This window comes from Triticum urartu, chromosome 3, assembly GCF_003073215.2.
Source record: "Triticum urartu cultivar G1812 chromosome 3, Tu2.1, whole genome shotgun sequence".
NCBI lineage: Eukaryota > Viridiplantae > Streptophyta > Magnoliopsida > Poales > Poaceae > Triticum > Triticum urartu.
Window position 1 is genome coordinate 110,450,331 of NC_053024.1, and position 70,459 is coordinate 110,520,789.

The following is a 70,459-nucleotide window of genomic DNA, read 5'->3' on the forward strand; positions in this document are numbered from 1 at the left end:
TAACCCCAAAATGATAGTGGTAAATTGGTAAGAGACATCATAGATCGCACCATATCTAATAAAGTACGGTTACGACGTTTGGACACACCATTACGCTATGGTGTTCCAGGTGGCATGAGTCGACATTGTTTCAACTGAAGGCCAAACTCATAGCTCAAATATTCCGTCTCCGCGATCAGATCGTAGAAACTTTATTTTTCTTGTTACGATGATTCTCCACTTCACTCTGAAACTCTTTGAACTTTTCAAACGTTTCATACTTGTGTTTCATTAAGTAGATATACTCATATCTGCTCAAATCATCTGTGAAGGTCAGAAAATAACGATACCCGTCGCGAGCCTCAACACTCATTGGATCGCATACATCAGTATGTATTATTTCTAATAAGTCTGTTGCTCGCTCCATTGTTCCAGAGAACGGAGTCTTAGTCATCTTGCCCATGAGGCATGGTTCGCAAGCATCAAGTGATTCCAAAAGTCCATCAGCATGGAGTTTCTTCATGTGCTTTACACCAATATGACCTAAACGGCAGTGCCATAAATATGTTGCACTATCATTATTAACTTTGCTTCTTTTGGCTTCAATATTATGAATATGTGTATCACTACTATCGAGATTTAATAAACCATTCACCTTGGGTGTATGACCACAGTAGATCGTATTCATGTAAACAGAATAACAATTATTTTTTGACTTAAATGAATAACCGTATTGCAATAAACATGATCCAGTCATATTATGCTCAACACAAACACCAAATAACATTTATTTTAGGTTCAACACTAATCCCAAAGGTAAAGGGAGCGTGCGATGGTGATCTTATCAACCTTGGAATCACTTCCAACACACATCGTCACCTTGCTCTTAACTAGTCTTTGTTCATTTTGTAACTCCTGTTTCAAGTTACTAATCATAGCGACTGAACCAGTATCAAATACCCAGGGGTTACTATGAACACTAGTAAAGTACACATCAATAACATGTATATCATATATACTTTTGTTCACTTTGCCATCCTTCTTATCTGCCAAATATTTGGAGCAGTTTCGCTTCCAGTGACCATTTCCTTTGCAGTAGAAGCACTCAGTTTCAGGCCTGGGTCTAGCTTTGGGCTTCTTCATGGGAGTGACAACTCGCTTGTCATTCTTCTTGAAATTCCCTTTCTTTCCCTTGTCCTTTTACTTGAAACTAGTGGTCTTGTCAACCATCAACACTTGATGCTTTTTCTTGATTTCTACCTTCGCCAATTTCAACATTGTGAAGAGCTTGGGAATCGTTTCCGTTATCCCTTGCATATTATAGTTCATCACGAAGTTCTATTAACTTGGTGATAGTGACTAGAGAACTCTGTCAATCACTATCTTATCTGGAAGATTAACTTCCACTTGATTCAAGTGATTGTAGTACTCAGACATTTTGAGCACATGCTCACTAGGTGAGCTATTCTCCTCCATCTTGTAGGCAAAGTACATGTAAGAGGTCTCATACCTCTTAACACGGGCATGAGTCTGGAATACCAATTTCAGCTCTTGGAACATCTCATATGCTCCATGGCATTCAAAATGTTTTTGAAGTCCCGGTTCTAAGCCTTAAAGTATGGCGCACTAAACTATCAAGTAGTCATCATACCGAGCTTGTCAAACGTTCATAACGTCTGCATATGCTCCTGCAAAAGTCCATCACCCAACGGTGCATCAAGGACATAATTCTTCTGTGTAGTAACGAGGATAATCCTCAGATCACGGATCTAGTCCGCATCATTGCTACTAACATCTTTCAACATAGTTTTCTCTAGGAACATATCATAAATAAAACGGGAAGCTATACGCGAGCAATTGATCTACAACATAGATATGTAAATACTATCAGGACTAAGTTCATGATAAATTCAAGTTCAATTAATCATATTACTTAAGAACTCCCACTTAGATAGACATCCCTCTAATCATCTAAGTGATCACGTGATCCATAACAACTAAACCATGTCCGATCATCACGTGAGATGGAGTAGTTTTCAATGGTGAACATCACTATGTTGATCATATCTACTATATGATTCACGCTCGACCTTTCGGTCTCAGTGTTCCGAGGCCATATCCTCATATGCTAGGCTCGTCAAGTTTAACCCGAGTATTCTGCATGTGCAAAACTGGCTTGCACCCGTTGTATGTGAACGTAGAGCTTATCACACCCGATCATCATGTGGTGTCTCGGCACGACGAACTGTAGCAACGGTGCATACTCTGGAAGAACACTTATACCTTGAAATTCAGTGAGAGATCATCTTATAATGCTACTGTCGTACTAAGCAAAATAAGATGCATAAAGGATAAACATCACATGCAATCAATATAAGTGATATGATATGGCCATCATCATCTTGTGCCTTTGATCTCCATCTCCAAAGCATCGTCATGATCACCATCGTCACCGGCTTGACACCTTGATCTCCATCGTAGCATCGTTGTTGTCTCGCCAACTATTGCTTCCACGACTATCGCTACCGCTTAGTGATAAAGTAAAGCAATTACATGGCGATTGCATTTCATACAATAAAGCGACAACCATATGGCTCCTGCCAGTTGCCGATAACTGTGTTACAAAACATGATCATCTCATACAACAATTTATATAATCACATCTTGACCATATCACATCACAACATGTCCTTCAAAAACAAGTTAGACGTCCTCTACTTTGTTGTTCCAAGTTTTACGTGGCTGCTACGGGCTTAGCAAGAACTGTTCTTACCTACGCATCAAAAACCACAACGCGGTATAGTGATTGCTTTTTGATCTTTAGAAAGAACTCTGTCCATTGAATCCGATTCAACTAAAGTTGGAGAAACTAACACCCGCCAGCCACCTGTGAGCAAAGCACGTCGGTAGAACCAATCTCATGAACGCGGTCATGTAATGTCGGTCCGGGCCGCTTCATCCAGCAATACCGTCGAATCAAGAAACAACCAGTGACGACAAGAAATATGTATATACCCACGCCCACAACTCCTTTGTGTTCTACTCGTGCATATAACATCTACGCATAAACCTGGCTCGGATGCCACTGTTGGGAAACGTAGTATTTCAAAATTTTCCTACGATCACGCAAGATCTATCTAGGAGAAGCATAGCAACGAGCGGGGAGAGTGTGTCCACATACCCTCGTAGACCGAAAGCGGAAGCGTTAAGTAACGTGGTTGATGTAGTCGAATGTCTTCGCGATCCAACCTATCAAGTACCGAACGCATGGCACCTCCACGATCTGCACACGTTCAGATCGGTGACGTCCCTCGTACTCTTGATCCAGCTAAGGCCGAGGGAGAGTTTCGTCAGCACGACAGCGTGGTGACGGTGATGATGAAGTTACCGACGCAGGGCTTCGCCTAAGCACTACGACGATTTGACCGAGGTGGAAAACTGTGGAGGGGGCACCACACACGACTAAGACAAATTTTGGAGTGCCTTTGGGGTGCCCCCCTGCCCACGTATATAAAGGAGGGGGAAGAGGAGGCCGGCCTAAGAGGGGCGCACCTATAGGGGGAGTCCAACTAGGATTCCCAATCCTAGTTGGAGTCCCCTTCCATTTCCAAGAGGGGAGAGAAGGAAGGAGTAGGAGAGGGAGAAGGAAATAGAGGGGGGCACCGCCCCCTCCCTAGTCCAATTCAGACTTGCCATGGGGGGCGCATGGCCACCCCTTGAGGCCCTTCTCTCCTTTCCCGTATGGCCCACTACTTCCCCCGACGAATTCCCATAACTCTCCGGTACTCCGAAAAATACCCGAATCACTCGGAACCTTTCCGATGTCCGAATATAGCCTTCCAATATATCGATCTTTACGTCTCGACCATTTCGAGACTCCTCTTCATGTCCATGATCTCATCTAGGACTCCGAACAACCTTCGGTACATGAAATCACATAACTCATAATACAAATCGTCATCGAACGTTAAGCATGCGGACCCTACGGGTTGGAGAACTATGTAGACACGACCGAGACACATCTCCGGTCAATAACCAATAGCGGAACCTGGATGCTCACATTGGCTCCTACATATTTTACGAAGATCTTTATTGGTCAAACTGCATAACAACAAACGTTGTTCCCTTTGTCATTAGTATGTTACTTGCCCGAGATTCGATCGTTGGTATCCTCATACCTAGTTCAATCTCGTTACCGGCAAGTCTATTTACTCGTTCCGTAATGCATCATCCCATAACTAACTCTTTAGTCACATTGCTTGCAAGCTTATAGTGATGAGCATTACCAAGAGGGCCCAGAGATACCTCTCCGACAATCGGTGTGACAAATCCTAATCTCGATCTATGCCAACTCAACAAACACCATCGGAGACACCTGTAGAGCATCTTATAATCATCCAGTTACGTTGTGACATTTGATAGCACACTAAGTGTTCCTCCGGTATTTGGGAGTTGCATAATCTCATAGTCATAGGAACATGTATAAGTCATGAAGAAAGCAATAGCAACAAACTAAATGATCATAGTGCTAAGCTAACGGATGGGTCTAGTCCATCACATCATTCTCTAATGATGTGATTCCGTTCATCAAATGACAACACATATCCATGGCTAGGAAACTTAACCATCTTTGATTAACGAGCTAATCAAATAGAGGCATACTAGGGACACTCTGTTTGTCTATGTATTCACACGTGTACTAAGTTTCCGGTTAATACAATTCTAGCATGAATAGTAAACATTTACCATGATATAAGGAAATATAAATAACAACGTTATTATTGCCTCTAGGGCATATTTCCTTCAAGAATGGCCATGGCAACCAGCGCCATGATCTCCCAGCGGCAGCCAAATGTTGGGGAACGTAGTAATTTCAAAAAAATTCCTACGCACACGCAAGATCATGGTGATGCATAGCAACAAGATGGAAGAGTATCATCCACATACCCTCGTAGACCGTAAGTGGAAGCATTATGAGAACGTGGTTGATGTAGTCGTACTTCTTCACGTTCCGACCGATCCAAGTACCAAACGTACGGCACCTCCGAGTTCAGCACATGTTCAGCTCGATGACGTCTCACTAACTCTGATCCAGCAGAGCTTCACAGGAGAGTTCCCTCAACATGACGGTGTGATGATAGTGATGATGTTGCTACCGACGCAGGGCTTCGCCTAAGCACCGCTATGATATGATCGAGGTGGATTATGGTGGAGGGGGCACCGCACACGGCTAAGGGATCAATGATCAACTTGTGTGTCTTGGGGTGCCCCTGCCCCTGTATATAAAGGAGCAAGGGGGAGGTGCTACCTCTTGAGCACTACGTTGGTTTTCCCCGAAGAGGAAGGGATGATGCAGCAAAGTAGCGTAAGTATTTCCCTCAGTTTTTGAGAACCAAGGTATCAATCTAGTAGGAGGCTACGCGCGAGTCCCTCGCACCTGCACAAAACAAATAAATCCTCGCAACCAACGCAAATAGGGGTTGTCAATCCCTATAGGGCCACTTACAAGAGTGAGATCTGATAGATATGATAAGATAATATTTTTGGTACTTTTATGATAAAATATGCAAAGTAAAATAAAGGCAAAGTAAATAGCAAAGGAAATGACTAAGTAGTAGGATATCAATATGATAAAGATAGACCCGGGGGCCATAGGTTTCACTAGTGGCTTCTCTCGAGAGCATAATTATTCTACGGTGGGTGAACAAATTACTGTTGAGCAATTGACATAATTGAGCATAGTTATGAGAATATCTAGGTATGATCATGTATATAGGCATCACGTCCGAGACAAGTAGACCGACTACTGCCTGCATCTACTACTATTACCCCACTCATCGGCCGCTATCCAGCATGCATCTAGAGTATTAAGTTAAAAACAGAGTAACGCCTTTAGCAAGATGACATGATGTAGAGGGATAGACTCATGCAATATGAAGAAAACCCCATCTTGTTATCCTCGATGGCAACAATACAATACGTGCCTTGCTGCCCTTACTGTCACCGGGAAAGGACACCGCAAGATTGAACCCAAAGCTAAGCACTTCTCCCATTGCAAGAAAGATCAATCTAGTAGGCCAAACCAAACTGATAATTCGAAGAGACTTGGAAAGATAACCAATCATACATAAAAGAATTCAGAGAAGATTCAAATATTATTCATAGATAGACTTGATCATAAACCCACAATTCATCGGTCTCAACAAACACACCGCAAAAAGAAGATTACATCGAATAGATCTCCACAGGAGAGGGGGAGAACATTGTATTGAGATCCAAAAAGAGAGAAGAAGCCATCTAGCTACTAACTATGGACCCGTAGGTCTGAGGTAAACTACTCACACTTCATCTGAAGGGCTATGGTGTTGATGTAGAAGCCCTCCGTGATCGATGCCCCCTCCGGCGGAGCTCCGGAACAGGCCCCAAGATGGGATCTCATGGATAAAGAAAGTTACGGCTGTGGAATTAGGGTTTTGGCTCCTGTTCTGATTGTTTGGGGTACGTGGATATATATAGGAGGAAGGAGTACGTCGGTGGAGCAACAGGGGGCCCACGAGGGTGGAGGGCGTGCCTAGGGTAAGCAGGCGCGCCCCCTACCTCGTGGCCTCTTGTTTTATTTCTTGACATAGGGTCCAAGTCTCCAGGGTCTTGTTCGTTGAGAAAATCACGTTCCCGAAGGTTTCATTCCGTTTGGACTCCGTTTGATATTCCTTTTCTTCGAAACCCTAAAACAGGCAAAAAACAACAATTCTGGGCTAGGCCTCCGGTTAATAGGTTAGTCCCAAAAATAGTATAAAAGTGGATAATAAAGCCCAATAATGTCCAAAACAGTAGATGATATAGCATGGAGTAATCAAAAATTATAGATACGTTGGAGACGTATCAGGAGGCCGGCCGGCCCTTGCAGGGCACGCCAGGAGGAGGAGTCCTCCTCCTAGTAGGAGTAGGACTCCCCTTTCCTACTCCTATTAGGAGGGGGAAAGGAAGGAGGAGAGGGAGAAGGAAGGAGAGGGAGGAAAGGAGGAAAGGGAAGCCGACCCCCTAGTCCAATTCGATTTGGGCTAGGGGGGGCGCGCCCTGGCTTGTCCTGCCTCTTCTCTTCCACCACTTGGCCCATGGCCCAATACTTCTTCCTCCGTATTCTCGTAACTCCCCGGTACTCCGAAAAATACCCGAATCACTCGGAACCTTTCCGATGTCCGAATATAGTTGTCCAATATATCGATCTTTACGTCTCGACCATTTCGAGACTCCTCATCATGTCCCCGATCTCATCTGGGACTCTGAACTACCTTAGGTACATCAAAACACATAAACTCATAATACCGATCGTCACCGAACATTAAGCGTGCGGACCCTACAGGTTCGAGAACTATGTAGACATGACCGAGACACGTCTCTGGTCAACAACCAATAGCGGAACCTGGATGCTCATATTGTCTCCCACATATTCTACGAAGATCTTTATCGGTCAAACCGCATAACAACATACGTTGTTCCCTTTGTCATCGGTATGTTACTTGCTCGAGATTCGATCGTCGGTATCTCAATACCTAGCTCAATCTCGTTACCGGCAAGTCTCTTTACTCGTTCCGTAATGCATCATCCCGCAACTCACTCATTAGTTGCATTGCTTGCAAGGCTTATAGTGATGTGCATTACCGAGAGGGCCCAGAGATACCTCTCCGACAATCGGAGTGACAAATCCTATTCTCGATCTATGCCAACTCAACAAGTACCATCGGAGACACCTGTAGAGCACCTTTATAATCACCCAGTTATGTTGTGACGTTTGGTAGCACACAAAGTGTTCCTCCGGTAATGGGGAGTTGCATAATCTCATAGTCATAGGAACATGTATAAGTCATGAAGAAAGCAATAGCAGTAAAGTAAAACGATCAAGTGCTAAGCTAACGGAATGGGTCAAGTCAATCACACCATTCTCCTAATGATGTGACCCCGTTTATCAAATGACAACTCATGTCTATGGTTAGGAAACATAACCATCTTTGATCAACGAGCTAGTCAAGTAGAGGCATACTAGTGACACTCTGTTTGTCTATGTATTCACACATGTATTATGTTTCTGGTTAATACAATTCTAGCATGAATAATAAACATTTATCATGAAATAAGGAAATAAATAATAACTTTATTATTGCCTCTAGGGCATATTTCCTTCACCAAATAGCAGCGATGAGGCCACAACCTAGAGTTTTCGAAAGATCCCCCAAATCCATGCACTTCCGCCACCAGATCGTCGCCACGAGGTCCTCCTACGACGAACCTGAGCTCGGGATCCCATGATCCACCGCTCCTAGGCGCCGCCCCAAGGAGTCGCCTCCATACCCATCATTCTCGACAGAGGGGATTCCATCACCGCCATGTTCGGAGCCGCCGCTCCGGGACCCTCGCTCCGCAGATTGGACGATGCCCCCGTGGAAGCCGTCCTCCACGCCGCGCCGTGCCGCCAGAAGAAGCAACCGAAGGAAAATGGTGTGCAGCCGATCCGATCCGCTGCCATGCGCTGGCCCTCCCAACCGTGCCATGGCCGCGAGGCGCCAGGGCCTCACCGTCCCGTGCACTGATGGCGCGCGGGATTTCCCGACGGCCTCCTATGGGGGCGACAAGGGGAGAGAGAGGATGGAGGAGGTTCACAAGTGTCATCGTCGCCTGATCATATATCTTAGATTTTCACCATGAAGAAAATCCGTGCTCTAAAAAACAATGCCTTCAACAAGTCCAGTGCGAAGCACAACCAATTAAGACCAGACCTTGGGTTTTCACCTCAAAGCTAAGACTCCATACTCCTCCTGTGCTGCCGCCCCCACTTTGCTAATGCCGCTGCTACAAGTCACGAAACACCAAGCAAACTCATCATCACCAGGAAGATTAGATCCGCCATTACTAGGCCTCAGACCTTATTCCATGACCTTCTCCGCCATTGTCTTCACATTGGAAATTGAAACACCGACATGTCCCATAATGTTAATAGACAATGAAGCTTCATATCATGCCTTCCTAAAGCCACACGGGCTGAAATAGGGGCGCACAAGACCGAGTCCCATTCGGTCCAGCAATCTACAAGCGCCAAGCACCCAAAGGAGATCTCAAGTGGAGCCTTCCAGAACTCGTTAACGACCAGATCAATGAGGGTAGACATCAAGCAGAACACCGTCTTGGCGTTAGAAGAAACCTAGGACCACCTCCATTATTGAAGCAAAACCAACAGCCCCCCCATGCCGCTAGTCAGAACAACAGAGGAGAAGGCAACCACGACGGCGCCTATGTGAACGCACCAATCGCTCCTACCTCGCCGCTCCAACTCGTGCCAAGCCACGGCTAGAATGGTCACGACAACCGGCGCCACGATCTCCCGGCGGCAACCGAAGAGCAGCGGTGATGCCACGACCTAGGGTTTCCGAAAGATCCCCAAATCCACGCACCTCCGCCACCAGATCGTTGCCACGAGGACCTCCTGCAACGAACCTGAGCTTGGGATCCCGTGCACCGCTCCTAGGCGCCGCCACAAGGAGCCGCCTCCATACCCATCATCCCCGACGGAGGGGGTTCCATCACTGCCATGTTCGGAGCCGCCGCTCTGAAAGAAATATGCCCTAGAGGCAATAATAAAGTTGTTATTTATATTTCCTATATCATGATAAATGTCTATTATTCATGCTAGAATTGTATTAACCGGAAACTTAGTACATGTGTGGATACATAGACAAACAGTGTCCCTAGTATGCCTCTACTTGACTAGCTCGTTAATCAAAGATGGTTAAGTTTCCTAGCCATAGACATGTGTTGTCATTTGATGAACAGGATCACATCATTAGAGAATGATGTGATGGACAAGACCCATCCGTTAGCTTAGCATAATGATCGTTTAGTTTTTCTGCTATTGCTTTCTTCATGACTTATACATGTTCCTCAGACTATGAGATTATGCAACTCCCGAATACCGGAGGAACACCTTGTGTGCTATCAAACGTCGCAACGTAACTGGGTGATTATAAAGGTGATCTACAGGTGTCTCTGATGGTGTTTGTTGAGTTGGCATGGATCAAGATTAGGATTTGTCACTCCGTGTATCGGAGAGGTATCTCTGGGCCCTCTCGGTAATGCACATCACTATGATCCTTGCCAGCAATGTGTCTAATGAGTTAGCCACGGATGATGCATTATGGAACGAGTAAAAAGACTTGCCGGTGACGAGATTGAACTAGGTATGATGATACCGACGATCGAATCTCGGGCAAGTAACATACCGATGACAAAGGGAACAATGTATGTTGTTATGCGGTTTGACCGATAAAGATCTTCATAGAACATGTAGGAACCAATATGAGCATCCAGGTTCCGCTATTGGTTATTGATCGGAGATATGTCCCGGTCATGTCTACATAGTTCTCGAACCCGTAGGGTCCGCACGCTTAATGTTTGATGATGATTTGTATTATGAGTTTCGTGTTTTGATGAACTGAAGTTTGTTCGGAGTCCCGGATGAGACCACAGACATGACGAGGAGTCTCGAAATGACCGAGACATAAAATTGATATATTGGAAGGTTATGTTTGGACACCGGAATTGTTTCGAATAGGTTCGGGCATTTTTCGGAGTACCGGGGGGTTACCAGAACTCCCCGGGGGGGTTAATGGGCCTTCATGGGCCCTAGTGGAAGAGAGGAGGTGGCGGCCAGGTGGAGGCGTGTGCCCCCCCAAGCCCAATCCAAATTGGGTTAGGGTTGGGGGGGCCCTTTCCTTCTCTCCTTTTCCTCTTTCCCCCCTTTTCCTTGTAGGAATAGGGAAGGGGGGGCGAATCCTACTTGGATCGGGAGTCCAAGTAGGACCCCCCTTGGCGCGCCACACCTATGGCCGGCCTCCTCTCCTTCCCCCTTTATATACGTGGGGAGGGGGCACCCCAAAGACACACAAGTTGATCTTTTTGCCGTGTGTGGTGCCCCCCTCCACAGTTACACACCTCGGTCATATCATTGTAGTGCTTAGGCGAAGCCCTGCGTCGGTAACTTCATCATCACCGTCACCACGCCGTCGTGCTGACGGAACTCTCCCTCGGCCTCAACTGGATCAAGAGTTCGAGAGACGTCATCGAGCTGAATGTGTGCTGATCGCCGAGGTGCCGTGCGTTCGGTACTTGGATCGGTTGGATCGCGAAGACGTTTGACTACATCAACCGCGTTACTAAACGCTTCCGCTTTCGGTCTACGAGGGTACGTAGACACACTCTCCCCGTCTCGTTGATATGCATCTTCTAGATAGATCTTGCGTGATCGTAGGTAATTTTTTTGAAATACTGCGCTCCCCAACACGCTCCGGGACCCTCGGGCAACAGATCGGACGACGCCCCTATCGAAACCGCCCTCCAAGCCGCGCCGCGCTGCCAGGAGAAGTACTTGAAGGAAGAGGTTGTGCAACCGATCTGATCCGCCGCCATGCGTTGGCCCTCCCAACCGCGCCATGGCCCTGTCGTCCCCTTCACTGGTGGCGCACGGGATTTCTCGGCGGCCTCCTCTTGGGACGACGAGGGGGGGGGAGGATGAAGGAGGTGGTGTCAAGCCCCCCCCCCCCCCCCGCGCCACCCTCGGGAGGAGGAGGGACGACGCGGGGAAGCGTTCCTTTCTTTCTATGTGAGGTACCTAGAATAATTAGCTTATATTTCTTTTCTTTTCTGCAACAATCTTATGTTTTATGGTTTTCTTGTCTATATATTTCTTGGGGACAACCAAACATTAAATACGTCAGTATGAGCAGCACTGGAGGTGAATTGAGGGGCGGAAGAAAAAAATGAGTTATGGGTTCTTCAGTTCACATTGTGTAGCTTCTGTAAATAGTGCTCACCTGTAAATTGTGACTTGGCTGTCCCGGCATTTCTCTTAATTTAATGCAATCTTCAGTGCATATTGCATTCCTTGTGTACATACTAAATTTATATTGCCATTTTCAACAGTTTTCATACTGAATTGAGATCACTGGTTTTCTTCAGATTAGCAATCATAATTTTCTTCATATGCACTGAATATATATAGATTTCTAAAACAATTAAAATCAAGGCACGCTGTTTCGTCTGGTGTTTCTCTGTGGTCATATTTTATTTTACCACTGATAGTTCAACATTTTTTTTGCGGGGAGTTCAACATTCTTTCTACTCCAATTCTCCTCCTTTCATAATGTCGAAGTGAACGCTTGCATAGTTATTCAATCAAAAGTAGAAAAAAAACAAATTTAAGTTCAGAAACACGACGATACGCAAATGAAAGCAACAAAACAGACCATGCAAAGAACGGTCTTTCGAGAAAATAGTTTCCAATAAATACGACGTGGCTTTGTTGGTCCTTTAGGCTTAAGCCTTTTTTGGTTCATAGGATAAGAAAATTATAGGAATACAAAAGTTATATGAAATGAGATGACATGCATCTCAAATCCTTTTTTTTTAAGCATCAGTACAGACACAAGCGTTCATATACACGCGCATACACTCATCTCTATGAATGCATGCACGCACACCCTACCCTTATGAGCACCTCCGAGAGACTGAGCCGACATATCATCGTGGATGAATACTTGCTGTTTTCTAGATTTTTGAAGTCACCGTAGACGCCTCGTCGTCGACGGAAACGTCTCCTTTCATTGAAAGCGCATCGCCGGAAATCCTGAAATAAATCCAGAAATACTGCGAGCACCAGGATTTGAACCCTGATGGGTTGTGGATACCACTGTCCACCTAACCAATTCAACCACAGGATTAGGGACATGCACCTCAAATCCTATGAGTAGGAATAAGAAAGGAGATATTATTTGTTTCATATCATAGGATTTTTTTTCATTAAATTTAGGCTAATGTATATTTTTCTATAAAATATGGAGGATAGAAAGATTTTCTTCATAGGAATAAGATTCCATTCCTACAAACCAACTTCTCCTCTCTCGAAGATTTCTAACAAAGAAAACAACAGGCGCAAGAAAAGTCGATTGTAAGCTGAACCGGTTCGATCAACTCTGTCTGTTCGTGTCTCGGAGAGGAAGGCTTGTTAACTATCAGGCCAACCCCCTCAGACGATCAATGAGCTCCCCTTTCTTCAGCTTGGAGTAGCCTCTCATCCCCCTCACCCTCGCCATGTCCCTCAGCTCGGGCACCTTCATGTCCTCCAAATTTGGCTGCCCGTCTTGGTGCAGTCCCTCTGGAAGCACAAGCAACGCGATGATGGTTCAGAACAAAGGAAACATAATTATTTTCATCCTGATGCTGTCAAGTTACCGTGTGGTTGCAGCTTCATGCCGGCCTCTTGGAGCGTGCCAGCCGGCGACGACGGCTTCCTCGTCCTCCCGGACGCCTTGGGCGAGTCCCTGGTAATGGCGGCCTGGATGCCGCTGAAGAACTCTATGAGCTCTTCTTTGCTGTGCTTCTTGACCGCCATTCTTGAAGGCGGATACCCGTTGGCTTCGGATCTGACCGTCAGGGAAGATGAGCAGGGCAGAGAACCCCGCAGTGGAGCGCGATGGAGAGCAAAATCTGCAGATGCCACCGAATTCAGGGCTTCAGACTTCGCCATAAGATTTTTTCGGTCAGATTGGAAGGGAGACTGAAACTAAGAGAGGGAGCCATGGCAGAGACTGCAATGGTGCCTGTTTCCTATATATCATTAAAATTGTACTAGTACAAAATGTATTCACCAATGTGGCAATGCAGGCACAATGACTGCAATGGTGCCTGTTTCCTATATATCATTAAACGCACTAACTAACTAACCTTGATGAAGATGTTTTCTATCGAAAAGGAGATAACTACAATGTTTCACAATCACCTCTTGGGAGAGCAAATGATCCGGGGAAGGCGGCTTTTCGCAGAGGACTGGGAGAGATTTGGTGATGCTGCATGAGGATTCCTCCCATTTCTTCTCTCTCCTTCCTCTGCCAATGAACCGAAGCTGGCCTCCTTGCTGTTCTCCAATGGAGTGACAGTTGCGCTCTTGTTCTGTTTGCGCTCTATCCTCTTCCTCAGCCACACGGAGGTGGTAAATGATGCAGTCCATGAAGTTTTACATAAACACCCTCGTTAGAGAAATGGTCTTTTTTTAGCATCGATGGAGTAGAAAGGACCGTAACTAACTTGTGTCATTTTATGAATTTTCCGGAATGCGAGGGAGCAAATGGCCAAAGAATCAACCTAATCCAGAAAGCTATCCATTGCGAGACCAAACCACGCCGACAGCGCCAATTTCGCGGCAAAATTTGAACTCCTCTGCCTCCGGCTCCCATGGCGACGCCTCCAGCCGCCTCCATTTCCAGCCACCCCCGAGCTCCGCAGCCATGGCCGCCTCCCAAGAGCACCAGCCAGAGAGCGAGGGTCCGGTGTAGCGTCCTCGCACCGTCCGGCCAAGTCTTGGAGGCAGCCGCTTCTCCGAGGGACGCCGAGAAATCGCCAAACTGGCTCCCGAGTTCCGACGTGAACCTGCAGATTCAGAGGCTGTGTCGGTCGGGTGAGTTGGCGGAGGCTTTGAGGTTGCTCGGCTCGGCTGGGGTCGACGACCGGAGCTACGGCGCCGTCCTCCAGCTCTGCTCGCAGATGAGGTCGTTGGAAGGTGGGAAGAGAGTTCATTTCCTGGTTCGTGCATCTGGCCTTGGAACAAATGCAATGGACAGTGTTCTCGGGCAGAAATTGGTGCTGATGTACTTGAAGTGTGGGGACTTGGGGAGTGCACGAAGGGTGTTTGACGAAATGCCTCAAGTGAGCGATGTGCGCGTTTGGACTGCTCTGATGAGCGGTTATGCCAAGGCTAGTGATTTACGAGAAGGTGTGTCTCTGTTTAGTAGGATGCACTGCTGTGGGATTCGACCAGACGCATACGCCATTTCCTGCGTCTTGAAGTGCATTGCTGGTTTGGGCAGTATCGCGGATGGTGAGGTGGTTCATGGGTACCTTGAGAAGTTGGGTCTTGGCTCGCAGTGTGCGGTTGGAAATGCATTGATGGCTCTGTACTCAAGGTGTGGCTGTAACGAGGATGCTTTGCGGGTGTTTGAAGGAATGCCTCAGCGGGATGCTATTTCTTGGAATTCTGTCATCAGTGGATGCTTCTCAAATGGATGGCATGACAGGGCTGTTGAGCATTTTAGCAAGATGTGGTTTGAAGGCCTGGAGATCGATTCAGTGACGATGCTCAGTGTTTTGCCTGCTTGTGCTGAATTAGGTTATGAGCTTGTTGGAAGAGTGATTCATGGATACTCTGTGAAAACTGGATTACTGTGGGAGCTTGAGTCTCTGGAGAGAGGAGTAGATGAAAATCTGGGATCCAAATTGGTATTCATGTATGTGAAATGTGGTGAATTAGGCTATGCACGCAAGGTGTTTGATGCAATGTCATCGAAAAGCGACATACATGTGTGGAATCTACTAATGGGTGGGTATGCAAAGGTTGGTGGATTTCAAGAAAGCCTATTTCTTTTTGAGAAAATGCATGACAGTGGAATTGCCCCGGATGAGCACACCGTTTCATGCCTTGTGAAGTGCGTCACTAGTTTGTACAGTGGAAGGGATGGCCTAGTGGTTCATGGGTATCTTTTGAAGTTAGGTTTTGGTGCACAGTGTGCAGTTTGCAATGCAATGATATCATTCTATGCGAAATCCAACATGACTGAAGATGCAATCTTGGTGTTTGATGGAATGCCTCATCGAGATGTCATATCCTGGAATTCTATCATCAGTGGCTGCACTTTCAATGGATTACACAGCAAAGCTATTGAACTATTTGTAAGAATGTGGTTACAAGGACAGGAGTTGGATTCAGCCACATTGTTAAGTGTTTTGCCTGCTTGTGCACAGTTGCACCATTGGTTCCTAGGGAGAGTGGTTCACGGGTACTCTGTGAAAACTGGGTTGGTAAGTGAGACATCTCTTGCTAATGTTCTTCTCGATATGTACTCAAATTGCTCAGATTGGCGTAGCACCAATAAGATATTCAGGAACATGGATGAGAAAAACGTTGTCTCATGGACAGCAATAATTACAAGTTATACCAGGGCTGGTCTTTTTGACAAAGTGGCTGGGTTATTGCAAGAAATGGCACTAGATGGTATCAGACCAGATACCTTTGCAATTACCAGTGCTCTTCATGCTTTTGCTGGTAATGAATCGCTGAAAGATGGCAAATCTGTCCATGGATATGCCATCAGAAATGGAATGGAGAAAGTTATTCCTGTTACCAATGCGCTGATGGAAATGTATGCGAAATGCGGAAATATGGAGGAAGCAAGGTTGATTTTTGATGGCGTGACGAGTAAGGATATGATATCATGGAATACGCTGATAGGAGGTTACTCCAGGAATAATCTAGCCAATGAGGCTTTCAGTTTGTTCACTGAAATGCTGCCCCAGTTCAGACCTAATGCCGTGACCATGACCTGCATCTTTCCTGCCGCGGCAAGCCTTTCATCCCTGGAGCGGGGCAGAGAGATGCACACCTACGCCTTACGAAGAGGGTACTTGGAAGACGATTTCGTAGCCAACGCCCTCATGGACATGTATGTTAAGTGTGGTGCATTGCTGCTAGCTCAACGGCTGTTTGACAGGTTGAGCAACAAGAACCTCATCTCATGGACCATCATGGTAGCGGGATATGGCATGCATGGCCGTGGCAGGGATGCCATTGCGCTCTTTGAGCAGATGAGGGCAAGTGGCATTGAGCCGGATGCAGCCTCTTTCAGTGCCATACTGTATGCCTGCAGCCATTCAGGCCTGAGAGACGAGGGATGGAGGTTCTTCGATGCGATGCGTTGTGAACACAAAATAGAGCCCAGGCTGAAGCACTACACCTGCATGGTTGACCTACTAACCAACACCGGAAATTTGAGGGAAGCTTACGAGTTCATCGATTCGATGCCGATCGAGCCAGATTCAAGTATATGGGTCTCATTGCTGAATGGATGCAGAATTCACAGGGATATCAGGCTTGCAGAGGAGGTAGCAGAGAGGGTCTTTGAACTGGAACCTGAAAACACCGGGTACTACGTTCTTCTTGCCAACATATATGCTGAGGCTGAGAGATGGGAGGCTGTAAGGAAGCTGAGGAACAAGATCGGCGGCCGGGGGCTCCGGGAGAAAACTGGCTGCAGCTGGATTGAGGCCAGGGGCAGGGTTCAGGTCTTCGTCGCAGGCAACCGGAGTCATCCACAGGGGACAAGGATTGCGGAGTTCCTGGATGAAGTTGCCAGAAGAATGCAGGAAGAAGGCCATGATCCGAAGAAGAGATATGCTCTGATGGGCGCCGACGACGCGGTGAACGGCGAGGCACTCTGTGGCCACAGCTCAAAGCTCGCCGTCGCGTTCGGGGTGCTGAATCTGTCGGAAGGGCGTCCGATCCGCGTGACGAAGAACTCGAGGGTTTGCACTCACTGCCACGAGGCTGCCAAGTTCATATCCAAGATGTGCAGCAGAGACATCATATTGAGGGATTCGAACAGGTTCCATCATTTTGAACAGGGCAGGTGCTCTTGCAGAGGTTACTGGTAGCAAAACAACTGCTGTGTAACATGTGTTGCATTTCATTTACAGATGAGGTGTTCTTGTAGTACTATCATTGTACCATGCTGATTCCCTTGTTACAGTACGAAGAGGTTGCCTGTCACATTCACAACGTTGGGGGAAAATGACTTTGTAAGAAACATCAGTTGCAGCTCTACAAAATCAGAAGGAAACCAAAAGATTTAAGCACATTTCTCTATCTTCGATGAACTACCTACACAAACCCAATCGTTCTATACCGAAACCATAAATATATAATGCCACGCAACAAAGACATACATGTCTATTCTAGCAGCACATCAGAGCACAAGATTTCAGTACCACATGACTTGTCTCATTACAAACAAGAGTTTCTGCAGGGCTCTAGAGTCCCATATAATGATATCCCAAAAGAAGAACCAACTGTTTGTCATTTCACTAGGACTAGTTGCAGTTGGATTGGGTTCATGAGTCAGGGCCAACATGCTGTGTTATAACCCAGGAAACTGTCCATAAGGTGACACCGCACATTTCTCCATCTATGGGAAATTATATACTTTGACCACCTTGGATGTGTCGCACACAATCAGGTTATCTGAATCAGTTGGAGCAGCACACAACCAATTTACCTGCCAAGATATGGATCAGAGATCAGTATTATGCCTAGAAATTTCAATGGCATGATAACCAACAAGATACGGTATTGGCGTTGTTAGTGCCACATCTAGCAAAAGACAATAATTCAAACAAAACTGAAGGTCTAGCTACAACCTTTTTCTTCACATCAATATCCAACACCAATTCACTATTGCTGTTTGTTTCAGGAGAAAATCCTTTGGACCAATCCCATACTTTCAGTGATGCGTCGTTACCACCTGAAACAAGGAACTTCCCCTTCTCACCAAACGCTGAAAATGCTCTGTTAAGTGGCTAATTAGTGAAACAGTGATATACGCAAGGAACACAGAAACAGCATAAAGGGACTTACACACAGGAGACAGCTGCAGTATGGCCACCCATTGAGTAATCAAGATGGATCCTTTTCCCTTGGCATTGATTATTGCTCCCATCCCCAAGATCATTTCTTTTCGAGCTCATGGCCAAACCGCCTGCCCGAGAAGGGCCTTTTGATTTTGCAGGGGCCAATTCATATTCTAGATCGACTACATCAACAACACCGTCCCCCCTTGCAACGGCACAAACTTTATACAACCCACCTAAAATGCCCTCTTCAGAAACTGCTACCGAGTGAACGAAAGCAGGGTTGAGACATTGCCCTGTACTACCCGAAGAATTGCTATTTTGCAATTCAGGTGATCCTGACATTCAACAGACATACGTTAACCGATCCGCATCGGAGAATGGCGAAGTGAAAAATAACAGGAATACAGCTTTTCAATGTATCGACAGATCTTTTCCTACTATGTAAACCAACTAATGCGACTCTTCGTTCTAATAGACACATAAGAGCTGCATTTAATATGCCTAAAGCAAGTTTCATGAGGTTTACTAGGAACTGTTAGGATGCATCATCATCAGGACAAGACATAAGTATCAGTTTGGAATAGCACAAGCAATATAAGCTGTGTACACGATTTTAATAGAAGAACGAGGTACCATAATCAATAGAAAATAGTGCTCGCCCTTTGGAGAAATCCCACACAGCAAGCTTTGAGTCAAGGCCACCAGTAATTGCTGTCAAATCAAGACGCTAATACATTTAAAATAACATATCAAAGATAGACATATAACAGTTCTTCCCTTATCAGTTGTAAAAAGAAGGAAGACGCAGGAGCAAATAAAAGTGTCAAATAAAACAAAGAAAAAGTGAACAATAACAATAACCTGTCCAAGGTCTCCAAGGAATGAATTGTACACTGCTGCAAATCTGTTGAAATGTTGCTAAGGAAGACAGGTTGCAGGGCAACAGAAACATTAAACTGGGAATAAGAATACGCAAAACAAAACTTAAAACACTGTTATTTGATGAAAAAGTACGAAAATCTCCAGACCATGTAAGGATACACTTGTGTGGGCTTCCCTCAATCTTTTGTACAAGCACTTTTGAGTGGTATTGACAATCTGTGAGAGGAATAGTCGAACTTACGAAGAGTGAAATAATTGACGAGTTATTATGCCAAAGAAGTAACAACTTATTTCATTCAAGTTTCTTCAGCTTTAAGATACTAGAGCATCCAAAAGCCCAGATCTAAAGTTATCCAACAATCCTCTTACAATTCAAATTTATGTTCTAATCCCCCTTGGTTCTAAGTAAGCAGACGATATATAAAATCAGTACTTTTGAACCTAGAATGATTTAATTCTATTATTTCGAAAAGATCTTCTATACCTTAATATCCCCACTGTCATCTGCAGCAGCAAGATAGCCTTTAGAACTCACAGCAATCTGCATAAAATGTGGTACTCTTAGATTCTACCCTTGCTGGACACAGTTAAATGTTAGTATCAGGCCAAAGGGCCTAAGATCCAGTAATAAGAGAAAATTCACAATCACAGCACCATTTCTGTTAGAGTACGTAATGGGCCTAATGGGCCCGTTAGTCTTAGGGTTAATTAGAGATAAGAGTCGCTTGCTTAGGGGTCAAGTAAGCCTTGCTTGGGAGTCAAGTAAACCTCTCTATATAAAGAGAGGAGATGTATTAATCTAATCAAGCAAGAATTAAGAAGGAAATCCCTTCCCTCTTGCCCGGCCGTGGGCAGAAAGGCCCCCGGCCGGTCCTCTCGCGCCCTCCTTCTAGCAGCGCCATAACAATTTGGTATCAGCTAGCTTCGGTTCGATCATGTCTTCACCGCCGCCCAACCCATCTCTTCCGCTGCCGGTCACGACCGTCGCCCCGCTCCTGCCCGCGCCGGGATCCTCCGTCGCGCCCGCCCCCGTCGTCCTCACCCCGGAGGTGTCCGGGGCGCTGCGGGACCTAACACAGGCGGTCCAAGAGATCCACCTGTTCTTGGCCGGGTCCTATGGGCCACACCCGGCTGCGCCGCCCATCACCGCCACCGCACCGCCGTGGCTGCCGTGGCAGCCGCCGCACCAAGCGGCCCCCGCCGCGCTCGCCGGGCTACTGCAGCAGCCGCTGCAGCTGCCATCCATCGCCCCGTCCTGGCTGTCATGGCAGCCGCCGCACCAGGCGGCCTCCGCCGCGCTCGTCGGGCTGCTGCAGCAGCCGCTGCAACTGCCATCCACCGCCCCGTCCTGGCTGCCGTGGCAGCCGCCGCACCAGGTGGCCTCCGCCGCGCTCATCGGGCCGCTGCAGCAGCTGCCATCCACCGCCCCGCCCTGGCTGCAGTGGCAGCCACCGCTCCTGGCGACCTCCGCCGCGCCCGGCGCTCCGCCGCAGCAGCCGCTGCAACTGCAGCAGCCATCACCGGTCAGCTCCGGCCCCGCATCGACCGCGCCGACGGGAGTCCCGATCCACCAGATCAAGTTCCCGCCGTCGCCATCACCGCTTCCCCAGGGCGTCCCCATCCAGCAGATCAAGCTTCCGCCATCGCCGTCACCGCTTCCAGCTTGGATCACTACCCGCCACGTGTCGGCGACGGTGAGGCTGCAGGCTGCTGCACGCGGCCTCCTAGCGCGTCGGCGTGTGCGGGAGTTGCGTGGTCTGCAGCTGCCGCTCCTCCCAGTTGCGCTTCGCTGCGCAAAGGACCTCGATCTCGTCCACTGCGTCGGGGATCTTGGGCATGCTGTTTTCCCCACGGGCAGCGACCTCCAAGTCTGCGACATTGGCGGTTGGGGGAGCGCACCCCTCCTCGTCATTCTCCATCGCAAGCCCCCCACTCTTCCCTGTGCGGTGCAGACCAACAGCCGTCCGGCAGGAAGAAGGCATGGTGTCACCGACAACAACGCACCACGTAGCACCACTGCATTCCGTCACCGGGCGCCGCAAGGGCGCCTCTGCTGGTCACTCTTGCGACCACTTCCAGGTGGTCCTACACATGCACTCCTTTTGTCCAGATGGTGTCCATGGGATCCAGGTGGCTGTACACGTGCATGTCCGACGTGCGGATGGTGTTCACTTTTTGTTAAGGGTCCAAAATAAAGCGTCCCAGTCCATTTCAGGTTGAGAATAATAAAACAAGCCGAGATGTAAAAGGCTTGTTTTTAGGTGTTAGGTTTGGGTTGCGTCGAGTCATGGTTATAAGTTGGTTAGGCTGCAGCTTGAGGACAAGCTGCATGTCCAGGTGGGGTGTAGTGTTAGAGTATGTAATGGGCCTAATGGGCCCGTTAGTCTTAGGGTTAATAAGAGATAAGAGTCGCTTGCTTAGGGGCCAAGTAAGCCTTGCTTGGGAGTCAAGTAAACCTCTCTATATAAAGAGAGGAGATGTATTAATCTAATCAAGCAAGAATTAAGAAGGAAATCCCTTCCCTCTTGCCCGGCCGTGGGCAGAAAGGCCCCCGGCCGGTCCTCTCGCGCCCTCCTTCTAGCAGCGCCATAACAATTTCACACCGTAATAAGAAGACTAAAAGGAGCGGTGTTGCAGATAAAATAAAACACCTGGTTGATTTCATCTCTATTGTAGTTATATGTCTCCAGTGGCTTTGATTGAGATCCCTGCAAGAAAACTACTTTAATCATATTCCCAGTGAAAACCAGCGCAAAAGTCACAACTTCGATTTGGGAATACAAATATTTAGTGGGTGCTCGCTTACCATACGAATATCGAAGGACAAGATTTCATTTCCAGCCGATACATACACATGATCTTCATTTCCTATCAAATGAAAACAAATGACATGAAAGTGTGTGAAGTTTGCATGTCGCACAAAAAATGGGATGAACTTCTTGAGATGTTTGGAGGGCATTACTGACCTGATTTAAAACAGATGGAAGAGATAGGTTTATTTGCTGCCTCAATGGTCAAGAGCACATCTTTGGTGCGCAAATCAAACCAGCAAAGACATCCATCCTAAGGTGACAGAACAAGCTATTAGAAGTTTAGAACATGAGAGATTACCGAAGGGCAGAAACATCAGAATTACCAAGTAGTGTGAAATTATATGCCTAAGGTTCCACAGTGTTGAATAACGATTAGCAACTTACCATTGCAATTTGTGCAGAAATTGAAAGATCTACATAAGGAAATAACCTACTGGTCTGGGAGCATAATACCAGGACTTACAAATATTTAGTGTCGGGTGCCATTTCTCATCTCAGCTTAATTACTGGTACTCCCTCCGTTCGGAATTACTTGTCTTGAAAATGGATGTATCTAGAACTAAAATACGTCTAGATACATCCATTTCTGCGACAAGTAATTCCGAACGGAGGGAGTACTTTCTACTGAGCATAAACCATTGCCAATACTTCTGTGAGAGGCGAATGCTGAGAAATTCATCGTGCGGTATCGAACTGAAATGCCATCATGTACTCATACTAGCATTAGACCATGAGAAAGGTCATTGGGTGTTCAAAATCTGTTATCCTGGCACTACCTCACAAGGGCATTGCATTCTGTACAATAGTACAAATGCTATTCACAAGATGTGTTCCAGTTAATCCTGCAGCAACGAGCTCAATGCGCATCCAGAGAAGCAAGAACATCACTTGGCTGCATAGTTTGCCTTCCCACCCCCACCCAGTGCAGCAGTGTCCAAATTAGCTCGACCGCTTCCTGCTAAAGCCTCCATTGACAAAGCCAATGCGAAGCAACCGGATTCCATTGCCAACATTGCACTACTGAGGCATCACAGAAAAGCGGCAGGCCAGCCACGAGATTCGGCCACTATGCCAGCCAGCGCCCACGAGGTGTTCGACCGGTGTCCTGACCGAGAGAAACCATGCTACCACAACTAGGGGCAGCGCGAGGACGTCCCCCGCGGGCTACAGGGTGTTGACGCGAGGCCATGGAACGGGGCAACCCTTTTCTGGGAGAAAAGCCAGAGGCTCAGAGCGAGTAGAGGCGCGTACCTCGCCGGAGGACGCGACGACGCCCGGGCGGGCGGAGGACGCTACGCAGCAGGTGACGGCGCCCTTCTTGTGCCCCCGCAGCCGCCGGGGCTTCCGCTCCGTCGACGTCGCCGCCGCCGCCGCCGTTTCTGTCTCGGACATGGCGCGCGTGGCCGGTGAAGACGCGAGGCTTTCTCTTCCCCCCTTGACCCTTGTCGTCGGCGCAGAACCTCCCCCAGGCTGAGAAAGCACGGCACGGGTGCGTGTGACCCGTTCGATTGAAGTATGAACGGTCTAGATGAGATCCTCGCTCGTTTATTTCAGAAGACTAGGGGGGCAGACCCCCACCCTAGAAACGGCGGCTCGTCCCGGAGCTGCTTCCGTTCCACCAAGTCCGGCGACTCCGCCGGCGAGTTTCTTAGGGGAATGCGGACCCCTAGAACGAACGCAGCACAATATTCGTCCGTGGACACGGAAGACGCGTTCACGGACAATAATACGGGAGCCGATCATCCAATCGTGTCCGCATAAATTTCAAACGAGATTTAAACGGACCGAATGATTTTCATTTCTACCATACACATTCATCATATTTTTAACATTTTTCATTAAATATGAACGATCAAAAGTTAATCTAGTCCAAATTTTCACCCGCATCCGTCCTCCAAGTCATTGTTGTTTTCTACTCTTCCTCATCGGAGTTCGCCGCCTAGATGTCATTGGTGGAGGTGAGGTCAACGATAGACATGGACGATCCGGCCTCTGGCAGCGCGGGAGTATGCAGCTCAGGAATAAAAACACCTCCAACATTCACTTACCTTCTGCGATGTATTTGGTCTTTGTGCCGATAATGCAAGGAAAACGCTTACCTTCAGCAATCCGATCGCGTACGAGCGCCCCGCCGTTTTCATGTCCTTCGGATTGACTCGTCAGACGGTCGAGAGCAATCCCCTCCATGTCCATGTTCTCTGTAATCGAGCCTTTGTTTTAGAAAGAGAGTTTGCAACTGGACACCGAAGTGGGGCTTGGCGGAGACTCGTGCAGCTGGGTGGGCGACAGAGGCGAGGATTCCAGCCGGATCTCGCGGATCCGACGAGGATGGTGCATGGGGACATACAGGGCGGCGGGCCCCCGCGGGGTTGGAGGCTAGTTTCATGGCGAGGACCCGCGATGGCAGTGGTGCACGATGCTCCTACGGTGAGAGGCAACGGGAAGAGGAGGATGGTGGCGAGGCGACCAGGTCGGAGGTTCGATGCTCGTCGGCAGCGGCGCGGAGGTGGGGCATGAGGTGCTAATTCTCCCTCATCACCATTCGGCGGAGCTCGCATCGAATGACGGTGGTACTTTTTTTGCAACCTTCTCTCTGTTGCAAGAAAGATTTTTTGTAACATCAATCATGTTGCAAACCTTTCTTCTGAATCATTTTTTTGCGTGACTCTGAAACATTATATGAAGGTGAAGACAAAAAAATCTGCAACATTGCAACTGTAGCAAAGTTTTTTGCAACAATACATTTGTTGCAAAAGTTTTCTACACTTAAACCTATGAATAAGATCTTTGTTGCCAAAAATTCTGCAACAACAGAGTTGCAATGATGAAAGACACTGCTTTGCCGCATGATGACATCATACCAGACGACAGTGACAAAAGATCCACCGACCGACGGTAGCATGGCCTGTAACACAACGGGTCATTTATTGATGCGCAATTACTCACGGTTGACAAACTACTGAGCCGGGAAGGGAAAGTGAGGCTCAAAATAGAAAGTTGTCGAAGCAGAAAAAGATACAATGCTGATTTTTTTTCCATTTCATCTTTTTTTTGTCCAATCTTCCTTATATACGCTTCACTCTTTCTTTCTCCCCTTTCATTTTTTCCTCACATCTTTCAGTTTTCTCCCATCCATCCTCTTAAAAATAGAATCAATTGTCTCACTTCTTATTAACTTATGAAAATAAAAACATATTTTGTTTAGTAAGTCATTAAATTCTTATCAAATAAATGCTTAATAGCAATCAAATGACAGGTAAATCATGACGATTGCATACAAGAACTTGCTAAGATTTTAGTGCATCAATATAATAATGAACGTGCAGTTACGGGCTAATCTCCCAATGTTTACAGAGAAAATTCCTTATTTGACACTGTTTTAAAATCTGGTCCCTTATTTGACACTGGAAAAGTTTTTCTTCCCTATTTGACACTAGTCCTAAATTTTATTCTCTATACGGCATTTCTGTTCATTTTGAGCCTAAATGACACTTGAAAAGACGATTTTGCCCCTCATACGGTATGTGCGCACGCGTGCGTGCGTGCTGTTGCATGTGTGAGTGCACGCGCACATGTGTGCTGCTGCTGCATGTGTGCTGCTGCGTGTGTGTTTGCTACTGCGTGTGTACGTGCGCGCGTGCGTGTGTGTGCTGTTGCGTGCCTATGTGCTGTTTGCGTGTGTGTGTATGTGTGTGTGCTGCGTGCGTGTGTGTTGCTGCGTGTGTGTGCGCGTGCATGTGTGTTGCTGTGTGTGTGCGTGTGTGTGCACGTGCGTGTGCGTGTTGTTGCGTGTGTGTGCGTGTGTGTGCGTGTGCGTGTGTGTTGGTGCATATGGATGTGTTGCTGCGTGTGTGCTCTTGCCCTCGCACTGATGCTGCGTGTGTGTGCTATTGCCCTCCACACACATATCACATGAGGGGCAAAAGAGTTTTTTTAGATGTCATTTAGGCTCAAAATAAACAGAAATGCCATATAAGGAATAAAATTTAGAACTCGTGTTCAAATAGGGAAGAATTTTTTTTCTGTGTCAAATAAGAAAGCAGATTTTAAGATAATGTCAAATAAGGAATTTTCTCATGTTGATACTCCGTTGCAATCGCATGGGCAATTGGCAGTCAATGTATAAAATGCAAAAGAAGGAAGCACGGAAGACCTGCCGCCGCTGAGCCTCAGGAAACATTCACCATCTCAAACTCCCAACTCACCCGTACTACACCAGGCAATGCCCTGCTCCTCGTCATCTGTATTTCTTTCGTTTCTCCAGGGTGAAATTCACCATCTTGTGTTTCTTAATTGGGCGAATCAGATCTACGAGTGGAACGCAGGATGCCACCGTCGAGATCTAGGAAGCGCCCTTCGGGGCCGCAGCCCACCACCGCGCTCGCAAAGAAGCGGCACTGCCCCGCGGCGGTGGCCTCGGACGATGTCGCCGGCGCGGCAGCACCCTCGTCGCCGTCCTCCTACTCCCCCTCCTGGGCGTCGCTTCCAGGGGACATGGTTCGACAGATAGCGTGGCGCGTGCTGGCCGGCGATTTTCTGGATTACGTCCGCTTCCGCGCCGTTTGCACCAGTTGGCGGTCCGGCGCCGTGTGCCCGCGCGGCCGCGGCGTCGCCGATCCACGCTTCCACCCGCGCCGCTGGATGATGCTGCCGGAGGGCAACGGCCTCTACCCCGGCCACCGGAAGCTGGGTGGCCACATCCGCTTCTTCAACCTCGACACCGGAGCCCTCGTCCGTGTCGAGCTCCCCCTGTTCAAGAACCACTGTGCTCTGGAATCGGTCGACGGCCTCCTGCTCCTCCAGAGAGACCAAGACACCGCCGTCCGCCTCCTCCACCCTTTCACTCGCGACATTGTTGAGCTCCCACCGCTTGCCACCCTCCTCACGCAGCTGGGCGACGATCTCCGCAGCGCACACACCGACCCCGAGCTGCGGAAATGGTACTATATCAGATACTGCGTGTGTGCCTCCGTTTCCTGCAGCGGTGGATCCGTCGTCGTCATGCTCGCGTTCCGTCGTCTGATGCGTGTAGCCTTTGCGACCTCCGACTCCCAAGACCAGCAATGGACCATGCCAAGCTGGGAAGTCCCATTTAACATTGCGCCCTTGGCATTCCAAGGCAAGCTATACTTTGTGCACCATCCTGCAACTAATGGCTCGCTGGTTTTCCAGATCGACCCGCCCCTGCCGGTTGGTTCGCCGCCACGGCCGCCAAAGCTGATTGCCACATGTCCGGCAGATAAACTCTACAGGGGCTCCCATCTGGTAGAATGCAACTCACAGATCCTGCTTGTTGGCCATGGCGACATTTCCTTAAAGCACATTGTGATTTACAAACTCGAGGACCTTATCTTGGAAAGGTTTATCCCGCTGACAAGCATTGGAGACCGCGCCCTCTTTCTCCAAGGGAAGTGCCTGAGTGTCTCCTCCACGGCGCTGCCCACTGTCATGTCTGAAACTGTTGTCTATACCCATCCGATGTACTATCATTATGCACAATACCACCTCAGGACCGGTGCTTGGTCTCAACCAATCGACACCTGCGGTCTAGATGGCTTTAACCCGGGTCCTCGTAGCCTCATCCACCATGTCATTACTTGCTGCATTCGCAATGTCTGGTATGGTACTGGCACTCCTACTTTGTTTTTCCTCACCACTCCCTATTTATATTGTCACAACTGTTCCTAGATCATGTTAATTAGCGGGCTTAATACATTCTTTTTTTTTGAGGAGTTAATACATTCTCCTTGTGACCCTTGTAGGAACAAAGGGCTATTATATTCGAAAAGGCTAGAAAATAGGCTTCCAACGCTTCTTTGGAAGGTGAAGAGAAAGCTTCGTTATTGGGTAAATTTTACTCGCATATAATCCTTTCTTTTTGTACTAGCAACTCAAAGTGATTAATATATTTATACTTACCACCTTTAGTTTTATTATCCTAACAAATAAGCAACCAACCATCGATCTAACTTGGACAGATGCTCAGTCCTCACAATAATATGTGCTCTTGATCAACACCCAACTCACAGAAACTCAGCCGTCAGAAATTTAGAATCCTCCTAATCCACAAGCACTTTGATAAGGTGTTCTTGTGGTACCCGCAATCCCCTCATTTCTATTGAACTAACTTTGAGATTTGCCCACCTCTTTTTTGTTGTTCTACACGATCAATCAGCCAAATAATTAGGGGGAATCGATTGATTGTTCTTGGCCACCTCAACCTGGTATGCTTATATAGTGGATGCTTAGGCCCTTGACCTTTCTAATACACTTGGATTCCTGGTATCCCACAGCAACATGTGAAATGTTATTGTGGTCTTTCGTAATTTATCATTTTGTCTTATTTTTGGCACACCTATTGATCACCGAATGCTCTCAGGATTTGTGCCAGGATAACTTGTCTAAGAACCATGGGGTGCGCTTGGTTTGAGCCCAATCAAACCCCACCAAAACATTGGCTAGCAAATATTTTTGCGTATGTTTTGATTGACCATGTTTTGGTCAATTGCCCAGAATAATGGGCTGGAGTTGGTTGGTGGGAGCATGGACATGCTAAAATATTAGGAACCATCAAAGCAAGAACAAAAATAATTGGCCATGAACAAAAATTGGTATGGTTGGTTTTGATCATCACTATCCAAACACAACACTAACAAGGTAAAGATTATGTTGGGCAAAATAAATACGATAAATGATTATCCAGTAAGAAACATGCTAAAGGATTGTGCTAGAGGAAGGAAATAAGGCAAGTCATTATGCTAGAAAAATCATAGTGAAGGATTCAGCAGCTGACTGATATTTGTTATTTAGATGCCCCATACTTATTTCTGGTTTTAGATTTGATCATATTGGTGTAATTGGTTTCATCACTTATGTTACATCTCCTTTTGTACTTGTGCTCCTTTTGCTAGTCATGAAAAGGCCCTTGTGACCAGAAGCTGGTGGATGCATGGATTCCCTTGGCGCCAAGAAGGGGGACTAGTTACACTCGTACCTCCTCGTCGTCTCCTTGTTGCTAGAACTTTTCTCATGACACCTATTGTGACGATACTGTAGCTCCGACAAATTTAAATATGCTTACCTTCTGCTTTTCAGCAATCATGTATTAGCTCGGATAGATGAAGCACATGGTGTTTTATTCCTGTCTTGTTTCCTTTTTTAAGATGTCGTGTCCTGTTTCCTACAAGCATTTAGGTAGTGTATATTGTTTTTTTTTAAAGTCACCGGGCGAGGGCGAAGGCCCTCCACCTGAATTTTCTTTTTTCTTTATTAAATCACCCCCTCCCCCCCCGGGGAGCCAGGTTTTTCAGAGAGAGGGAGAGTAGTTACCTCACCCCCAGACGCACAGCCCGCGCCATAGAGGGTGGGGGGAGCACAAGCCCTCCCCCGCGGCAGGCAAGATGACTAGCCGGAGTGCGCGAACACCAGCAACCACCTGTCGATGCATGGCCGGTCAGCCACCTTCAGGCGCCCCCTCCACAGGGCCGCATCTTCCCCGCAACAGCCGAGGAGACGAGCGAGGGAGGGCGGCTCGGCCCGGAAGACCACCGCGTTTCTATGCTTCCAAAGCTGCCAACAGCACAGCAGGACAAAGGACGCGGTAGCAGCTTCGCCGGCCATGGCACGGACGTCCAGGTCCTCACATTGTAGCCACGTCCGGCCACCTCAAGCCCAATGGTTCTCCAGAACGAACGCGTGAAAGGACAAGCAAAAATCATGTGATCAGCCGTCTCGAGCACCTCGCCGCAGATGGGGCACGCCGCCTCCTCCGCAGCGACGATGGTTTTCCGAAGAAGGACGTCCCGCGTGTGCACCCTTCACTGGACAAGGAGCCAGCCGAAGAAACGGACTCGGGAGGGAGCAGCGCACCCCCAAATGAACTCGGCGAAAGTAGCTTGCACCCCACCGAACCTCTCCAGAGCGTAGACCGCCGCCGCTGCAATGCCTCCCCGGGGACCCAAGCACAACACTGAGCTCCGCACGTCGTTCCCCGGGGTCGGGGCGACCCCATCCATGAGCGTCAGGAGGGTGGCCCGTTCCGCCGCACCGGCCGTGGTGAGCCTGGGCACGAGCGCACTGTCCAGCCCGTGAGAGCGCACCCATCACACCGTGACCTCCGATTCAGTCGCGTGTGAGAGGAGGGCGGGGAAGGCCGCCGCGACAGCTCCACACGGGAGCCATTTATCGAACCAGAAGGATGTTCGCTTCCCGTCACAGACTTCCACCGTCGTAAGACCGCGGTAGAGCGGGAGGAGACCGCTGAGAGCCTTGCCGTGCTCCCCGGTCGTCCGAGCTGCCGACCCGGAGAGGAGGGACCGTCCCGCGAGCTCGGCCCAAACCCACGTCGCCCACCGCGACGGTGCGGAGCAGGCATGGAGCCGATGCAGCATCTTGATCAGAAGGCACCGGTTTTGCGTCGCGAGGTCGCGAACCCCCAACCCGCCCTCCGCCTTGGATCGGCATACTCTCTCCCATGCCACCAAGCATTGGGCGCCAGAAGCGCGTTCAGCCGCGTTCCAAAGGAAGGCGCGGCGTAGCGAGTCTAGGGCCTTGATCACCGCCGGAGGGAGCAACATAGCCGCCATAGCGTACGTGGGAAGAGCATCCAGGACGGCATTGATGAGGACGAGCCGCCCGGCAGGGGAGAGAAGGCGCGCCCGCCACCCCGACAAGTACTTGTCGACTTTGGCGATCATGGGGAGGAAATCCGCGAAGCAGAGTTTCTCCCAGGAGAGAAGGAGCCCGAGGTAAGCGTGCGGGAATCCTTGGACATCGCAGTCGAGGGCGCCGACGGTTATGTCCAACACGTCCGCCGCCACATGCATGGGAACATGTATATTGTTTTTGGTTCACTCGTGTAGTTCATTAGGGATGTTCTTCTTTCACATTTGTTAGAATCCCCTAACTTTAAGGCCTCCTTTAATTTATAGCAATTTTGTAGGAATTCTACTATATAGAATTTTTATAGTAAGAATTCCCTAAGAGCTCTTTGATTTGTAGAAACTATTCCTATGCAGGATTGGTTTCTATCCTTCACATATCAAAGGAAAGAAAAACATTAGCTCAGACCTAATGAAAAAGTTTCTATTTTATGAACCAAATGATATCTCTTTTTATCCTATGAACAAAGAAGCCTAAGGGCCTGTTCGATAGTCACGTGGCTCCCAACTCACTGAATTCCAGGTCTAGAAGTGGTCCAAACGGTCGAACACTAGCAGTTATGAGCGAGGTGCTGGAAACAGGGGAGCAGAAGTTGATTTATATAGTGATACTACACATGTATGCCACTGCGAAGTGAATTTGTGCACTACCGGTTTTGCTGCAACTAATCTCCTCCTACGTCCTCTCGCATGGACGAGCGGGTCGTTTTCCTCAAATGGAACGACCCTTTTCATTAGAAGACATGTGGATTCGTGAAGCTCAAAGCAACCCATCCGACACAGCTTTCCTCCCGCTACCCCCGCGTCGCCCATGTGCGACTGAAGGGGAAACCCTAGCCGTCGCCGACTAGGCTCCTCCCTCCCTCCTCCCCCTGTCGCCAGCGTCGGATCTCGCTGGCGGGCAAAGCCCTGCCGGCGTGGGCGGCGACGAGGCTTCCTCTCTTCCCCGCGTGGTGGTGAATGGCACGAGCGACGTCACTCGGCGAGGGTGCGGCACTGCAGGGGGTGTAGCGGTGAGCACACAGGCGTAGAGGGCCACAACGGAGGGCGTGGCGGCGCTGGATCGGATCGGACATGGACCCCGGTTTCCTGCTTTGGGTGACATAGGGAGGTAGCGGCGACCTGGCTAGGGCGCCGCACGAGGCATGGGTTATGGAGGCGCTCTCGGGACTCAGTTTATAGATGAAAGGTGTAGCGCTCGTAGGCACTCGGTTTATACAGACGGTGACACGTGGCCGTTATCTCCCGGCTGCCGTCATGTTACTTTAGTAAGCCCAGAGCCTCGTATAAACACACGGCTTATACATAAACCAAGAGTTTTTGCACTGGCACTCGGCTTATACCTTATAAGCCGATCGAGGTAAACCGTGTCATATAAGCCGGGTGTTTTACTCGGCTTATATATAAACCGAGTTTATATCAATATAAGCCGAGTGTATTGGGTACACGACGTTAAAAAAATTCCTGTAGTGCCCTTGCAATCTCCGATGAAGAGCTGGTGGTGAGCCTCGAGCCCGACGTGGAGGCGGTGGGGTGGGGTTGCAGCTGATCTGGTGGTGCCATCCTGCAGGCTTCCTGGTGGGGCGTGCTTCGACGGGCGGCTCCTGTTTTGGTGCCCTGGTCTCGAGGAGGTGAGGTGGCTAGTGTCAGTGACTGTCATGGCAAGCGGGGCGGGCTGAGGGTGTAGAGCTTGGGTTGCGGTCCGCTGCCTCTGCAGTGGTTTGGGGGCAGCGATGCAGGGGTTGGAGCTCGTGGTGGTTGCACACGTGGTCAGTGTGGGCGCAACATGGCGGTTGATGTCCTACGGCGGTGTGGTGGTGGCGGTGGAAACCTCCCTTCTACTTGGTGTGGGCCGGCGGCACGTGGTTTCGCTCGTCGAGATAGCTTTGACCTAGGGTTTGTGCTCGGGCGGACCAGACCTGGGCCCGAGGCAGATCAGAGCTGGTGCTCCGGGTAGGTGAGGTTGGGCTTAGTCCAAGTGGTGCTCGGTGCCGGTGGTCTTGTTAGCGTTGCGTCATTGTGCGGATTGGCGAGAGTGGCCATGGACATGGCGTCGTGTGAGCTCGCCTGGCCAAGGTCTCGAGTTGGCTCACCGGCGGCCGGCGGCAGTCTCGGAGTTGTGTCCTCCCAGTACATCGGGTATTGGCTGGGGACGTAGGTGTGGGTGCATCCTACGATGGAGGCATCTACCCAGACTCAAGGACTGGTGCCGGGCTAAGAGTAGATGGAGTGTCGTCGCTCTTCCTACCGTGGTTGAGTGCGTTGTGATGTGGGCGGCGCATGGTATCTCATGACAGGGATGCCGATGCGGCGACGTCGGAGGGCGGCCTGCATGGTTGCTCTTCGGCGGGAATCATTGAGGTGGTGGTGGCTCCCCTCTAGGTTTGTGTGGGCAACAGGAGGGGTTGCAACAGGTAGCTCATACGTGCCCTCTCTCTCAATGGGGTGACGTCCTGATCCATATCCGGGGTTCTGTCTTCGTCGCACTCCTTCTGGCGGCCTCGTGGTGGCACGGGTGAGTTGCCGAGCGAAACATTGGCGCCGACGAGGGTGGAATTCAAGGGTGCCACACTCTTTTTGAAGACGTCGTTGTGGTTCTTCTCTTTGTGTCTAGGCTCCAGGCGAAGACATTTTTTCGGTGTGCACTTGGCAGAGACTATGCTCTTTGTTGTTCTCCCTTTTGAGAGCGTTGTCGTGGAGCTCGGGTGTGCTAGGTTGTAGCGTGGAGGTGTTTAGTTCTTCCAGTGCTCGTTGCAGCTGGAAGACGACGAAGACTTTGAAACCGTTTGAGGCATGATTTTCAATGATGATATTCGGCGCCCTAGGAGAGGATCACAGTTTGGCTACATACACATCAACTGTGATAGAGCGGAGGGCAATGCCAAGATCATGCCAATCTATGGAGAAGTACTTTTGCCGGTGCTTTTGGATGCACACAAGTCTATTTCTGACCGTTGCAAAAGCCATTGAGAAGTATGATGACTGGTTCAAGCTCTCGAGAAATGCAAGTGGAGAAATAAGTGTAAGCCCTCTGATGAAGTGCATTGCGACTATTTGAGTCTTCGCATATGGGTGTTCGGTCGATGCCGTTGACGACTATGTTCGCATTGGTGAAGACACAGTATTGGAGGCCGTTCAAAGGTTCACTAAAGCAGAGATCAATGTCTTTGGACCTAAGTATTTGAGAGGACCCATCGAGGAAGACACGCAGAGACTGGTGACAGAGAGTGAATGAAGAGGATGGCCAGGGATGCTTGGATCATTCGACTATATGCACTAAACATGAAAAAAAATTGTCCTGCAGGGTGAAAGGGTCACAAAGATCCAACGATCATTCTTGAGGCAGTTGCATCGAAGGACCTTTGGATATGGCATTCATTCTTTGGTTTGTCCGGATCTCACAGTGAGTTGAATGTGCTGTTAAGATCATCACTGTTTTCTAGATTTATTACAGGAGATGCTTCTACTTGTAACTACTCGGTCAATGGACACAACTACTCGATGGGTTACTACCATGCGGATTTTGCGTTCAAAAGATAACAAAAATATTCAGAAGTTGTTAGGAAAGATGTGGAGAAAGCCTTCGGTGTGCTTTAGAAGCGCTTTGCAATTGTTCGTGCCGAGTACCGAAGCTCCAAGGTTTTATGACAGATAATGATTTGTTGCCTCATATTGCATACACATGATCATCGAAGACGAGACGAAGATGCCTGAGAACTTTTTAGTATGATCCAAATGAAACTCTGGTTGAGGCAGAGTATGATCCAAATAAAATTCTGGCATTCCTTGAAGAGCATCTCTGATCCAAATAGAATCCTGGCATTTCTTAAAGAGCATTGCAAAATCGAGAACCGACGAGCTCATGCTCAGCTCCAAGATGTTCATACTCAGCTCCAAGATCATTTTGTTGAGCATCACGGACAACATCATTATGTTTAGTTTCTATGTGTACTAATATGTATTCCCTCTGAAAAAGAAAATAGATCAAACGCTTTTATATCTCTTTATGAAGGGAGTAAGTGCAATAGAATTATACTTCCTCCATTCCTTTATCTAAGATGTATATTTTTGACACGCCAACCAAGGAAATAAATTATAGATACATTAGTACAAAATTGCCCTTGTCAAATTTGTTGATTACTGGCAAGTAAATCAGTTAGGCTTTGAAAGAAAGAGATATAGACAATCAGGGAAAAGATACTTTCCTTCTTTTCTTCTTTTCCTATATAGAGAAATGCAGAGACAATCGGGAGAAAGATATTTTACTCTTTTCTATAGGGATAAAATAGAGATTATGAGAAATTAAAAAATGCATGTTACATTGTGAAATTTTATCAAAAAATAAATGCACCTTGTATAAAGGAACGGAGGGAGTATAAGTTTAGATAAAAATTTACTCCATTTTATACGGGGAATCGTGTAGGTCAGCTGGATGATCGATTAGAGTTGCCTTCAGAGCATCTCCAACAGCGGCGTCGAAAAACGCTCGCGCGCGGTAAACTGGCACTATAGCACGTGCGGGGTGTTTTCGCGCACTTCAACAGAGACGAGAAACTAGCGCGCGGGAAACGATTGCGCGCGCGTGGGAGAAAGCGGACGGTCACGCGCTAGATTTGACGCACCGCTTCCGGCACGTTTATAAATTGGCGGTGCTCGCCACACGACCCCCTATCCCTATTCGCACTGCCACGTACGCTCTCGCCGCTTCCTCTGCCGCTTCCCCGCCCCGTCGCCACCATGCCGCCGCGCCGTCGAGAATCTTCGAGCTACCGCAATGTCCGTGAGGGCCTCTCCGGCGCCTACTACGCTGAGATCCGGTCTGGCAAAGTCCGGCTCGGCTTTGGCACGTTCGAGACAGCGCACGAGGCCGCCCGCGCGTACGACGTGGTGCCTAGAAAGGCCTCGCTCGCAGATGAACTTCCGCGACATCTACACGCGCGAGCAGGCGCAAGCTGTCATCCCTCCTCCTCGTCTTATCACATACCTGGACCGTGCGGAGCACCGTCGGCGGCAGCGCCGCCTCCTCGCCGAGGAGGACAAGCGAGCCATAACGGAGTGGCGCCGGCGCCACCCGAAGGACATCGCGAACGAGCGCACCTTCTGGGCAGAGAGGACGGCAAGGCGCCGCGCGGAGCGGGCGAACAGGCGAAAGACACTGGCCATATCGCAGTGCGATCTCGTTAACGTCAGCGGGAAGTCGTTCTAATGATTTGTGTGAATCTCTACATCAGACAACACCAGCGAGGATGATGATCAAGACGGTTCTAGTTGTATCGTAGTTTATCTAGTTGCACCGTAGTTTAATTATGTAGTTGTATGTATCGATTTTATCTATGTTATGAACTAGTATGTATTGTTTTCTTATCTATAAACAAAATATTTTGTTTGTGCGAGGGCGCAGGCTGCATTTGCGCGTCGCGCTAAATTTACAATGGTCATTGAAGTAAATTTACAATGGTCACTGAAGCCAGCGCTCCCAGACGCGCTCATGCTACGCACGAGCTAAATTTACCGCGGCCACCAAAGCCAGCGCTCCCCGTCACGTCAAAGTAGGCGCACACGCGCTAAATTTACAACGATCACGCCTGTTAGAGTTACACGCGTTAAATTTACAGCGATCGCTGAAGCCAACGCTCCCCGCTGCGCTGGAGCTATGCACGAGCTAAATTTACCGTGGCCGCCAAAGCCAGCGCTCCCCGTCACGCCAAAGCAGGCGATGGACACGCCACTCGTTGGGTGGCTGTTGGAGATGAAGATGCTCTTAGCAGTTTCATCATGGAATTTTCGATTGCAACTAGGCAGGACGAAGCAGGCGAGCACCAATTCCACGATGTCGCCGACGAGCTTCCCGGCGTCGCCGGGAAACTTGCAAATGGTGACCCGCCGCAGATTCACGCTCTAAGCAAGTAGTAGTAGAATCATAGGCAGCAAGTCGATATAATTCACATGACATCGTGTACATATACGAAAATACAGGATGGCGTCGCCCTAAGCCAATGTTTCTCCTCTACCAGCCGCCATGGCACGTCCTCTCTTATTATTCGTCACCGCCGTGGACGACAAGATCACACTAGTTGCCGCCGCTCACGACAGCGTCCTTGTAAGAACCCTCCGGCGGCGGCGGGACGGGCGGAGCCCTCGGCTCGTGCCGCGGCGCCGGCCCCGGCGCCCAGGTATCCCCTACATTGCCTCCGTGCTTCCCCCTCCGGCCCTCCTCCAGGATGAGAGGCACCTTGCCCTCCCTCTCCCTGCTGAGCCGCTCCTGCGCGCCGCCGCGCAGCTTCTCCAGCCCCCGGCCGCCCATCTGCTGCATCTTGAACACCTTGAGGAGGTTCAGCAGCCCTCCGGCCAGGAACAGCAAGCTCCCGAACAGGCAGTACCACGCCCAGCTCCTCCCCTGCATCGTCCAGAGCAGAGTATTTCAGCACCGCCGTGTTCTTGGATTGAATGAATCTCAAGTGTTCAGTTGGTTACCAGTAGGGTGGAGCTGTGGGAGGAGCGGCCGTGGACGTCGTTCCGGTTGACGACGCCGCCGATGAAGAAGAGGGTGCTGCCGAGCAGGAACGGGATGTGCACGCTCTTCTGGAGGATCTGGACGTGCCCGTTGGCTCGCTCGTAGACTTGGCACATGTTGTGTATGGACCCGAGGCACCACAGCGCCGGCCCGGCGATGAGCAGGTTCAGGCCGTGCCTCTCCAGGCCGCGCCGGTGCCCTCTCTCCATCTGCGAGGTTTGTCCCATGGATTCAGATAAAAAAGAACAGGCATGCAACTCCAGTCTGAACTCTGAACTTGCTGGTACTACTAGCTTGGATGGATGAACTCCAACTCCATACCTGGATTTCGAACAAGATGAGCGCGACCAGGGTGAGCGCGGCGCCGGCGAGCTGCACGGCGGGGGCGGCGAGCTCGACGAGCACGAACTGGGTGTCGAGCCCGGCCAGCCCAAGGTTGTAGTCGACGCCGGCGACGTGCGCCAGCAGGTCGTGCGCGTTCGCTCCCAGCACGCCCAGCAGCCCGACGACGGCCACGGCGAGGCCGGCCTTGGTGGACACCGCCCACGGCCACAACTGCGCCAGGAAGCCGGCGACGAGGAGGACGGCGGCGAAGACGTACACCCCGGCGTTGATGTACTCCCACCGCCGGTTGCGCGACGTCTCGCCGCCCGTGGCGCCGAGGCTGTACGCGCGGCAGTCCCGCGCCGTGGCTAGCTTCACCATGGCTGCTAGGTAGGTGCGTACTCTAGCTGCTTCCTGCAGGCTGCAGTGGAGGAGTTGAAGTGGTGGTCGGCGGACACGTCGATCTGGACTGTGAAGCGATGGCGGAAAGGCGCTATGTGTAAGACCGAGCGGGGGACATGGCTGATACGTGGCCGCGTGCATGCTGCGCCATGTAAGGCAGGCGCGAGTCGGGCTCTGATTCGTCACGCACGGCGCCGGCGAGTAAACTATGGGATACGAGTGCTTCTGGACTATACGCGAGACACGCCACTTCACACACGAGTCAAACCACGTGGGCAGTATCACACAAGACAGAAGGGGCTACGTCACCCTCACCTCACGGAGTTGGTAGTTTCTTTTAACACAGCAGAGACGCATACGCACGTACATTCTGCCCAATGAGCATGGATTGAGCTGGTACATTATCTTGAGATCAACGAAATAATCACATATACGTTTCTCTCATTAAAGGCATCTTCAGGCGCGCCCTCAACAAGCCTCCCAGACCACTTTTTCGACGCCGGCGCCGAAAAAACGGCACAGTTGCGCCCTCAGGACGCCGAAAATCGCCGGTTCGGACCTTTTTTCCGCCCGGCGGTCACAGGCCGAACCCGGCGCGCTGGGAGCAGTTGGGGGCTCCGGCGCTAGGGAAAAGCACGCCTGGCCCACACCGAGAGGGAAAAGTCAAGGTTTTCTTCCCCCGACCCGCCTCGCACCCCCCGCGTCCTCGGCCACCACTAGCTATATCCCGGCGACGGCCGCCGCCCTACTCCGCTAGATAGCCATTTCCCGCTGAAAAATAGCAGCGCTTCGCCGCGGCAGCCCCTCCCATAGCAGCTGGGCGTCTCCGGCCGCCGTTTCCGGCCGCGGAGGCGCGGTTTAGCGGCGGGTACACGCCCACCGAGCGCAAGGTGTTCGGCGTTTTGCCTGACTCGGCGATGGACTCGGATGACGAGGAAGAGCTCGCCGCGCTGCTGGAGGAGGAAGCCGTGGCCGACGTCCAGGAAGAAGAGCATCTCATGGTGCTCGCCACCCTCGCCCAGCTGCTGGCAAGCAATGAAAAGCCGCGGCGAGGTGGCTCGGCGCCGGGACGGGTGAAAGCAAAGAACCGGCATCGTCTCGAAGGCTACTGCATGCACTACTCCGACTACTTCGCCGATGCTCCACTTCATGGCGAGAAAACATTTCGGCACCGTTATCGGATGAGCCGAAAGCTCTTCCTCAGGATTGTGAATTCCATCCGGGAGTTCGACAACTACTTCAAGTGCAAGATGGATTGCACTGGCGCTCTTGGATTCACCTCCATCCAGAAGTGCACGATAGCGATGAGGATGCTTGCATATGGAGCTCCCAGTGATTCACTCGGCGACTATGGGCGCATGGCCGAGTCCACCAGCATAGAGTGTTTCTACAAGTTCTGTCGGGCAGTGGTGGCAGTGTTTGAGCCACAATACTTGAGAACACCCAATGCGGAAGACATTGCTCGGATCCTAGCCCAGAATGCAGCAAGAGGATTTCCTGGGATGCTTGGAAGCATCGACTGCATGCATTGGAAATGGAAGAATTGCCCATTTGGTTGGCAGGGGATGTACAAAGGCGCCAAAGGCGGTTGCAGTGTGGTGCTTGAGGCGGTAGCCACACAGGACCTCTGGATTTGGCACTCCTTCTTTGATATGCCAGGAACCCACAATGACATCAACGTGCTGCAGTGCTCTCCTGTTTTTGCCAAGCTCGTTGAGGGCCATTCTCCTCCGGTGAACTTCGAGATCAATGGGCACCAATACAACAAGGGGTACTACCTAGCAGATGGCATCTATCCGAGATGGTCGACATTTGTGAAGACGATCTCAAACCCTGCGGCAGGAGGCAAGAACACCTGGTTTGTGAAAGTTCAGGAGGCTTGCAGGAAGGATGTCGAGCGGGCATTTGGTGTGCTCCAATCTCGATTCGCTGTTGTTCGGTACCCCGCTCAAACCTGGTCCAAAGATCAAATGTGGGAGATTATGACTTGCTGTGTCATCTTGCACAACATGATCATCGAGAGCGAGCAAAAAGACCCAGTATTTGACACTGAACCATACTACAGGCAGGGACCTCTAACCGAAGTTGATCACAATCTACCGGCAACTTGGACTGCCTATCTCAATATGCGTCAGGAGATCCGAGACCCACAGGTGCATCATCAACTGCAGAAAGATCTGATTGAGCACCTATGGAGGCTCAAGGAGGACGCCGTGTGATGAAATACGAGTTTTTATTTGTTGAACTATATAATTTGTATTGAACTATTTGTTGTTGTACTATTTTGTTGAAGTATTTGATTTTTCTGTGATGAAATATGTGATAAGAAATAATTGTGTTAATAATTGAACGCCGAGACACGGCGAAACCACGCCGAATATGAGCCTATTCTCGCCCACATGGGCCATTTATTCGTCGAAATTGGGCTGCAAAGTGGGCCAATTTCGACGCCTGGGGGCGAGCTGGGGGTGACGACTGGGCGCAAAACCGCCCCCAGCGCCGATTGTATCGCCGGCTCACCCCCAGGGGGCGATTTTTATGCGTCCTGGGGGGGCCAATGGCTGGAGATGCCCTAAATGCATAGAAACGTCTACTACCATTAAATGCACATCACTGAAAGGTTTGAAATAAATTCAAAAATAATGCGAATATCAATGTCAAATTTACGACTCAAATCTTGATGGATTGTGGGTAGCACTGTAGTCCTAACCATCCAACAACAAATTGTTTCACATGAATTTTGTACGATTTCTAATGATAGAAGGAATTTTTTAAACAAAATTCTGTTAAGCTAAGTGATTCCTAGAAGGATTGGATGCGTTTTGTTGCGCGGTTGGTTTTGTTGGGGTTTTTATTCAAAAAAGATTGGTTTGGTGTGTGGCAGAAATGATGAAGTGCATTTTTATCTTTTATATTACAGTATTTGGTTGGTCTTTTTCTATGGGTATAATTATTTATTATCTGTAAATTAACCCACGTGTATGCATGAACGTTTATCAATGCTGGCCACCCATCTTATATTGGTGCTACAATGTCGCATATTGTCATTTATTTCTTGTCATCTGATGAGAAGGTGCGAGAATGATGTATTTTTTATAAGCTGATTATTACAAATTGCTTTGAGAAATTATTGAATAGTCAAAATCACGAACCAAATTTAAAATTAAACACCTCACTTGAACAAGAGAGCTCCTTAAGAAATTGTTGAGCAAGTCAAAAGTTGGGAACTCAATCCAGAATCATATTGGTGCTACATGCTGTCATTTTTTTATCAGGTAATGAGAGTGTGCGCGAGACTAATATATTTTTATAAGCTGGTTGTTGCCGATTGATTTAAGAAATAATTGATCAGTCAAAAGAACCAAATTTAGATTGAACCCCTCACCTGAATGAAAAGGTTCCTTGAAAAATTGTTGGCCAAATTAATATTGGAACCCAATCCGAGAGATCTTCCCTCTAGAAAGCTTAGTGATATAATAAATTTCTATGTAGGATAGAAACCAATCATTCACATTTTCTCTATACTTAGATAATGTAATGCTCCATCTTATGTCAATTTTTCTCTGCATCGTCTCTTCATCCATCCTCCCAACCTCTACCTATTTTTCTTGGTTTTCATCCCATTATAGTATTTGATCAAACCCATCTTTGATAACCCAATAAATTGGATCAATCTTGGTATAGCAATAAATTCATGGTTCATAAATAAATCGTTTCTTACAAATAAATTGGCTCGATCAAACATCTTTGGTAGCCCAGTAAAGAAGATCAATCATGGGCACATACCTGTTTTATTAGTTTAAGAAATGGAAAAATATCTATACTTTATAACCAAAACATAATCTTATTTTGTTCATTTTTTTTGCATCAAGATTTGTCCTATATGGTCCTTTTATTCTGTTAAAAAATATTTGGTTCCCAAGGGAACGCACAGGCACATACCTATCAAAGAAAAAACATTAGCCTGGACTTAATGTAAATATTCCTATCCTATGTATTAAATAACATTTTTTTACAGGAATTGAGATACATGCCATCTCACTTTTATGGTTTTCTTATTATGTTTTTTTCATAAAGGATGGGTTTTATTGACTTGAAATGAAGCATCAAGTGGATACAAACACCATGAGCACATACCCGGCTTCTGCATAATTCGGATGCACACAACCAACATCAACACGCAGACACAAAAAAACATGCTTACAAATAGCAAAGTCATATAAGACCAAAACTACGCCTAAGTGAGAAAAAGGATAAAATCATGAAGCGATAAAATTCGCGATCGACAAACTACAACTATGACCATATCCATATAAACCGCTTAATGACACCACAAGGACAACGAGATTCTTTAGCACCAAATGAGGGCCAACGTAGTAGCATCCGTAGTGTAGGAGTAGAAGGGACTGTACCTTTGCTACACCTACTATTTTTTAGCGCATTCCTAAAGAAATTTTCTGGATTGGCTGCAATTTGTTTGTTTGGAAGTGTAATCGCCTGAAATCATTCTAAGAATGGTAGCATATAGCAAAGGCTCATAAGTTGCAACACATAATTAAGTATTTAGCTTAGCACATATTTTCACATTCTAAAATGGTTCATAAAAGTGGAACACATGTTTTGTTGACCACGGGCTAGTAGTACTAGTAGTGAACTTTTGTGCGGGTAAATGTTCAGTTTTCCATTGTGAAGTGGCAAACCAATTCAGTGGCAAGCCAAGTCCTAATTGTGTACAATACTTGACTATAATCATGTGGGAGCAAAACATACATTGCAAAACATAAACGATTTAATAAATGAATTTATCCAAAAATAAACAAATAATGATGAATCCATATATGTAATAAATCAATATGGATGCTTTTAAGTTTAAACTCGGATAAAGTTATCACAGCCTCAAAAGCACCACATGCGGATGCATAGTTTCTTATTTGTCACTTGAGACTCCAATGATAGTGGGGGAATAGCATATCATGGAAAACCTAGGTAATGATGAATCCACACAAAATCCGAACACGGGAAAGGGGAGGGGTGCTTGGTCTCCCAGGTAAGGGAAAATAGTGTTATGCTATTAGGCAGATTTCATGCAAACTTAATCGAGATTAGCATTATCGGAAGATTACTAATATGGCAAACCACATAAGACAAACTAGGAACATCTAGTATGTAGGCATATGGACCAATTGCACAAATATGAGAGAGAGAGAGAGAGAGATGTTCAAAACATATGAGGGCACCGAAAACTCCGATGCAACAACACCTTCAACCATGGTGGTGATGACATGATAGTCGTCTGTCATAGAGGAAGTAGTCAAAGAAGGTAGATGATCGAGGATGTAGTCGAACTTGTGTGAGAAATCATGCCGAGATGCTCTCCAAAAATCTAATCACCCCCTAACTCGGTGTAGGTTCTCAAGGACGCGGTTTCAGAGGCCTACTCTCCTAGACGGTTGTGCATGCAATCGTCGGGATGAGGTCGCCGGAGAAGCAACTCAGCACTATTTAGGATCAAACATAGGTCTAGAGGAGGGGCGAGGTGATTAAAGTACTTGACCAATAAAAACCTAGCCTTTCCCAACTTTAGTTCTTAGTAGTTTTTAGCAATTCTAGCAAGTCTACTAGCACCCTATAATAGAGTAGCAGCGGGAAGTAAAGACTTTGCACATAAAGTAGAGGAAGTGTTTGGAGATAATCAAATGCAATGAAGACACGGTGATTTTTGGCGTGGTTCTGATAGGTGGTGCTATCGTATGCCCACGTTGATGGAGACTCCAACCCATAGAGTGTAACGGTTACGCGAGTCCACGGAAGGCTCCACCCACAAAGGGTCCACGAAGAAGCAATCTTGTATATGCCATCATGGCTTACATCCATGAAGGACTAGCCTCACTCGGGATAGATCTTCACGAAATAGGCGATATCCATGCCCTTACAATCTCTCTGGTTCAACTCCACAAGCTTGGAGGCCCCCAAGTGACACCTAAACAGTCTAGGAGACACCACTCTCCAAAAGGTAATAGTTGTTGTTGTTCATGATGAACTCCTTGCTCTTGTGCTTCAAAAGCTAGCCTCCTCAACACTCAATCACTCTCTCATGGATTTGGATATGTGGTAGAAGAGGGATTGGATTGGAAAGCACCTTGGGGAGGGTAGAGATCAAGGATCAAAGGTTGGAGTGGAATCCTCTTGATCTTAACACAAGTGTAGGTGATTCTCTCCCAGAAAATGGATATGACAAGTGTAGGCTTCAATCTAGTTGCTCTCTCTGTTGGTGGAAAGGGTGGTGGGGGGGTATATATAGGCAGCACCAAAAATCCAACCGTTACACACATTTATGCACTACTCGGTGGAACCGGGTGAAAACACTCAGTGATACCTAGCAGTACAAAAAGTTTGAAATTTGGCTTTTCGATGAGATCGGATGAAACCTCTCAGTGGGACAGAGTGAATCTGACCTAAGAACTTTCCGCACTTTGGTGTCATCGGTTGAAACCATTCAAAAATTTGAGCCGAATAAAATTGGCAACAGAAGGTTGGCAAGTGATCTTCGATGGGACCTAAGGCCAACTCGGTGAGACCAAGATGCTAGGGTTTAGGCAATGGCTATGTCAAGTGTATCTTGGTGAGTCCGTCTGGATATATCGGTGGGACCGAGATTGACTTTAGGGTTTTGGACATAGATGAATGTGGGAGTGTGGTTGAGGGTTTTGGAACAATATCTCTAAGCACTTGAGCAGTTAGACCATGATCAAGAACTCATCCCCTTTTAATAATATTGGCTTTCCTATGGACTCAATGTGATCTTGGATCACTAAGCCAAAAATGTGGAGTCTTGGAGGCTTGTCAACATATATCCTTTGCACTTTGAGGGTTTCACATTCACATCCAATTGCCATACCTATATTAAAATTTTCTGAAATATTCTTTGAGTAGGCATTAATTCAATGAAGTATATGTTGTTATTAATTACCAAAATCACCCACGGATTAGTTGCACTTTCACACCAGGGACTCAGACAAAGTGTGTGTTTCTCTTAGTCCTCTTCACGCGTGTATCATATCTCCTCTGCATGTCCCTTGCGAGATATGATGCGGCTTGAACTACGTCGGTATTTCCCCAAAGAGGAAGGATGATGCAGCACACCTACTGTAGGTATTTCCCTTAGTGATGAGACCTAGGTTATCGAACCAGTAGGAGAACCACGCAACACTACATGAACGTCACCTGCACACAAATAACAAATACTCGCAACCCGACGTATTAAAGGGGTTGTCAATCCCTTTCGGGTAACGGCACCGGAAATTGGCAAGTAGACGGGATAAAAATTGTGATAGATTGATAGATGCAAATAAAAGCAAATAAAATTCGGTGATGTATTTTTGGTTTCTTTTGAATTAATAGATCTGAAAATAAAAGCAAATAAAAATAGATCGCGAAGGCAAATATAATAAAGAAGAGACCCCGGGGCCGTAGATTTCATTACTGGCTTCTCTCGAGAAAAAATAGCATATGGTGAGTAAACAAATTATTATTGGGCAATTGATAGAACTTCAAATAATCATGACGATATCTAGGCAATGATCATTATATAGGCATCACGTCCAAGATTAGTAGATCGACTCCTGCCTGTATCTACTACTATTACTCCACACATCGACCGCTATCCAGCATGCATCTAGTGTATTAAGTTCATGGAGAAATGGAGTAATGCAATAAGAACGATGACATGATGTAGACAAGATCTATTTATGTAGAAATAGACCCCATCTTGTTATCCTTAATAGCAACGATACATACGTGTCGGTTCCCCTTCTATCACTGGGATCAAGCATCGTATGATCGAACCCATCACAAAGTACCTCTTCCCATGGGAAGAAAAATCAATCTAGTTGGCCTAACTAAACCAAAGATTCAAAGAAGAAATAGAGGCTATAAGTAATCATGCATATAAGAGATCAAAAGACTCAAATAACTTTCATGGATAAAAACATAGATCTGATCATAAACTCAAAGTTCATCGGATCCCAACAAACACACCGCAAAAAGAGTTACATCAAGTAGATCTCCAAGAGACCATTGTATTGAGAATCAAAAGTGAGAGAGAGAGGAAGCCATCTAGCTACTAACTACGGACCCATAGGCCTACAATGAACTACTCACGCATCATCGGAGAGGCACCAATGAGGATGATGAACCCCTTCGTGATGGTGTATGATAACCCACAAGTATAGGGGATCGCAACAGTTTTTGAGGGTAGAGTATTCAACCCAAAATTATTGATTCGACACAAGGGGAGCCAAAGAATATTCTCAAGTATTAGCAGCTGAGTTGTCAATTCAACCACACCTGAAAGACTTAATATCTGCAGCAAAGTATTTAGTAGCAAAGTAGTATGGAAGTAACGGTAACAATGGCGAAAGTAACAGTAGCAGTTTTGTAGCAATCGCAATAGTGGCAACGGAAAAGTAACTTAGCAAAGATCAATATGAAACGAGCTCGTAGGCAATGGATCAATGATGGATAATTATGTCGGATGGCAGTCATCATGCAACGGTTATAACATAGGGTGACACAGAACTAGCTCCAGTTCATCAATATAATGTAGGCATGTGTTCCGAATATAGTCATACGTGCTTATGGAAAAGAACTTGCATGACATCTTTTGTCCTATCCTCCCATGGCCGCGGGGTCCTATTGGAAACTAAGGGATATTAAGGCCTCCTTTTAATAGAGTACCGGACCAAAGAATTAGCACTTAGTGAATACATGAACTCTTTAAACTACGGTCATCACTGGGAGTGGTCCCGACTATTGTCACTCCGGGGTTGCCGGATCATAACACGTAGTAGGTGACTGTAACTTGCAATATCGGATCAAGAACACAAATATATTCATGAAAACATAATAGGTTCAGATCTGAAATCATGGCACTCGGGCCCTAGTGACAAGCATTAAGCATACCATAGTCATAGCAACATAAATCTTAGAACATAGTGGATACTAGGGATCAAACCCTAACAAAGCTAACTCGATTACATGGTAAATATCATCCAACCCATCATGGTCCAGCAAGCCTACGATGGAATTACTCATGCACAGCGATGAGCATCATGAAATTGGTGATGGAGGATGGTTGATGATGCGATGGCGATGGATTCCCCTCTCCGGAGCCCCGAATGGACTCCAGATCTACCCTCACGAGGAAGAACAGGGCTTGGTGGCGTCTCCGTATCGTAAAACGCTATGAATCCTTCTCTCTGATTTGTTCTCCCCGAAAGAGAATATATGGAGTTGGAGTTGAGGTCGGTGGAGGTCCAGGGGGGCGCAAGGTCGGAGGGCGCGCCCCCACCCTTCTGGCTAGGGTGTGGGCCCCCTCCTACTGATTCTTTCGCCAATATTTTTTATTAATTCCAAAAGTTATTTCCGTGAAGTTTCAGGTCATTCCGAGAAATTTTTAATCTGCACAAAAATAACACCATGGCAACTCTCCTGAAAACATCGTCAATTCGGGTTAGTTCCATTCAAATCATGCAAGTTAGAGTCCAGAACAAGGGCAAAAAGAGTTTGGAAAAGTAGATACGATGGAGACGTATCAACTCCCCCAAGCTTAAACCTTTGCTTGTCCTCAAGCAATTCAGTTGACAAATTGAAAGTGATAAAGAAAAACTTTTACAAACTCTGTTTGATCTTGTTGTTGCAAATATGTAAAGCCAGCATTCAAGTTTTCAGCAAAGATTATGAACTAACCATATTCACAATAACATTTAGGTCTCACGTTTACTCATATCAATGGCATAATCAACTAGCGAGCAATAATTATAAATCTCAGATGACAATACTTTTTCAAAACAATCATGATATGATATAATAAGATGGCATCTCGCTAGCCCTTTTTGAGACCGCAAAACATAAATGCAGAGCACCCTTGAAGATGAATGATTGACTAGACATTGTAATTCAAGGAAAAAGAGATTGATAACCCACAAGTATAGGGGATCACAATAGTTTTCGAGGGTAGAGTATTCAACCCAGATTTATAGATTCGACACAAGGGGAGCCAAAGAATATTTGAAGGTCTTAGCAGCTGAGTTGTCAATTCAACCACACCTGGAGATTAATTATCTGCAGCAACGTGATCAGTAGCAAAGTAGTATAATAGTTTTGATAATAGTAGCAGCAGCAACGGTAAAGGTAACAATGATAGCAGTAATTTTGTAGCAAGTGTAACAATGATGATAGCAGTAGCAACTTAGCAAGAACAATATAGGATAAATTCATAGGCATTGGATCAGTGACTTGTTGGATGATACTCATCATGAGACAGTTATAACCTAGGGCGATACGGCACTAGCAGCTTATGGAAAGAACTTGCATGGCATCTTTTGTCCTACCCTCCCGTGGCAGCGGGGTCCTATTGGAAACTAAGGGATATTAAGGCCTCCTTTTAATAGAGAACTGGAACAAAGCATTAACACATAGTGAGTAGATGAACTCCTCAAACTACGGTCATCACCGGGAGTGGTCCCGACTATTGTCACTCCGGGGTTGCCAGATCATAACACGTAGTAGGTGACTATAACTTGCAAGATCAGATCTAGAACATGGATATAATGGTGATAACATAAATGGTTCAGATCTGAAATCATGGCACCCGGGCCCAAAGTGACAAGCATTAAGCATGGCAAAGTCATAGCAACATCAATCTTAGAACATAGTGGTTATTAGGGGTCAAGCCCTAACATAACTAACTCGATACATGATGAATCTCATCCAACTCCTCACCGACCAGCGAGCCTACGAAGGAATTACTCACTCCCGGTGGGGAGCATCATGGAATTGGCGATGGAGAAGGGTTGGTGATGACGAAGAAAAAAGACCCCCCTCTACGGAGCCCCAAATGAACTCCAGATCTGGCCTCCCGATGAAGAACAAGAGGTGACGGCTGCTTCGTCTCATGGATCGTGATAATTCTTTCTCCCTGATTTTTTCTAGAAAAATAGGATTTTATAACGTTGGTTTTAGGGTCTGCGGGGCCACCAGGTGGGGACAACCCACCTGGGTGCGCCCTGGTGGGTTGTGCCCACCCAGGTGCCCCTCTCTGGTAGGTCTTGACTCCAGGAATTCTTGTTTATTGTATAAAAAATTGTCACACAGTTTCGTTCCATTCCGAGAACTTTTATTTCTGCACAAAAACAACACCATGGTAGTTCTGCTAAAAACAGCATCAGTCCGGGGTTAGTTTCATTCAAATCATGCAAATTAGAGGCCAAAACAAGAGGAAAAACGTTAGGAAAAGTAGATACGTTGGAGACGTATCAACTCCCGTAAGCTTAAACCTTGCTTGTCCTCAAGGAATTCAGTTGATAAACTGAAAGTGAAAAAGAAAAACTTTACGAACTCTTTTGCTCTTGTTTGCATAAATAAGCTTAAACTGCACCCAGGTTTTCAGCCAACATTATAACTAACCATGCCAAAAATAACTCTTAAAGATTATATTAACTCATATCAATGACATAATCAGCTAGCGAGCAATAATAAGCTATCTCAAACGGCAACACGTTGTCAAAACAACCATGATATAATATGACAATAGTGGTATCTGGCTAGCCCTTTCTGAGACCGCAAAATATAAATGCAGAGCACCTCCAAAGTTCAAGCAGCGACTAGCTACACACAATGCATAAGTCATGACAGTAGTGCTCTCAGTAGCTACACACAATGCATAAGTCATGGCAGTAGTGCTCTCACGTTCTAGCGCTTGTTTTAGAAGGTGACGACACAACATAAAAGTAAATAGATAGTCCCTTCGCAGAGGGAAGAAGTGATTTGCAGAGGTGTCAGAGCTCAAGTTTTTAAAACAGAGGTAAATGATATTTTGAGACATGCACCCTTCTCATTTACTTCACGACTATCAGTTATCAATATCTTCCACGCTAAGCATTCTAGTGGCCGTTCCCAAGCGATAAAAGTAAAGGTTTACTCTCCCACCACCAACAATCACACTCCACGGCTTGTCCGAAACAACAGGTGCCGTCCATACCAATAACAGCCCCGAGGGAGTTTTGTTTAGTTATTTGCATTTTTGAGTTCGAGACTGGGAATCCCTATTACCGCCCTTTTCTCATGCGATGGTGAGTGAATAAATACTCGACCTGAGAATAACCCGCTTAGCATGGAAGATACCGACCACCTCCTGTCGTTCCATGAAATCCAGGCACACAAAAGGATATTTTTTAGAAGTTTTTAGAGGTGGCACATGCAAATTTACTTAGTACGGCAGGGTAATACCGCATATAGGTAGGTATGGTGGACTCATCTAGAATAATTTTTGGGTTCAAGGTTTTTGATGTACAAGCACAATTCCCACTTAGTACAGGCGAAGGCTAGCAATTAGATTGAGAAGCGACCAGCTAGAGAGCAACAATGGTCATAAACATGCATTATGCATAAGTAACATTGGAAACTAGCATGAGTAGGATATGATCACCATGAACATAAATATCATAGAGGCTATGTTGGTTTTGATTCAACTACATGCATGAACATGTGCCAAGTCAAGCCACTCGAACATTCAGAGGAGGATACCATATCATCATACTACATCACAATCATTTTAACGCAATGTTGATATCCAAGATAAATCATTATCCACTCCCAGGTACGTATGCATGGCATGAGAAACTATAATCTCTAATTGTCATTGCAAACATGTTCAATCATAGTGGGATGAATCATGGACACTAGGTTAAACATATTTACACAAACAGAACAAGTCGAGTTCATACCCGTTTCTCTCTGCCACGGCCAGTTCATCGAATATCGTCATTATTCCCTTTCACTTGCACGACCGAACGATATGAAAATAATAATAGTGCAAGAGTGCCGTGGACTAAGCTGGAATCTGCAAAACATTTTATTCAACAGGAGAAGACAAGGTAAAAATGTGCTCTTTATTAGATCAACAATTATTCATATGAGAGCCACTCAACATTTTCATCGTGGTCTTCTCCTCGGTACGACTCGAATAAAAGAAAAGAAATTTAGAGAAACACACTGAAATATTTTTGGAGTTTTTGGTTTTCTTGAACAAGAAAATAAAAGGGAAAAGCAAAAACGAGAAAAACTATTTACACGGGAAAGCTCCCAACAAGCAAAAGAAGAACAAGGAAATCTTTTTGGGTTTTCTTTTTAATATTACACCTAAGCATGCATAGAAAGTAAACTAACTACAACTAGTTTTTTTGGTTTTCTAAGGTTTTTCAAACACACAAGAAGAAAGCAAGAAAATAAACTAAGCATAGATGATACAATGAAAAAGTGTGAACACCGACAACTGGAATAAGTGGACATGAATGTAATGTCAGTGGGAAACACGTACTCCCCCAAGATTAGGCTTTTGGCCTAACTTGGTAATCGATTAGAATCCTGGATAGTAGTTGGGGTACTGAGGAGCAGGCATCCACTGATCCCACTGTTGAGGCTCTTCCTCCTCCTCTGTAGCCTGGTCGTTTTGGTAGGCGATGAAGTCCGCAGGCATAATCCTATATCTGCCCCTGACAACAGGATCAAACAAAGCAAGAGCAGGCAATGGAATAACATCATGAGTGATGACGCTGAAAACCAGGTTATATGGAACAAGGATGTTAGTAGATTCGATATTAGTAAAATGGTGGTGATCCATGGCCGCACGATCTAGGTAAACCTTGGTCAGAGGGTAATCATGAGGGCATATCTCAACCTCGAAGTGAGCCGCCAAACGAGTAGCGAAAATCCCACCATGTATTTTACCCTTGGACCTATTAATGTGGAGGCGACGTGCCACAATAGCACCCAAGCTATAAGTGTTGTCGCCCTCAAGTGCACGACGTAAAACAACAAAGTCTGGTGCGCTGAGCGCACCCACTTTTTCCCTAGCAAGCAAACACTTAGCAATAAATAAAGTAAAGTAATGCACTGCAGGAAAGTGTATGCTAGTGGCAGTGACGGCCGACACCCCTCTCTCATCTCCCACCGTCAAAGTACGATAAAAGGCCTCAAACTCTGTCGGCCTAGGCTCAACTAAACTCCCATCAGAAGGGATCATGCATATGTTACAAAATTCAGTAAGTGGTATCTGATGGGTTTCAGCATATAAATCAAACCGCACTTCAGGAGGATTATATCTAGGAAGGAAAGTACAGCTTTGAACAAAGGAGTTTGCGAGGAGATGATACTGTTCGCATTCAGCTGCGATGAAGTCGGTGAGGCCGACATTAGCAGCATATTGTGTGAACTCCTGAAGGATTCCAGCCTCTTCCATGAATGGGGTGTGCGGCCATTCACACGGCCGTACTTCCGCCAACCTCCGAGAATGAAGATCACTGTCAGATGAGTCCCCAATAACACCCTTGGAGTTCTTCTTGGAGCCAAACTTCCTAAAGATATTCATGGTTTTCCTATGAACAAAAATTATGAAATTTATTAGCCCACAAAATTTCTCAAAAAAACTTCATAAAAATGATACCAACTACTCATGGGGGTACATAGAGGCCATAGCAAGCATTCAAACTACTTAGAACTCTAGAATTCAACATGCAAGCTCATCTACAGCAGCACCAAGAGTAGCTAATTATTCAAAATATAAACCACTAAAACAAAAACTAATTGGACAAACGGTGGAGTCACATAACAAGCAACAATCCCCCGAAACAGTTTCGGAAACGGAGCTTCGAGCAAAGAGATCGAAATCCGGGGGCTTGAGAGCAAGAACACGAGTGTCGGTGTACAAAAGTAGGGGCTCTCCTTTTGCACCCCTTAAACTTGTGCATGGGCAGTCAGAGCCGCGCCCACGGCCACACTAAGTAGGGCAGGGGAGGGATGCCGAAGCAACGCCAAGACCAGAGACGCAAAGAGAGCAAGAGGGCGAGGTGGACTCCCCCGGCAAGACTCTTGCCGGGGTGGCTTCCGCGGCCTCGGCAAGATCCTTGCCGAGGCAACTTGCCTGACGCCAGCAGAGCACACCACCCTCGAGCCTAAGGGGTTCCTACGCCATATTGGAACCAAGGCTCGGGAGGCGCCTCCGTGGTGGCATGCATATCTTTGTAGAGATCAGACACACAAGATTAGATGGAAACCAGAAGACGGCGATCCTTGGCGAGATCCTCGCCATGGAAATCCATGAGACCCTCGGCAAGGTCCTTGCCGGGGACGACCGCGGTGCCGCAGCGAGACCCTTGCCGGGCCCTCGGCAAGGCCCTTGCCAAGGACGCCTGCAGGGCCGCAGCCAAGCCCGTGTCTGCCAAAGGTTCCACCGCCGCTCCCATACAGCTGCATCTCGACCAACTGAACAGGCATCTACGTGGCAGCGAGCAGCCTCTACACCAACTCTGCAAGCACCTGTGTGGTGGCATGCAAATCTTCATGAAGGCTCCACCACCGCGCCAACCCAGCGACCGGCCAACGTGGCGCTACAACGCCTCGTCAGCTTGGATGCGCGTCGGAGCCTGGCGAGGCTATGACAGCTGGGACGAGCTTCCTTGTCGTCCACAATAAAGCGAGAGGGGCACATCGGCAGCGCATTAAATGCATTTGTCCGACGGTGCCAGGGGATAGACTCAGCCCCTGTACACCTTTCCACCTCCTGTGTGCCACTTTGGCAACCCCTTTTGTCTATAAAAGGAGGCCCGAGGCATACTGGATGGGGATTCGGATCTTTTGGACTAGGGAGCCACTGCAGCTAGTTCAAGAACACAAGAACACCTCAGTACACATACAAGCAGGACTAGGGTTTTACGCGTCTCTGCGGCCTGAACCTGGGTAAGCGATTTGTGTGCTGACCGCCAGACCCGCTCTTCGCACAACCCCGCGCCCGCCAACCGTAGAAGGGATCCCAGTGACCCCATAGGTGTCGTTTCCCACCGACATCCCTGGCGCGCCAGGTAGGGGGTGCGCAGTTGTGAGAATCCGGCCTGGACGAAGCAACCGCTTCATCGTGGTCGTCACTTCAAGCAAGGAGACGACCGAACAAATGGCATCCTCAGTGGACGCGGTGAACGCTCACGCAGCGGCAGAAAAGCTAAGTCATACAAAACCATGAGTAATTCCTTTATATATATATGGTTATCGTCCTCAATGATCTTACCCTGTGTATGGGAAACCTGCATGCAATGGGGCCCTACCACTATTGGCAACACCCTCGTTCTGTTTCGAGTCCGCTCAACAGCTCCAGCGGCCGCGTCAAGAACAGCAGGGCGACCTCCTGCGATTGGCAACGCTCTCGTTCTGTCTCGAGTCCGCTCGACAGCTTGAGCGGCCGCGTCAAGAGCAGCGAGGTGGTTTACCCGGCAGCAAGCATGCCCGGCAGGCCATTGAGGATCCGTCCTCAAGACGCCGCCTGGGCTTCCGCACCGGAAAACCTACCCGAATAACGTAGGGCCTACATACAAAGGGAAATCAAACAGGAAAATAACATGCATCATTTTAAAAGTACTGCAGAGTTATATTACATCATTTGTCATTGCGGTTCTAACTAAAGATAAAAATTGTCTTGGTCTTGAACCTGCAGCGACGATAAGAAATGGGGTGCCTAGTCCCGTCGCTGGCCTTGTACCCTCCGGACTCCGTCAATGCGGCCGATGACGGGCTCGGTGCGCTCCTTGAGTGGCGCGGGGTCCACGTCGTCCGGAAAGCTATCTAGCAAAGCTTTGAAGTCGAGGTCAGGGTTCCAGTATGCCATCTTGGTGAGGACCTTGGTCATGGCGCCCCGGCAAAGCCTCCAAGCCTCTTCGGCCAGAGAGGCTGCCCTGTTGGAGTGGAACCACTCCAGGGCCCCGAGAACACCCTCGAAGAACAGATTCAGCCTGGCGTTAGGGCTCACATTTGGCTCTGGGACGTACCTCACGTTTGGCATCCCCATGGTAGCCAGTTGCGTGGTGATCCTGCCGGCGACATCGGTGAGGCGGCTGATCCAGAGCTTCTTGCCCGCCATGAACTCTGCGTGGCTGACGGCGTCATTCTTCCGCAGCTGCTTCTCCTCCTCCAGACTCTTGGTCAGGGCCCCCTCCCGGGCCCTAACCTCCGAGAGCGTCCCTTCGAGGCCCTCCAGCTTCAGTTTCAGGTCCTTGATGGACTCGTTGGCCGTGGAGAGTAGCTCGGCCTTCTCGGGGACTGCGACCTGCATGTCAGCCAAAGCGCCCTTGGCCGCGTCCCTCTCCCCCGCCAGCTCCTGGGCCTGCCGCTTCAGCCCGTCACGCTCCGCCTCCAGCTCGTTCACCTTGTCGGCGTGGACATGGGCCTGAGCATTGAGGGCCTCCTCGTGCCTCTGCTCTAGTTCTCGGGTCCGCTGCATGATGAGCTCCTGGACCTCCTTGTCCATGTCGTGGAGTGTTGAGGCGAGCTTCTCCTCGTGGGCGGCAAGGTTCTTTTCCTGGGAGTTCAGCTCGGCCTAGTGCTGGAGCCGAGGGGCCTCCTCCTTGGCGGACTGTCGACCCACCGTCTCCTGGGACTTCTCGATGTCGGTCTGCTTCATGACGAGCTCTAGCTTGCGCTCGGCCAGCTCGCCCTGGGCGGCCTTGAACTCCTCACAAGCCTGGCGGAACCAAGCCCGTGGCTCGGCGACGCGCTCTTGGAGGTCCGCCTCCGCCTTGTCCACCGCTGCCATCCTGGACTTGGCCTTGTCCAGGCGGGCACAGTGAAGTGCCTGGAGCTTGTGGAAGCTAGCGCTCATGCTCTGGAGGAGCCGCTCTTCCTGAGAACCGCCGCCGCCGACGCTCGGTCCTTCGACGACCTCAAGCCCGGCGGCGCCAAGCACCTCGTCGTCGAACACCTCCCCCTCGGCGGGCGCCCTGGTGCTCGCCATCCATGGGAGGTCGACGAACAAGTTGCCCACCTTCAGATACTTACCCGAGCTAGGGGCGGAGGAGGAAGGCGGGTCGTCGACCACCTCCTGCTCGGCAGCGGCCTTGCTGGCCTCCCCGGTAGGCCCCTTGCCGGCCTCCTCGGTAGCGGCCTTGCCGGGCTCCCCGACGGACCTCTCAGCGGCATCCTCGGCAACGTCCTTGGCAGCCTCCTCAATGGCGATCTTGTCGGCCGCGGCCGCGGCCTCTCTGGTGACATCACCAATGACGGTGTCCACGTCCTCCCGGTCCACCGAGGAAGGATCTGGGTACCAAGATGGAGAATGAGGCGAAGCCAAGATCGAAATTTGAAAGAAGAAAACGAGCGGGAACGGGAGGCAAACAACTTACCTGCGCCAAGCTGGCACGAAGTGACCCCCTCCCCACCGGCATTCGGTGCCGGGGAGGAGCCACCGGCGCCCGGGTTCACCTCCTCCTCCTCCGTGTGCATGGGCTCGGTGCTTGGCGCCCTTGCCGGGGACCCCCCTCGGGGTGGCGTGGTTGATGGGGGCAGCGCATTGGTGGTGGCCCTCAGCGGCTCCTCCTGCAACCACAACAAGGTTAGCACCGGGAAACTGTGCCCCAGCCCACGTCAAGGGGGAGCGAGTGATGAGCGCACGCTGGGGGCTGCGCTGGGGGCTGCTCTCCGGGCTGCTCTCCACCACCACCAGCGGCGTGCTCGTGGTGCCCGCTGGAGGCTGGCCGCCCGCCGAGGCCTTGCTCCTCTTCGCCACCCTCTGGTCCAGCGTCTCCCTGTCCCTGCAAGCATGAAGACAAGTCAAGAGAAGTGGCGCGGTCCGAAAGGACGAAGGTGATGAAAGGCCAGACACTTACTCGTCCTCCGCCTCTTCTTCCGTGGCTTTCCTCTTCCTCCTCGGGCTAAGAGACCGAGGTCGAAAAAGACCTCCGAATCGTCACCTGCGGGAGGAGGGGAAGCAAGTGGAATTGGGGGGCGCTTAGACGGAGAAGGAGCAGCTACTTTCTTCTTTGCCACCACAACCCTCACCGCCTTCCCCGCCGTCGCGGCCCTCGTCTGGCGCATGGGCGCCTCCGGAGGTTGTTGTGGTTGTGCGGACCTGCCGGACAGGACCGACTCACCAGAGACGGCTCGCCGCAGGACATGCCCTCTCCCCATGACCAGGGGCTTGATAGCCTCGTCGGTGTCATCTTCAATGAGAGGGGGCCCGGTGCCGGCGCCGCTGGCCACCCCAGCGGATTCCGCCCACTGGGCGAGCTCCTTCTCCTCCGCTACCGTCGCAGCCTCGTCCTCTATGCCGCCAGGGCTGTCGGCCTCCTTGGCGAGCTCCGCCTCCGCCGCCCTAGCGGCGATGTAGTCCAGCTCCGCCTGGGTAGTGTCCTGGATGAGCCGCGGCTCCTCACGGACGTACCCCTCCACCAAGGTGTCGAAGAACTCCGGCACCCGATCCCCTTCCGGCTCGACCCAATTCAGGTCGAGGCCATGCACGTTGAAGTCCGGCATCATGGCGATGATGTCGTTTTGGCAAGAGTTTTTGCTCAGCGGGACCACCCCCACCGGCAACCCGAACAAGGGCCCCTTGGCGACCTTGCCGGCCTTGCCGGCCCTTTCGTCCCTGCCGTCGCGACCCACATCAAGATGGAAGAGCCGCTGGTAGAAGTGGGCATGCGCCATCACCGTGAAGTTATGGTTTAGGCCAAGGCGGAGCCGCATGATGTCGGCCGCGTTGCTGAAAAGCCAAGCCGGCCTCCCCTTGATGTGCAGAGGAGCGATGCGGCGGTCGATGAAATCCGCCCCGATCATCTCCAGGGTGAGCCTGGCAGCGACAAGGCGGTGGATCCTGGTGGTGGCGACCGTCAGCCTCCCGTCCTGGGCATCGATGTCGCCCCAGTCATCTCTGTGGACCGACGGTGTCTGGCGAACTTGGCAAAACTACAGAGGGTCCTCCTCCTCAATCCAGCACCACCGGCTCCGCCATTCCTCCCACCTCTCCTTTTGGGCACCCTCTGGATACGTCCCCCTCTCTAGGGCCCTTGGGATCCAAGTGATGCAACCAGAGATGGCGCCTCCCTTCTGGATCCGAGGTTAAAAGTAGTGGCGGAACAGCGCCATGCTGGGGAGCACTTCGGCAAAGCCCTCACAGAGATGGGCGAAAAGAGCCATGCACGCCACGGCATTTGGAGTGAAATCCAGAAGGTGGAAGCCGTAGGTGTGCATGATATCGTTGAAGAAATCAAAGGGAAGGGGGGGGGGGGGGGGGGGGGGGGGGGGGGGGGGAAGGTGTTGGGGAACGTAGTAATTTCAAAAAAATCCTACGCACACGCAGGATCATGGTGATGCATAGCAACGAGAGGGGAGAGTGTCGTCCACGTACCCTCGTAGACCGTTAAGCGGAAGCGTTATGACAACGCTGTTAATGTAGTCATACGTCTTCACGATCGACCGATCCTCAGCACCGAACGTACGGCACCTCCGCGTTCAGCACACGTTCAGCTCAGTGACGTCCCGCGAACTCACGATCCAGTAGAGCTCAGGGAAGAGTTTCGTCAGCACGACGGCGTGCTGACGATGTTGATGAAGCTACCGCAGCAGGGCTTTGCCTAAACACCGCTACAGTATGACTGAGGTGGATTATGGTGGAGGGGGGGCACCGCACACGACTGGGAGAGATCTTTGTGATCAACTTATGTGTCTAGAGGTGCCCCCTGCCCCTGTATATAAAGGAGCAAGGGGAAGGCCGGCCAGCCCTTGTTGGTGCGCCAGGAGGAGGAATCCTCCTCCTGGTAGGAGTAGGATTCCTCCCTTTCCTACTCCTACTAGGAGGGGGAAAGGAAGGGGAAGAAAGCGAAGGAAAGGGGGGCGCCGCCCCCCTCTCCTAGTCCAATTCGAACCAGAGGGAGGGGGCGCGCTGCCTGCCCTAGGCTGGCCCCTCTCTCTTTCCCTTATGGCCCAACGAGGTCCATTTGCCCCCCGGGGGGTTCCGGTAACCCCTCCGGTTCTCCAGTAAAATCCCGATTTTACCCGGAACTCTTCCGATGTCCAAATGTAGGCTTCCAATATATCAATCTTTATGTCTCAACCATTTCGAGACTCCTCCTCATATCTGTGATCATACCCGGGACTCCGAACTACCTTCGGTACATCAAAACATATAAACTAATAAAACCAATTGAGGGAGTCCTGGATTAGGGGGTGTCCGGATAGCTGGACTATACCTTCGGCCGGACTCCTGGACTATGAAGATACAAGATTGAAGACTTCGTCCCGTGTCTGGAAGGGACTTTCCTTGGCGTGGAAGGCAAGCTTGGCGATATGGATATGTAGATCTCCTACCATTGTAACCGACTCTGTGCAACCCTAGCCCTCTCCGGTGTCTATATAAACCGGAGGGTTTTAGTCCATACGGACAACAATCATACCATAGGCTAGCTTCTAGGGTTTAGCCTCCTTGATCTCGTGGTAGATCTACTCTTGTACTACCCATATCATCAATATTAATCAAGCAGGACGTAGGGTTTTACCTCCATCAAGAGGGCCCAAACCTGGGTAAAACATCGTGTCCCCTGCCTCATGTTACCATCCGCCTAGACGCACAGTTCGGGACCCCCTACCCGAGATCCGCCGGTTTTGACACCGACATTGGTGCTTTCATTGAGAGTTCCTCTGTGTCGTCACTTTTAGGCCCGATGGCTCCTCTGATCATCAACGATGATGCGATCTAGGGTGAGACTTTTCTCCCCGGACAGATCTTCGTATTTGGCAGCTTTGCACCGCGGGCCAATTCGCTTGGCCATCTGGAGCAGATCGAAAGCTACGCCCCTGGCCATCAGGTCAGATTTGGAAGTTTGAGCTACACGACCGACTCCGCGGAGACTTGATATTCGACGGATTCGAGCCACAGCCGAGCGCGCCGCACTGTCACGATGGGCATGATCTAGCTCTGCCGCCGAATAGTGGCCTGGAGGCCGCACCCGCATAAGCTCCGACCCTTAATATGGAGCCAACTGCGCCAATCGAGGATGGGTGGTTGGACACCGCCTTGGGGGCTGCAATCTCTACAGCGATCGAGCCGAACACCAGCCCTATTCTCTGCTAAGCCCGTGACTCCAAGGAGCCGGACTCCTCTCCAGACTCCGAGCCCTCTGCGCCCCTACCGATCGAACCCGATTGGGCGCCGATCATGGAGTTCACCGCCGCGGACATCTTTCAGCACTCGCCCTTCGGCGATATTCTGAATTCACTAAAGTCTCTCTCTTTATCAGGAGAGCCCTGGCCGGACTATGGTCAGCAAGGTTGGGATGCGGATGATGAAGAAATTCAAAGCCCACCCACCACCCACTTCGTAGCCACTGTCGATAATTTAAACGACATGCTCGACTTCGACTCCGAAGGCATCGACCCTATGGACGACGATGTAGGAGATGAACATGAACCAACGCCTATAAGGCACTGGACAACCACCTCATCTCATGATGTATACATGGTGGACACACCCAAAGGAAGCGACGACGAGGAACACAGGGATGCAACGAGGGATTGTTCACTCGAAAAGCAATCAAAGCGGCGACGTAAGCGCCGCTCCAAGCCCCGCCTCAACAGAGACAGCAGCCATACAGACCCAGCCATAGAGCAGGACGAGCCGGCGAACGACGAACATGCCTTCGAGCAACCGTCCGAACAGGGCAACTTGGATAAACAAACGAAACACCCCGTCCCCGGTGAAACAACAGTCCGGACGACCTTACGCTGGATGGGCTCATGGAGCAAAAGAACCTCCACAAAAGGCTCGTCGCCACTGCGCGTAGCCTGAAAAAGCTGAAGTGGAAGCTCAAAACTGCGGAAGATGCACTCAGAATCAGATGGAGCAAAGTACGCAACACCGCAGACAAATATGGCGGCAGTCGCCGCACCAAAAGCTATCCAAAGCGAAAGCTACTGCCTGAATTTGACAAGGAGGCCTTAGATCCCCCGCAGTCAAAAAATAGGAAAGACACCCGGTCGGATAGACGACCGCATGGCCAGCATGGAGCGTCAAGCCGCGCCGCACACAAGCAGGCACGCGATCCACCAAAGGATCCGCATCGAAAAGATGGCCTAGCCAGATCTATCTACGGGCCAAGAAAGCAAGCTCTAGTAAGCAATGCAACACAACAAATATCCAAACATCACGTCACACCCAAATACAGGGGTGCCGCACCCCCCTATGTTTCACCAATGAGGTGCTGGACCATGAATTTCCAGCGGGATTCAAGCCCGTAAACATAGAGGTGTACGACGGAACAACAGAACCTGGGGTCTGGATCGAGGATTATATCCTCCACATACACATGGCTAGGGGAGATGACCTCCACGCCATAAAATACTTACCCCTCAAGCTTAAAGGGCCAGCCCGGAATTGGCTCAAAAGCCTTCCCTAAAACACCATTGGAAGTTGGGAAGAGCTTGAGGATGCTTTCCGGGCAAATTTTCAGGGGACCTACATCCGCCCTCCGGATGCAGACAATCTCAGTCACATAACTCAATAGCCCGGAGAGTCAGCCCAGAAATTTTGGAACAAATTTCTTACTAAAAAGAATCAGATAGTCGACTGTCCGGACACCGAAGCCCTAGCAGCTTTTAAGAATAACGTTCGAGACGAATGGCTCGCCAGACACCTCGGCCAAGAAAAGCCAAGAACAATGGCCGCATTAGCAAGCCTCATGACCCGCTTTTGCGCAGGAGAGGACAGCTGGTTGGCAAGATGTAGCTCCAGCAACCCAAGTACATCCGAAGTTAGGGATGAAAACGGAAAACCCCGACACAGCAAGGACCAGCGCCGGAATAAGGGAAACAGCCCAAAGAGCACGGCGGTCAATGCCGGATTCAAAAGCTCGTGGCAGAATCAGAGAAAGCCGCCCCTCAAGGATAACAGGGACGAGCTATCCAACTTAAATAAAATCTTGGACAAGATATGTCAAATACACAGTACTCCCCGGAAGCCTGCGAACCATACCCACAGAGATTGTTGGGTTTTCAAGCAATCCGGCAAACTCAACGCCGAACACAAGGGGATCGACACACCAAGTGAGGACGATGACAAACCCCACAAGCAGAGCACCAGGAAACAAAAGGATTTCCCACAAGAAGTCAAAACAGTAAACTTACTTCACGTGACGAACAGAATGGCGCCAACAAAGATACGCGCCATACGGCCTATCTCAAAGGAGTCTCGCCAATGGTTGTTAAAACTGATCACCTTCGACCATCAGGATTACTCTAGAAGTATCCGGAACGCAAGCTGGACTGCCTTGGTATTAGATCCAATAATCGGCGGACTCCACTTTACAAATGTCCTGATGGACGGCGGCAGTGGTCTAAACCTGTTATACCAGGACACAATCCGCAACATGGGGATAGACCCAACAAAAATTCGCCATAGCAAAACCTCCTTTCAAGGGGTAACGCCAGGCCTGGATGCCCGTTGTATGGGTTCTCTTCGGCTAGAAGTTATGTTCGGCTCCCCCGATAACTTCTGTCGCGAACAACTAACTTTCCACATCGCCCCATTCTCAAGTAGCTATCAAGCACTGCTGGGGCGCGAAGCTTTCGCCCGCTTTAACGCAATACCGCATTATGCATCTCTTACGCTTAAGATGCCCGGTCCACGAGGCATCATCTCATTAAAGGGAAAACATTGAGTGTTCCTCCCGCGCGGAAGACAGTGCGGCTGCCTTGACAGCCCCACAATAAAGCGGCTTCACCAGCCAAAGCACCTAAACAGGTCGTCAAGACCACGGACACGGCTAGACGAGTCCGGCATAAACATACAATTGATAAAGGCTTAATAGCCGTATACCCCTGTACTATGGGCTCCGTGCATATAAAACAAGAGACAATAAAGCTCAATTTTACCCATTTCGTTTTATACTTTGTTTATTTAGTATAACTCAGGTTCGGCACGATCTTTCTTTAACTAAGTTCCTCTCTTTTACAGATGAACACCGTGCTACGCCCGTCCAGGATACGGCACAACGGAGACACAGGCGCAGACGTGCAGCAGGGACCCGTTCCAAGGATTCATTTCAGATTAAGACACCTTTTATACTGTCTCTTGTTGATACACATCCCCTGGTTTCTTGGTGTAACCAAGGAGGAGGCTGGCATTTTGGCATGTGTCCACGTCAGAGTTTTGCGCGTACCTGGACACTAGGGGCTTATTACTAAGGGCGTTATCCCGCCCGCCCTCATAAAGACTGAATACCTTAGGGAGTGTTCAGCGTCGCGAGTTTGGCCTTATATGCATCAGCTCCGAATCATGTCTTTGGTCAAATGTTGGGTTTGCCCGGCTCCTGTGTTTTGCTACCTTACGTTCCGCTCTATCGGCTAAGGCGGCACCAGGAGAACTACTGCGATTGTGCCCCGGTTCGGCCAGGCGAGCACCTCAATAGAGAAAGCTGAAAACTGACTGTCATGATATAGCGTGAGACTGGTCAACCACTCGATGACTTACCAGAATCTTTAGGATTCCTCTGCATTAACGAAGGGCCGCTTCCCGGCCAGGCACATATGCGCCCCGAGTTCGGGTGAGCGCAGGCGCCACCAGGGGCTATATAAGTAGCCTCACTGTCAAACTCCTATGGCTAAGTGAAAGTGATAAAGCATCATAGTCCGATTGCCTAGTTCGCTGCGCTATCACCTCTTTTCTAGGACCAAGACGTTGGATCAAGTGTGAAAATGCGCCTTCTGCGAACACCCCCGCATTATGTGCATGTGGGCTGAAGCCGACGACTGCCATCTTTCAGATTATATATACACATATGTTAAACGGCCGCACAGGAGGTATTATAATACTTGCAGGCACAAGTATAAAAAGCTTCTACAATTTATCAAAATATTGTTTTACAATAATATATGCTATTCGAATATAGTATCCTTCGAGCACTGCGTCTCTATTAAACGAGCGCCTTGTAGAACTTCCTGAAAATAGTGCTCGGCAGGTACTCGGCTTCCATCCGAGTCTGGGGATGCAACAGCGGTGGCCTCCATTTCCGCCCAGTATGTCTTGACATGGGCAAGAGCCATCCGCGCACCCTCTATGCAGGCTGACCTCTTCATCGCATTGATATGCGGCGCCGCACCAAGGAACTGCTGCACCAAGTTGAAATAACTTTTTGGCTATGGCCTCTCTGGCCACAGATGACTCATGACATACTTCATGGCGAGTCCGGACAACCTATTTAGCTCAGCCCATTCGGCCAAACGATCGGCTAATGATAGTGGACGCTCCGGATTGTGGAACTGCGACCAAAAGAGCTTTTCCACTTCGCGATCTTCTTGATCTCGGAAGTGTTCGGCCACATCTGCGGCACTCACTGCCAAATCTAGATAGGTGTCCGCCGTACTCCACATCTGGTCTAACGGAGCATGTTTAGGATCAAAGAACTTCCTCCGCAGCATAAAGGGCTTTCCAGCCGTGATCTCTCAGGCCCGACGCAGCTCCTCCTTCATAGCTCTCATCGCAGAGCGAGCATCCTTGGCATCGGCAACGGCCTTCTCCAGGTCCGTCTGTTCCGCCTGATCTTCTTTTTCAAGAAGCTTGCAACGGTCAGCAGCGCTCTTCAGCTTCATAGCCATCTCGGCCATTTCCTTCTTGCTTCGGCAGTGAGCAGCCTGTTTGGCTTTCAGCTCTTCAATTGCCTTTCCGGCAGCCGCATCACTTTTCCTGGCTTGCTCCTTGGCTCGGGCAAGTTCTGCCCAAAGATTCTCCATGGCAGTAGCACCATCTACATCAAGCGCACACATTGTAAGATACTGGCATAAAGCTCCTCTTACCAGGTGCCGCCGGAGTAATTATATACCTTGTGCCTCGTCAAGCCGCTTGTTGACAAGCGCGATGTCGGCATCTGCCACGTCAAGTTGCTGCTTTAGCTCGGCAAATTCATCAGTCCGGCTGGCCACCCGACACTTCGCCACCTACGTATGAAGGCGGCATATTAGACCTGGGATTATGATCCTCTGCGCGCCGTCACTTTTGACAACGCACAGAGTCTCAGGGGCTACTATCTACACAGGGCGCATCTTATTTATGCGCAACGGTCCAAAAAGGGTACATTATTTCGCGTACCTCAAAACCTGTTAGTAAACTCCTGACGGCCTCGTGCAATCCGCTCTCCGCGGATGAAATCCTCTCAATCACCGTACTCATCAATGCACGGTGCTCCTCTGAGATAGTTGCTCGCCCCAGCAGATCCTTCAGCTCCTCCGACCGCGCACCACACGGTGCCGGACTCGTTCGATGGCCCTTTTCGAAGGTCAGACGCGGAGGGCTTTGGGGGGCCATATGACTACCTTCCGGCCCTGCCAGATTCGGAGAAACCCTCCACGACGATACCTCAGGATCGCCTGCCTCGCAAGGCGGTATGGTAGGGGGAGGCGTTCCGCTCTCCATCATCTCCGAAAGAAGATCCCCCGAAGACGAGCTCAGCTGAGAAGGGCTAAGGTCCGAGCTACAAGGTAAATTTTCGATTACTCTTCTCAGATATAACGCAAGGATTTCTCTCATTGCTTAAAAAGAAAAACTCCTCTCTACTTACGGCTCGGTGGAGAGCTGATCCCCTTGAGGGCATAATTCGGCTGAAGTATCCCCCGGTGCAGGACCCTCTGACGAAGATTTCTTCCCCCGCTTTGGGGCCATGGTCTCCGGGTCGTCAGAGGCGGTCCTCTTCTTCCCCGAAGGAGAGGAATTTTCGATTCATCCCTTCCGGACAACCTTCTTCGAGGAGGCTGTAGCTTCCTTGTCCCCTCCCCCGCATTCCTCCAAAGGCACAAACTCCAACATCCTGACTAGCACGGGATCCGGCGTGGTCTCGGGGAGGGGGGCCGGACACCTGATTAGCTTTGCTTTCGCTATCCACTCCTGTTTAAAGGACATCTCTTTTAGGGGCAATTTTATGATAAATATACGGATATCGAGTCCGGGCACAAGGCTACTTACTTGAGTATCCGGACAATTGCAGCTCAGACCTGCGTCCTCCGTAGAATCCGGGCACACTACTTGTGGTCCGAAGAACAATTCGTACATCTCCACGGGCGTCATGCCAAGAAAATGTTGGAGAACTCGTGGTCCCTCCGGGTTGAACTCCCACAGGCAGAGGGGGCGACGTTTGCAGGGCAGAACTCGGCAAATTAACATAACCTGCGTCACCACGACCAGACTGATGTCTCTTTCTAGGAGATCTCAGATGCGGCCCTGCAACAGGGGCGCGTCCTTTGCCGACCCCAGTCCAGCCCCTTATTGACCCATGACGCCAGTTCTGGCGGGGGACCCGAGCGGAAAGCAGGCAGCGCCACCCACTTGGTGCTCCTGGGAGCTGTGATATAAAACCACTCTCGTTGCCATAAGCTGGACTCCTCTTGAAAAGAACCCTCGAGCCATGGAGCACCAGCATTCTTGCTTATAAAAGCACCTCCGCACTCCGCGTGCCGTCCCTCGATCATCTTCGGCTCTACTTTGAAGGTCTTGAGTATAACACCCTCGATGCGACTATATCTCCCACGTGTCGAGACACGACTTAGAGGCATAATCGCATTGAAGGCATATGTCGCAAGTTAGGCAATCTTCACAACATCCCATGTAATAGATAATAAAAAGGGGAGATAACATAGTTGGCTTACACTCGCCATGTCAATCAAGTACATAAATAACATTACATCAACCTAACACTCATGGCCCGACTACGGCGCCAAAATAAAAGATAACCCAACATGCGACACGGTCCCGATCACCCTCAACTGGGCACCACTACTGATCATCAGGAAAGGAAACATAGTAACGTTGAGAGTCTTCGTCGAACTCCCACTTGAGCTCGAGCGCGTCACCTGGAGCGGAATCATCAGGCCCTGCATCTGGTGTAATAGTAATCTGTGAGCCACAGGGACTCAGCAATCTTGCACCCTCGCGATCAAGACTATTTAAGCTTATAGGTAAGGCAAGGTAAAATATGTGGAGCTGCAGCAAGCGACTAGCAAAATATGGTGGCTAACTTATTCGCAAAAGAGAGCAAGAAGAGGAGGCAAAGCACGAGCGAGAAACTAGAGAACAACCTACGCAAGCATTACTCCAACACCGTGTCCACTTCCCGGACTCCGCCGAGAAGAGGCCATCACGGTAACGCACTCAGTTGATTCATTTTAATTAAGTTAAGGTTCAAGTTATCTACAACCGGACATTAACAAATTCCCATCTTCCCATAACCGTGGGCACGGCTTTCGAAAGTTCAAATCCCTGCAGGGGAGTCCCAACTTAGCCCATGACAAGCTCTCACGGTCAACGAAGGAATCCGGACTCCGCCGAGAAGAGGCCATCACGGTAACGCACTCAGTTGATTCATTTTAATTAAGTTAAGGTTCAAGTTATCTACAACCGGACATTAACAAATTCCCATCTTCCCATAACCGTGGGCACGGCTTTCGAAAGTTCAAATCCCTGCAGGGGAGTCCCAACTTAGCCCATGACAAGCTCTCACGGTCAACGAAGGAATAGACCTCCTCCCAAGACGTTCCGATCAGACTTGGTATCTCGGTTATTCAAGACACTTCGACAGGTTAAAACAAGACCAGCAACACCGCCCGAATGTGCCGACAAATCCCGATACGAGCTGCACATATCTCGTTCTCAGGGCACACTCAGATGAGACATCCTAACTATCAAGGGGTTCCCATTATAACCCAACCGCGTAAGGAACGCAAAATCCGGGAACATAACACCGATATGACGGAAACTAGGGCGGCAAGAGTGGAACAAAACACTAGGCGAGAGGCCAAGCCTTCCACCCTTTACCAAGTATATAGATGCATTAAGATAACAAGATAATATAATGATATCCCAACAAGTAAATAAATGTTCCAACAAGGAACGGCCTCCAATCTTCACCTGCAACTAGCAACGCTATAAGAGGGGCTGAGCAAAGCGGTAACATAGCAAATCAACGGTTTGCTAGGACATGGTGGGTTAGAGGTTTGACATGGAAATTTGGGAGGCTTGAAATCAAGTGGTAGGCATCGTAGCATTGGCATAGCAAAAGAGCGAGCAAACTAGCATAGCAAAGATAGTAGTGATTTCGAGGGTATGATCATCTTGCCTGCACAGTTGTCAGAGTTGACTGGATCCTTGAAAACAAACTCAACGGGTTCCTCGTTAGCGAACTCGTCTCCCGGCTCTACCCAAACAAGACAAACAAGCAACAAGGACACATTCAACCACGTGCAAGGATCAAACAATATGATGCAAAGATGGTATGCTATGCGGGATGCGATGCGGGATGCATATGCAAGATGTGACAGGAAAAGCAAGAACCTGGCCTCAACTTGGAAATCCAAGTATGCCACTGGAAGATGAGATGAAATCGCTTGAAAACGATATAACGAACGCCGAAATCGGAGTTACGGTTTGGAAATGACAAGCGATTCAAATATGACACCGGTCTGCGATTTACAGCAAGTAGCCAACTAAATGTAATGAGATGAACATGCTACAGCACCCAAACATGACAACAGAATACATGGCAGGGATGCATTCAAGATGCTTAACAAAAGTCTAGCACTGAGCTACGGCCAATTCATCCATTAACAGGTTCAAACAAGCATGGCAAAAATACATATGGTAAACAGATCTCAGACTTGGTGAAATTAACACTTGTCTGGAATTTCAGATCATGTAGCACTCTTCGGACCAACAAAACTACATGCTATAGGACCTGAACATGGCAAAGTAAAGCATGGCATGGAGCTACTCAAAGAGCGTAACAAAAGTCCCTTAGAGACCTTGAGCCAAAAGGGATCATAAAATACAATTGCAAGCATGTGAACATAGCAAAAATATAATCAGATCACAGACTTAGTGAAAACTGGAGCATGCTGAAACATAACTCAAGTAGGCATGTTAACGAGCTCGATGCACTCACTACGGAGCAAGTCATGACAAGATAAGCATACATCCATCAAGAACACACAAAATGCAAGCTAGACACGTCAAGAACAATAGCATAGCATGCACGGATCAACTACAACATCATCGGCAAAATTGCAAACAAGTTGACAGTCTGCCCAGATTCACAAAGTAGCAAAAGTAGAGCTCGATTGACTCAAGCTAGGGTGCTCCATAATTGCAAACAAAGACATGGATGGATAATGCACTACAAGATTAACAAAACATACTTAATGATCATCCTCAAAAGAGGCATGGATCACTAGGAAACAACATAAACATATGGCATCATGAGATAAACAGATCAAGGACTTGGTGGAAATGCTAAGTCCCTGAAATCAGAATTACCAAGTGCACCACTTTGGAAGCTTGTGCTAGTCACCACACACATCAAAAAAATACATGGGTTGCACCTCTGGAAAGATGACAAAACCCTTAACAAAACATATGTAGAGCATCAGGGCATATCATGCACACATTAATCATGGAAAAAATGACAAAAAGCTAAACGGAGCAGCAGATCTGACAATTAACTCAAGTAGCCCTCTTCTAACAGCATTTCGGGCATCAAGATGAACTCAAATGAAAATGATGCAATGTAATGAAATGATGTACTCTCTGAGATGAACATTTTGATATGCTATATGCATGAATCGGAGCTACGGATGCAAAGTTACGGGTCTACGAACATGAGCACTTGGATCTGGGATTTCGGGACTTAGAAGAAAAACAACCTCCAGATCTAGGGTTTACTGTTCACGGCACGCGAACCGAGGTGGGATTCGAGCTCGCCGGAGCCTTGCCGGACTTGACGCGGCACGCCGGCCGGAGGAGAGGAGGACGCCGAGGCGGCGTGGTGCGGTGGTGGCGGAGGGACGGTGGCCTGCGGCGCCGGGCTTGGCTCCGGTCGGTGGAGTCCCGCGGCGGAGCGGCGAGCTCCGGGCTGTCGGAGAAGGCGGGCGGCGGCGCCGGGCTGGAGGAGGAGGCAGCGGGGGGTGGCTTGCCGCGATGGCGTCGGGGGTGAGGAGGCGGGCGTCGGAAAGGCGGCTACGGGCCGCGGGGGCCCCGGCTGGGCCTCGCGGGCCTCGGCGGCGGCGGCGGCGCGCCACGTGGCAGCTTGCCACTGGTGCGGGCGGGCGGCGGACGGTGTGGCGGTGGAGGCGGCGCAGCGCGGCCGGCGGGGAGGCGGGCGAAGCGGCGCGGGGTCACGGGCCGGGAGGGCCGCGGTCGGGCCCCGCGGGCCTCGGCGGGTGCGGGCGGCGATGTGGTCCGGGGGCGCCACATGGCAGCTCCCGGTTGGGGGCGGCGGCGGATCCGGACACGTCCGGCCTGGGATTGTCCGGCGGGCGCGAGGGATTTAGGGTTTCGGAGGGGGGATCCGCGATTTGAAGGAGGGGGTCTATAAATAGGCATAGGAGGAGCTAGGAGAGTCCAAATGAGGTGCGGTTTTCGGCCACGCGATCGTGATCGAACGCTCTAGATGATGGAGAAGGTTAGGTGGGTTTTGGGCCAAATTGGAGGGGTGTTGGGCTGCAACACACACGAGGCCTTTTCGGTCCCTCGGTTAACC

General features: G+C 49.1%; 5 protein-coding genes across 7 annotated transcripts; 2 read left to right on the forward strand and 3 right to left on the reverse strand.

Moving 5' to 3' along the window:
- Window positions 1–12,759: 12,759 nt before the first annotated feature.
- On the reverse strand, window positions 12,760–14,000 carry LOC125543175. The gene is made up of 3 exons (XM_048706429.1): window positions 13,805–14,000; window positions 13,258–13,512; window positions 12,760–13,180 (listed from the first exon to the last, which is right to left on the reverse strand). Exons 1-3 carry the CDS (start codon window positions 13,890–13,892, stop codon window positions 13,038–13,040), a joined length of 486 nt encoding a protein of 161 aa, XP_048562386.1. The 5' UTR covers window positions 13,893–14,000; the 3' UTR covers window positions 12,760–13,037.
- A 165-nt stretch (window positions 14,001–14,165) lies between these two features.
- Window positions 14,166–17,642, forward strand: LOC125543173 (pentatricopeptide repeat-containing protein DOT4, chloroplastic). Its single transcript, XM_048706426.1, has one exon. It carries the CDS (start codon window positions 14,257–14,259, stop codon window positions 17,503–17,505), a length of 3,249 nt encoding a protein of 1,082 aa, XP_048562383.1. The 5' UTR covers window positions 14,166–14,256; the 3' UTR covers window positions 17,506–17,642.
- Window positions 17,643–17,723: 81 nt separating this feature from the next.
- On the reverse strand, window positions 17,724–23,785 carry LOC125543174 (WD repeat-containing protein 53). 2 transcript variants are annotated; one of them, XM_048706427.1, is made up of 11 exons: window positions 23,427–23,773; window positions 22,329–22,425; window positions 22,169–22,230; window positions 22,014–22,070; window positions 19,847–19,903; window positions 19,522–19,578; window positions 19,342–19,384; window positions 19,114–19,191; window positions 18,485–18,815; window positions 18,268–18,415; window positions 17,724–18,125 (listed from the first exon to the last, which is right to left on the reverse strand). In XM_048706427.1, the coding sequence occupies exons 1-11, from the start codon at window positions 23,565–23,567 to the stop codon at window positions 18,036–18,038; spliced, it is 1,161 nt and encodes a 386-aa protein (XP_048562384.1). In that variant the 5' UTR covers window positions 23,568–23,773; the 3' UTR covers window positions 17,724–18,035. The 2 variants fall into 2 exon arrangements, with proteins under 2 accessions (XP_048562384.1, XP_048562385.1); XM_048706428.1 differs by lacking the exon at window positions 17,724–18,125 and having other exon boundaries at window positions 18,268–18,404; window positions 23,427–23,785.
- A 2,255-nt stretch (window positions 23,786–26,040) lies between these two features.
- LOC125548107 lies at window positions 26,041–29,315 on the forward strand. 2 transcript variants are annotated; one of them, XM_048711789.1, is made up of 3 exons: window positions 26,041–27,793; window positions 27,938–28,022; window positions 29,087–29,315. In XM_048711789.1, the coding sequence occupies exons 1-3, from the start codon at window positions 26,502–26,504 to the stop codon at window positions 29,090–29,092; spliced, it is 1,383 nt and encodes a 460-aa protein (XP_048567746.1). In that variant the 5' UTR covers window positions 26,041–26,501; the 3' UTR covers window positions 29,093–29,315. The 2 variants fall into 2 exon arrangements, with proteins under 2 accessions (XP_048567746.1, XP_048567745.1); XM_048711788.1 differs by lacking the exon at window positions 29,087–29,315 and having other exon boundaries at window positions 27,938–29,078.
- A 7,427-nt stretch (window positions 29,316–36,742) lies between these two features.
- LOC125548108 lies at window positions 36,743–38,157 on the reverse strand. Its single transcript, XM_048711790.1, has 3 exons — window positions 37,671–38,157; window positions 37,310–37,558; window positions 36,743–37,232 (listed from the first exon to the last, which is right to left on the reverse strand). Exons 1-3 carry the CDS (start codon window positions 38,052–38,054, stop codon window positions 36,906–36,908), a joined length of 960 nt encoding a protein of 319 aa, XP_048567747.1. The 5' UTR covers window positions 38,055–38,157; the 3' UTR covers window positions 36,743–36,905.
- Window positions 38,158–70,459: the final 32,302 nt, after the last annotated feature.

What these genes read in the sequence shown, in the direction of transcription:
- LOC125543175 (XM_048706429.1), bottom strand. Translation starts at nt 13,892, where the DNA reads ATGGGAGGAATCCTCATGCAGCATCACCAAATCTCTCCCAGTCCTCTG. An exon ending in ATCATTTGCTCTCCCAAGAG is followed by an intron (nt 13,513 to 13,804) that starts GTGATTGTGAAA and finishes TGGCATCTGCAG; the next exon opens with ATTTTGCTCTCCATCGCGCT. An exon ending in CATGAAGCTGCAACCACACG is followed by an intron (nt 13,181 to 13,257) that starts GTAACTTGACAG and finishes TTGTGCTTCCAG; the next exon opens with AGGGACTGCACCAAGACGGG.
- LOC125543173 (XM_048706426.1), top strand. Translation starts at nt 14,257, where the DNA reads ATGGCGACGCCTCCAGCCGCCTCCATTTCCAGCCACCCCCGAGCTCCG.
- LOC125543174 (XM_048706427.1), bottom strand. Translation starts at nt 23,567, where the DNA reads ATGTCCGAGACAGAAACGGCGGCGGCGGCGGCGACGTCGACGGAGCGG. An exon ending in TCGTCGCGTCCTCCGGCGAG is followed by an intron (nt 22,426 to 23,426) that starts GTACGCGCCTCT and finishes CTGTCACCTTAG; the next exon opens with GATGGATGTCTTTGCTGGTT. An exon ending in TGAGGGAAGCCCACACAAGT is followed by an intron (nt 19,385 to 19,521) that starts GTATCCTTACAT and finishes ACATTTCAACAG; the next exon opens with ATTTGCAGCAGTGTACAATT.
- LOC125548107 (XM_048711788.1), top strand. Translation starts at nt 26,502, where the DNA reads ATGCCACCGTCGAGATCTAGGAAGCGCCCTTCGGGGCCGCAGCCCACC. An exon ending in TGCTGCATTCGCAATGTCTG is followed by an intron (nt 27,794 to 27,937) that starts GTATGGTACTGG and finishes TGACCCTTGTAG; the next exon opens with GAACAAAGGGCTATTATATT.
- LOC125548108 (XM_048711790.1), bottom strand. Translation starts at nt 38,054, where the DNA reads ATGGTGAAGCTAGCCACGGCGCGGGACTGCCGCGCGTACAGCCTCGGC. An exon ending in TCATCTTGTTCGAAATCCAG is followed by an intron (nt 37,559 to 37,670) that starts GTATGGAGTTGG and finishes CAAACCTCGCAG; the next exon opens with ATGGAGAGAGGGCACCGGCG. An exon ending in CCCACAGCTCCACCCTACTG is followed by an intron (nt 37,233 to 37,309) that starts GTAACCAACTGA and finishes TGGACGATGCAG; the next exon opens with GGGAGGAGCTGGGCGTGGTA.